At 38.1% G+C, this 72,089-nt stretch overlaps 3 protein-coding genes across 14 annotated transcripts in view; 1 reads left to right on the forward strand and 2 right to left on the reverse strand.

Annotated features, from left to right (window-relative positions):
- Positions 1 to 2,168: 2,168 nt before the first annotated feature.
- LOC121878554 (serine/threonine-protein kinase RIO1-like) lies at positions 2,169 to 23,783 on the forward strand. Of its 2 annotated transcripts, XM_042384862.1 has the most exons (12): positions 2,169 to 2,356; positions 5,158 to 5,360; positions 7,627 to 7,694; positions 9,176 to 9,318; positions 10,794 to 10,899; positions 11,268 to 11,410; positions 13,775 to 13,961; positions 14,168 to 14,286; positions 16,159 to 16,262; positions 16,836 to 17,047; positions 20,163 to 20,319; positions 23,251 to 23,783. In XM_042384862.1, exons 1-12 carry the CDS (start codon positions 2,307 to 2,309, stop codon positions 23,445 to 23,447), a joined length of 1,689 nt encoding a protein of 562 aa, XP_042240796.1. In that variant the 5' UTR covers positions 2,169 to 2,306; the 3' UTR covers positions 23,448 to 23,783. The 2 variants fall into 2 exon arrangements, with proteins under 2 accessions (XP_042240796.1, XP_042240797.1); XM_042384863.1 differs by lacking the exon at positions 5,158 to 5,360 and having other exon boundaries at positions 2,170 to 2,356.
- A 1,355-nt stretch (positions 23,784 to 25,138) lies between these two features.
- On the reverse strand, positions 25,139 to 45,579 carry LOC121878555 (differentially expressed in FDCP 6-like). 3 transcript variants are annotated; one of them, XR_006091177.1, is made up of 11 exons: positions 43,979 to 44,131; positions 37,010 to 37,132; positions 36,345 to 36,551; positions 35,417 to 35,650; positions 34,942 to 35,204; positions 33,914 to 34,115; positions 33,557 to 33,708; positions 33,056 to 33,207; positions 32,543 to 32,667; positions 27,148 to 27,244; positions 26,198 to 26,335 (listed from the first exon to the last, which is right to left on the reverse strand). XR_006091177.1 is itself a non-coding variant. In XM_042384865.1 (10 exons), the coding sequence occupies exons 1-10, from the start codon at positions 45,463 to 45,465 to the stop codon at positions 26,147 to 26,149; spliced, it is 1,650 nt and encodes a 549-aa protein (XP_042240799.1). In that variant the 5' UTR covers positions 45,466 to 45,579; the 3' UTR covers positions 25,139 to 26,146. The 3 variants fall into 3 exon arrangements, 2 of the variants coding, with proteins under 2 accessions (XP_042240799.1, XP_042240798.1); XM_042384865.1 differs by lacking the exons at positions 27,148 to 27,244; positions 43,979 to 44,131 and adding an exon at positions 45,463 to 45,579 and having other exon boundaries at positions 25,139 to 26,335; XM_042384864.1 differs by lacking the exon at positions 27,148 to 27,244 and having other exon boundaries at positions 25,139 to 26,335.
- Positions 45,580 to 48,907: 3,328 nt separating this feature from the next.
- LOC121878539 (collagen alpha-1(III) chain-like) overlaps positions 48,908 to 72,089 on the reverse strand; it is a 48,193-nt gene continuing 25,011 nt past the window's right edge. For 2 of the 9 annotated variants that reach the window (XM_042384819.1, XM_042384820.1), the window contains exons 2-15: positions 70,618 to 70,714; positions 66,746 to 66,793; positions 65,432 to 65,609; positions 64,470 to 64,611; positions 62,803 to 62,859; positions 59,664 to 60,260; positions 58,224 to 58,281; positions 57,692 to 57,800; positions 56,955 to 57,077; positions 55,389 to 55,496; positions 53,325 to 54,749; positions 51,982 to 52,068; positions 51,222 to 51,353; positions 48,908 to 50,933 (exon numbers count right to left, since the gene is read on the reverse strand). In XM_042384819.1, the coding sequence (XP_042240753.1) occupies positions 50,769 to 50,933; positions 51,222 to 51,353; positions 51,982 to 52,068; positions 53,325 to 54,749; positions 55,389 to 55,496; positions 56,955 to 57,077; positions 57,692 to 57,800; positions 58,224 to 58,281; positions 59,664 to 60,260; positions 62,803 to 62,859; positions 64,470 to 64,611; positions 65,432 to 65,609; positions 66,746 to 66,793; positions 70,618 to 70,714 (3,326 nt within the window). In that variant the 3' untranslated portion in view covers positions 48,908 to 50,768. The remainder of the gene's footprint in view (positions 50,934 to 51,221; positions 51,354 to 51,981; positions 52,069 to 53,324; positions 54,750 to 55,388; positions 55,497 to 56,954; positions 57,078 to 57,691; positions 57,801 to 58,223; positions 58,282 to 59,663; positions 60,261 to 62,802; positions 62,860 to 64,469; positions 64,612 to 65,431; positions 65,610 to 66,745; positions 66,794 to 70,617; positions 70,715 to 72,089) is intronic. The other 7 variants (XM_042384822.1, XM_042384824.1, XM_042384821.1 and 4 more) reach the window with 6 other exon arrangements.

A 72,089-nucleotide genomic window follows, 5' to 3' on the forward strand; every position in this document is an offset into this window, starting at 1 on the left:
TGAGGTGTACAAGTATCTCAAGGGGCACTACTCAGTCGGGTGTCCTTACTTGGAGCTGGTGGACGCTCGCCCCACAAGGGGTCACAGCTCAAGATTGAAGAAGCCGCAGGTCCAGAAAACAGTGAGGGCAAACTTTTTCGGAGTGAGAGTTGTGAACTTTTGGAACAATCTACCAGAGAGTGTGGTGACGGCACCGAGTGTGAACTCTTTCAAGACTAGACTTGACCAACACTGAAGCAGGTTCAGATACATTCATGAGCCAGTGCATACCCAGTACTTGCCAACAGTGCGTAACAGAGACGTGACCGCTCGCCCAAGCGGCTAACGAGCCGATCAGTGGTGAAGAGGATAAAAGCAAAAAGTAATGTATGATAAGGTCACACTGGATAACACCTTTCTCAACTGTGTCCTGTTTTGAACTCCTGATACACGCGTTACCGCTGTGATGTGCTTGTTAATAATGTAATCGGTTTTATAGTGAGTCTTTCATTTATCAAGTAGAAAGTACTGAAAAATGATACGATATTTAGGGCTTTGAATAGAGGTAAGAAGCGAGCCTGCCCCACAAGGGTCACAGTTCATGGTTGAAGAAGCCATAAGTCCAGAAAACAGTGAGGACAAACACTTTCGGAGTGAAAATTGTGAACTCTTGTAACAATCTTCCAGAGTGTTGTGACAGCACCGAGTGTGAGCTCATTCAAGGCCAAACTTGACCAATACTGGACCAGGTTCCGATATATTCAGGAGCCACAATGCGTAACAAAGACGTGATCGACCGCACAAGCGGCTAACGAGATTAGTGGCGAAGAGGATAAAAGTAAAAGTAAAGCTAAACGTAAACAGACGTGGAACAGGTGTTATAAAGGCTAGCTTCGGTCAATTTCACTGTGCCTTCCTTAAAGCGATTCAGACAGAAGTGGGTGAGAAAATGAATTTGCAATGGCTTTGCAAAAGCCTAGAGCTAGCCCTTCAATCCCATTCCTATGACCGGTGAGGAACCTCCCTAGATACAGTAGTGACACTGTGAGCCAGAACAGAGACAAACAGGCTACAGCTGCTAGCTTGATACAATAGTGACACTGGGCCAGAGAAACATACAGGCTATTGTATAAATCAATAAAAAAATAGGTATATACAGTCATACTTCGTTTTATTTTATGAAAAAATATAGCATCACGGAATGATACGTAAAACTTCAATAGACTTTTTTGGAAAATCTATCAAGAAAAAAATAAAATTTCTAAAAGTAAGATATTTAAGGGTCCGGGAGGCGGAGGCGATTGGTTAGGTAAGTATACTGTGGGGTACGTTATGTTTGGGTTCACACTCAGGATGGTTGGAGAAAGGAAACTCACAATGTGCTCTCTGTATACATGTTATATTGGATGTACAATGCAACTTGGTGCTGGGAAGTGGCAGCGTGGATACAAGCGTGATGTAGAGAGAGCTGGTTAGTGAGGGTGCTCAGAGGAGGACAGCTTGTGGGTCGCCATGCTCGCCGGCGGGAGCGAGGGCCGCCAGGCAGCGGCGGAGGAGGAGGTGTAGCTTGCTGCGGCTGTAGCTAGAAGAAGAGAGAGGTCACCACGAGGTCAGGTCTTAAATAGCGGGGGTAGGCGTGGCTTAGTAGTTGATCTCCGTGATGTATGGCGGCGCTGGTTGACCCAGACCACGAGGCATACACTGGGGAATTCGCGGGGTCGGCTACTCAGCGACAAACAGCGTTTGTAGGGGAGAAATCCACTACAATACAATAGTTTGGTTGGTGCTATCAACCCCGTATCTCGGTTAGGGGTAATTTGAAAGAAAAGTGTCATAGAAAAAACCTAACCAAAGTACAATGCAAACCAAACCCAACTTTGAGAAACCTCAAGATTAAAAAAAATGGGGAGATTTTGTCCTACCATGCACTTTAACTGGTGGAGTATTATCTAGGGGGATTTTGTTCTTGGGGGCTCATGTCATCCCCCTACCCTCCCCCATCACAATCACTGGAAAAGGTCCAGTGAACGCCCAATCCCGATCACGATTTCTACTTCTTTTACATATACAGAAAATTTATTGCACGTTCACATTCTCTAATCATGGATTTAATTTCATGTATTTTAAACCAACATATCAAAGAAAATCCCACGAAAATATACACATCTACGTATATATTTTAACTTATCAGGGCCAGCAATGAGTGGCCACCGTGCTAATAATCCATCAATCCGCCTCTATGTGAGCACTGAACGCTGCACACCACAACAAACCGCAACACGTGCAGGGGAGAACTTAAAGCATTATGATACAAAGAATTCATTAAGATGGAACTGGAAAGTTACGATGGACAATTCAGTGATGCAGACGAGGATTCGTAAGTTCAATGGAGCGTGTTATAATGCTGTAAATGGCAGATACTAAGATGTATAGAGTAAGGTGATTGGTTACGAATGGGTTTTCTGGAGATCTAGTATTGGTCGTAAAAGCAAAGTAACAAGAAATTCTGGGATTGGTAAAAATTTAGTAGTTGCCACCACCTAATTGACTTAAATGGGTTTTTATAGTGTAAATCGTATTAAATACAAATATGACCATTGCCGTCTGAAATGAGCATTAGTTGATATTGAAAAAACTGGACGGTCAAACAATGTAAAAACCTCAACAAAACTGAAAAACCCAACCTAATCTAACCTAGGTAAATGTTCGTCCATTGGCTGTCATCAGGTTTTGGTTTGAGAATAGTTTTTTTTTTGACGTTCGGTGTTCTACTCAAATCTGACATTCCCATTTCGGTATTATTGCAGTTTCGGCCAATACACGGCTGACTGTTTTAACCATCCTCAACCTTTAGATCTTCTTATTTGGATTATTTTTAACCCCATTTCAACCAGGCAGCAAAGAATAATAATGTCAGAAATGAGTTTTAAAGTTCCCCTACTTTTGGGGGGATAACTCTATAACGGGTTCTTTACCCCAGAAATAAAGGTCAAATTCAATTAAAAAACACCAAAATACACTGGATAAACTAATTTATAAACTACTAGGGCATATTGGCCAAAACTGCAATTTTACTTTCATTTCTTTTGCAAATTATCATTTTTTGCAAAAAATGAACATTTTAATTTTTAACAGAAACTGCTAATTTGCAAAAAAAAGGGAGGTAAAATTTTAGTATATCAAAAACAAAAAAAACAAAAAACCTATTCTCATACCAAAGGAACCAACCAACCACCCTACCCTACCCTACCCTACCCTACCCTACCCTACCCTACCCTACCCTACAAGGAGGAGGAGGTGGTGGTAAGGAGACAACTGACTCTTAAGTGAGGAGTATAACCTCAGGTAAACATGGTGGGAACCTTTGGACAGCCAGTGGATGAATATTAGCCCTAACCTCACCTAACCTAGCCTATCTAACCTAAGCTCACTTAACCTAAACTAACCACTAGTGTGTAAGAAACTTACCTTAAGTAAGAGATACAAGAGGATAGAGTGATGCGACTTGAATGAGAAAGTGGTGCCTTCGTCAGTATCCGTCTCTTATCACAGTACCATGCATGCTGATCTACACAGTACTGTACTGACACTGAATTACATCTTGGACACTTTACAGATGAAACAAGAACACCGTGAGCCCTAAAAATGACAATGGCTGCTGCTTCATTGTCCAAAATGCGCTGAATAATGCGGCAGCCAGCCAATGTTCATCCATTTCACACAGACACCATCTTCCAACTAGACCCGAATGTTGATTAGCGCACGAGTATTACGTCACCTCGGCACTCACGCTGAATGGCGCGCACGACTATGACATCATATCAACGCACACTGGTTGGCCAAATATTATAAAATAAAAGTTAAAATAACTTGAAAACTATAAATTTCCGACAAAAACGTTATACTGTAGAATAAATTATTTTAAAATTTTTCTCGATCTCCCCATATATGACTCAATATTCAGTTAGGTGGTGGCAACTGCTAAATATTAACCCTGGTTATTGTTTCACTTGCTCCCACCCAAATAATTTATTTGGTATTATTTTAATTTCTGGGTATTAAGAACATAAGAATGGAGGAAACTGCAGCGGGCCTATTGGTCCATACTGGGCAGTCCCATTTACACCCAACCCCTATTGCTCATACAGTATATCCATCCAACCTATGTTTGAAGCTATCCAGCATATTCGAGTTACTGATGATATTTGATAACTTGTTCCACTCGCCCACTACTCTATTTTTAAACCAATGTTTACCTATTTCACGCCTAAATCTAAATTTGTCTAATTTAAAACCATTGTTACGAGTTCGCTCCTGGTTGGATAGTTTGAGTACCTTTGTAATGTCCCCTTTGCTCAGCCCTGACTACCATTTATACACCTCTATCATATCGCCCCTCACTCTACGCCTCTCGAAGGAGTGCAAATTAAGATGCTTTAACCTGACTCTGTACTCAAGGTTCCTAATGCCCGGGATTAGTCTTGTCATTCTCCTCTGACTTCTTTCCAAGGATTCTATATCCATTCTGTAATACGGTGACCATAATTGAACTGTGTAATCCAAGTGAGGTCTCACAAGCACAAGATATAGTTTTAGGATGACCTCGCTAGTCTTGTAACCAACACTCCTTTGTATGAACCTAAGTACTGTACTTTATTAGCCTTGTTTCGAAAAAATACACATTTTTTTCTTGGTTTAAGGTTCCTACTTATTATTAGCTTACTACCGTAGATGTTCAGGCGGTTGGTCTGCTCTTTATTACTTTGTAATGAACTTTATTGTTCAGTGTTAGTATAGGAGGAAACCAGAGTTCCCAGAGGAAACCTGCTATATTTGGTAGTGTTACACTGGATAACACCCTTACCATGTGTGTTTGGGCCAATACTCAAGACCATAATAACATAGTGAAAGAGGTATGCCTGATACCGCTGTAACACCAGTACTGAATTGTTACACTTCCTGTTTCAGGGATTGAACATTGACTTCCTTTTGGAACCTCTTTCGCAAATGTCACTAATTTGTTGTATTGTTAGGTTACAACTTTGTCACACCTTAAATAACATCCTATCATCGGTTGTCACAAAATTTGAGCTACCTTTTGTTGGGTAATACATAACCAAATGATGGTGTTGATTTCCTTAATTCCTAAGTAAAGGTAAAATAGTTGTATTTTTCCAGTGAAAGTTCGCGTCTGCCATGCCGCATATTGTCTATCACAGCATTAACAAAACTCACAGAAGAGAACTGGGATGAAAGTGATGACAACATTTCACATCAGCTCATCTGTACGCCATCAAGATTCAATGGTGATTTTGATGATTATGATCATGATGACTCTGATTATGATGAGGATGTGTACTATGTGGATGAAGATTGTAAAGGTAAATAATGAAAGCGGTGGTAAAAATTACTTAGTTACCAACTGATGTTTTCGTATCCCTCCCTGTAGTTCCTTTAGGTATCAGTTTTTCTACTACCAACTTTGCCGTGACCTTGGCTGCTTGTCAAGTGTTGCCGCACAGACCCAGCACATGGTCTTTTACTAGATTTATCAATAATGGAATTTTTAACTCTTTAATCGTTTGGAGGCTATATTTGGGATACAATATTTATTGTTTGTTTTTTATAATTACAGTATGTAGTTTATTTTTATATTTTTAAACTATTCATCCTCAGTGTTTTATGGGCATTTTCCACCCTTATGTGGGTTAGCTGTGGTTACCTTATGGCAACTGCAAGGTCTTTTGCAGTCTCTCTTGTCAGGTACCTACCTCTAATGTTGTAATTTTTTGTAACTTCTCATGTCATTTTTGGCCTACCCATCCACATTTAAACTGGCTCATGTACCTCTTTACCCAATTGATCTCATCCATTCTCTCCACATGCTTAAACAATACCCAGCCACCCTCTTAACTCTGAACAGAACCTCCTGTCTTTCAATGTCACATTCCTCATCCATTCTCATCCTCTTTAACCGCCCATGTTTCACTGTCATACAACATCACATTTCTCATATCAGCCAGATACAGTCTTCCTTTCACTCAGAGGGAAGGTTTTCTTTCCATCAATAAAGACAGCAGTTCCCTAAACTTCCTCCAGCCACTTCAGACTTTTGCAACTAAGCAGGCTTCAGCACCCCACCAGCACTGATCATGTCACCCAGGTAACTGAACTCATTAACACAGTTCAAGGACATATCCCCAGTGTTGAGTTTCTCCAGCCTTGCTGTGGGCACATGGTTACCTGCACATACAGAATACAGCTCCTCCCCGACTTAGGATGGGGTTTGGGACCCAAATCCAGATCGTAAGTCGAAATGGTCGTAAGTCGAAAGTGCTTAAATAATACATAGAAAATCTAAAATGGGTGTCTCTTTTTCTTCTCAGCACCAAAAAACTCTCACTTTTAAGCTTGCCAGCCATTTTAAAGTGAATTACAAACGAAAATTTTCTCTGTGTATTGACGTTGGGACTCGAAAATACAGTACATAATTTGAAAAAATTTGGTAAGACTGAGGCAGGTCGTAAGTGCGAGTGGTCGTAAGTCGAGTAGGTCGTAAGTCGGGGAGGAGCTGTACTTAAAGACAACAATGTTCTGCAGTCTGCCAACTACTGCACTGCGCCTCTTGTATGGCCACTTTCCACACTCGTTGCTCATTATTGAGTTGCTACAAACACCTTTCTTGCAGACCACTCATGACCATTTTCCACTTTCCACCACAGGTCCCTTACCCAATGCACCCATACCATTAATCAATACTTTTGTTTTTGCCACATTCACCCACAGGCCCTTGTCTATTCCATCTTTCCATTTTTTAAATTTCTTCACTGTCTCTTCAATACTATTTTCTGTCAGCATTAAGTCATCATCATATAATAATTTCCAGGGCAGGCCAGTCCTAAAGTCTTGAGATATTGCCTCGAGGACCATGATAGATAGAAGTGGGTTAAAGACAAACCCCTGATGGACCCCTACTTTTATCTCAAATTCCTCACTTCCCTCACTATTTACTGTCACTGAGGTTTTTGATATCTCGTATAGTGAGTGTCATAACTTCTAGCTTTCTCATTGTCCACTTTACCACTTCACATAGTACTGTACCCTGTCAAATGCCTTCTTCTAAGTCTACAATATGAAGTACATTTTTCACCTTCCTTGAATATTTATCTTGTGAAATACAAATTTGCTCACCAAGGCAACTGCTGATAGTACTGATAGTGATTACCAAGAATTCAAGCATAGTCTCCACTTCATGACTTTGGTAGGGTTTGAAGCATTTGAGCAAATGAATTAAGAGACAATTTAGTTGATTCACTGAACCTGAATTACTCACTAGACTTCAATTTAACCATTGGTTTAAATGGGATACAGTGGACCCTGATCAACTGGGGAAGAAGACAATGTGTATGAAACATTATTTAATCAATTGTTGCTAGATAATATACCTTGCCATTAAAGGATGGACCATTTTGTGTTTAGTTGTAAGTTCACATGCTTCCTCCCATTGGCCATAAAGGGAATGCCATGCTTCAAATTTTGTTTTATTACATGTTACTTATGTTGTTCAAGAAGCTTTGTTTATCAAAACACTTACAGTATCATGTTTCAGAATCAACCCTGTAATATTGATATATTAAACTTTAACAGACCTGACAAAGCAATATCATCAGAGCAACCGGACTGGACCCAATCATTCCAGCATTCAGTCACAGAAGGTTGGTTTACAGTTTGAGTTGTAAATTTTTAGATTTGTAATGTTCACTTTTCAACATCAGTCATATAAGTAAGAAATTATGAAAGATGAATGGATTATACAATATTGTGATTCATTGTACAATATGGCCTTAAGATCACGGTTACATTAAATTTCAATATTTAGTTTAATTCAAAAGAACATGTTTCTAAAATTATAAAGAGTTTAGCCTGTACTGTGATCCCCTGCAGGTACAGTATGTAACTCTACAGTTATTGAATGTTTTTTTTTTATCAAGTTTTTTCTTTCTTAAATTTTTTCATGTGTGATTAAGGTCCAGTACCTGAAGGTGCAGGAGGTTTATAATATTCATCTTAATACAGTGACCCCTCCGTTAACGAACTCAATCCGTTCCAGAAGGTCGTTCGTTAACCGAAACCATTGTTTCAATGGGTTTTTGGGTAATTGGTTCCAGCTCATCAAAAATTTCCTAAATTCAACAAAAATGGTAGAAAAGTTCACTTACTTTGAGGTGTGTATGTAGAAGGCTCCTGGATGATGATGATGATGATGGGATTTAGAATGGGGGTGGAGGAGAAGGAAGAGAAGGCATTGGGGTGGAAGAGAAGTCACCCCATGGCGCCATTTCACCCATAAAATTTTAGCTCTCTTGGTGTAATTCAAGATTATTTTCTTTAAATCAACACTGCACTGCATTATATATTGTCAATATGTAAAATATATTTCAAAATGACCAATAATTTGCTTGGAAACACAGAAAAAAAGCATTTAGTTGAAGAGAGTATCAAGCAAGATGTTACTTCCAGTGAAAACAGAGAGAGACTAACTCCTGTTTGCTGTGTTAAGAGGCTGGATGCCGCGCATTAAACTAGTCACTTTACCTTCAATTATGTTCAATAATTGTTAAAATGACTAAAAAATTGAATATTAAACTTTTAAAATTATTGAATAGTATAAACTTCTTGATATTTACTAAAATAGTAAGAAATTTAAGCCCTTGAACCGATTAATGTATTGGCGGACTGATACTAAAGCTGGTTGCCCGGTCAGTGCAAGTGAAAACATGTTGAGGTCGGTTCGTAAGAACTTCGTTAACCGAATTTTTTTTCGTTAACCAAATTGAAGTTCCTTATGGAAGGCAGTTCGTTAATCGAAATTACGTTAACCGAGGTGTTCGTTAAACGAGGGGTCACTGTATATCTTCAATACATGAAAAATCATGATGAAATGTACGGTAAGTAGTACAATACCCTGTACTGTACTGTACTGTACTGTATAGTATATCCTCTTAAGATGTTATCTGGTTATATTGTTTGAAGTGGTATATGAGAATAGTAAATAGTAAGGGAATAACTGTACAGTACTTTTATATTAGGAAGTTTTAACATTGAGGTGAATCAGAGTTGATGAAACAATAATTTGATACTGATATGTTTTCAGTGTAACAATAAATAAAAATCTTTGGTTGATGCTTATTTTCAGGTTGAGAAGTTTCAACCATCTGAGAAGTTATTCAAAAAATATGCAGGAAAGATTTGTTTGGAAAAATTTGAAGGACTTAAAGGTTTTGGTGGCAATGTTACTAACCGGATAGTGGAAACTCAACGCAGAGCTGAAAATGAAAGGTGAAATCTCATTTTTGAAAAATACATTAATTAACATGATATTTTTTAATGGAATCATGAAATATAACTAAAATTACATTCCAGGTATACGCATATACGTACAGTATATTTATCTGTGATAACTCATGTGATACACTTTTGTTACTCAAAATTTTCATTGTTACCAGACTGTTTTCTGACATAATATACTGTATCATTAAGCAAATTAAGTCATACTACGTTAGAACTTTTTTAATAATATTTTCCATTATTTTCAAGCTTAATATAATTTTATGACTTGAACAAGACATGCTATGACCCTTAGTGAATTACTTTACATAATAACCTGTTAAATGCCTTCTCTAATTTTACAAATATGAAGTACAATTTTCTTTCCTTCCTAGATATTTCACATTTAGTTGTCTGGCAGTGAATATTGCCTACCTGGCATGAATCCAAACTTCATGTCCACTTTACCAATTTCTCAATTACTTTTTTCCACAGCATTTATAACTTGATTTAACAGCATGAGGTCCCTTGTAATTCCCATGTTGAAGTGCATCACGTTTACCATTGTAAATATTCACAATCACACCCTCCCTCCAGTTGTCTGGAGCAGTACATTCCATCATTTTACAACTACAGTATTCCAGAGCTTTGAGATGCCTTTCCATTTTTCATTATGTCAATTGCTTCCTTCACTCATTCTCTTTCAATCCTTGGGCATGGTCCCTGTACTGGTTCTGCTACTCCTAAGCTGCCCCTGTCCCATTTGTACTCTTCATTCAGTCGTCAATCATGGTATTTTCTCCAAGATCCTTTAATTTCCTTTTTATGAGCACCCATATTACTATGGTCATTTCTCATGCACTGCTCACTACCAACATCCTTGTTTCTACCCTTATTTACTTGGTTATTCTGATTGCCTCACCTCTTACTTCTACACTATCCAGCATATCAGCAAATGCATCCTGTTTATGCTTCTTAGCATTGTAAACCTCTCTTCTGACCCTGCATTTGATCTCCAGGTACTCCTTGTCACCACCCACAATCCAGGCCTTATACAATCTTTTCTCCTTTATCATTCTTCTTACTTCATCGTTTCACCACCATGTTACTGTATGTCTGGCTGGGTCCATTTGTCCATCCACACATCTTATCATCTGCACTCAGCAGACCATCCTTTATTTTGGCTCAATATCTTGTTAACTACCCCTTACATTGTCACTGGCTGTTTCCACACTTCTCAGCTCAGCATAAAATGGTTCTCTTACATTTTGTTCCTTCAATTTCCACACCTTCCTTCTTGGATCAAACACCTTCCCATCTTCCATTCTTTGCAGCATACATTTTTCCTCTTCTAAATTATTTCTCTCCTTTTTTAACCTATTTTGTATTAACTATCATTTACCTTCAAGAAGTTTCATTGATAGGTGCATGTCATTTATTGAAATAATGGCATTGGAAAGTTTCTTAATAGATGTATCCAATTACAGGCAAAGAGTCCGTGACAAATCAGAGAGAGCAACAGTGGAGCAAGTGCTTGACCCACGAACTCGGATGATTCTTTTTAAATTTCTCAACAAAGGAACTATCACAGAGGTAATCCTTGTATACTGTATATTAAGTTGTGGCCTAATAATTTTAAGACTGGTGAAATTTAGGCATTCATTGATATTACTACTGATAACTTCAACATTATCATCATTGCCTTTTCTCTCCTACACAGTACTGTAGTATGGCTTCTTTAAAATCTCTGTAAGACTTTGTGAAGACTTATGTACATTATCTGCCCTAGACATGGAATTTGTCCTTTCCCATGTGTGTGTGTGTGTATAATCGCCCTAACACACTGTAAACACTCTTGAATCCTAGATTTTCTAATATTGGTAATCCACCAGTTGAGCTCAAAATGTTTATAGAAGAATTCTGCTTAAGGTTTCATAATTGACAGAGTGTTCTGTTGACAGATAAATGGTTGCATTTCTACTGGCAAAGAAGCAAATGTGTATCATGCCCTGGGAAGTGATGGCCAAGACTATGCCGTGAAAATATACAAAACATCCATTCTCACCTTCAAAGATCGGGACAGATACGTCTCTGGGGATCACAGGTATAATCCTTAAAGATTCACTAGAACATATCTTTTAATGTATAGCACTGTCTTAGACATAGTCTATTTCCAAATAAAAGAGATGGAACAAACAAGCAATAATATATTTATTATAACAGTATGTTTGTTTAAATTCATTGTTTTGATTTATGGCTTATGATCTTTAACGTTTTTTTTTTTATGAGATGCTTTCACACTGAACACCCTTTACACACCTGGTAATAAAATGAGTACACTGTCAGCTACACTTGCCAGTGGGGAAACAATTATCTGATGGACTGTCATACCTATTAACTCCACTACAGGGACACTTTTTTGAAAATTTTGTTTGGCTAACATCAGATGAGTTTATTCAGCTAAGAGGTGACCCCACACACAAGGAGTTAGGATATTGAGGTAACTCACAAGCACCTGAATTTTGAAAGTTAGGTGATCTGCACATTCCCAGACACATTTCTTCATATCAGGAAATGGCTTCTGAAAATATGTCAATTGTGTGCAGTCACTGTTCGTTCCTGGACTTTACAACTCAGATACTATCACATTCTATCTCTTTTATGGTCTTCTTCCCAATCCTCCTTTCAACTGTACTGTCAGAATCTTAGTTACCAGCCTGTTACTCATCATACTCTTCACTACTATGTCAGTTTGCCTTTATTCCTGTGCCTGTAAAGCTTCTTTAGTTCTTCTGTCCATACACCTTCCTCAACTTTGTCTGTTCACCATCAGAGCTCTCTTTTATATGTGCCTTTTCCTTCTTTGGTATAAGATGACCAGACATTCAGCAGTACATGTTGGTGCACTGGGGGTTGAAGGTTTGGCCGTGATAAATGCATCAAGAGTCATTTGTTGTGCAGTCTTCCTCTTCTCCTCAAGCACCTCGTAGTATGCTCGTAATTCTTTCTTGACATTGCTGATGATAGTGCGACTTTGGTCAACATTATGGTCCATTTCTAATGCCATATCCATTGCCATCTCAGATGAAGAAATCAGTTTCTGTAGGTTCCGTACAGTGAGGAGTTGAGTTGGAGTTTCATCTGCATCTTCTCCCGTTGCAAGTGGCATTTCTTCCTTCCTACGTCCAATGTAACTGCCACACATGATCTCTTAACAACATTGCTGGGAGTTTTAGTAGCTGGTCGCTTAGGCATAGCGAGATCACACAAAACACACACCAGCACGTGTGAGGCTGAGGCGAGCGGGAGCGTATGGCGGAGGAATACGTACACACGTACACATGCTGTCCTACGCTACGGTTGAGGCGCGCGGTTCAAAATTTTTGCTCGTAAGATTTTGCGAATAAACGGGGCAACCATTGCGAATAGTGGAAATAGATAACATTAATTTGATTGCATATAAACGGCGTTACGAACAACCGTGGCTATGAATAACGGGGTTTGCCTGCACTGTATAAAGAGTCATCCACTTCAGACAGGCATCAGGACCCTTTGCTTGCAAGGCATTTGCTCTACCAATGAGCTATTGAGTAACTAGGTGACAAAATGTAAATGATAACAGAAGAACAAATGAACAAGGGGATTCAATAACATAATAAGTGAACACATCATATTTTTGGAGCAGTCTTTCAAAGTGAAATCTTGTAATTTGTAACAGTGTTTTTTTACTTTTGTCACTTTTACTTTGAAATCCACTGATTCACATCTAAACAGAAAGAACAGAAAAGGCACTGCATGCACATTGTTGTTTCATTGGTAGGGTTTGGTGGTTTTAGGCTTTAAGTTTTTATCTTATATAATATCACAGACTAAAGTGAGGAGAATATAATTTGCATTGCTAGAATCCTTGCAAGACAGCGAATAATTTGAATATAAAATTAATTAGAACATGTCAGTTCAGTGACATTTTATAAGAGGACAGATAAATAAATATGCACTAGACCTTGGCATCAACTGTCAAACATATCACCTCACCTTTCCCCCCCCTCCCCCCTTTTCCATCAGCTGATCACTAGTAAACAGACCATTTAACGTCCCATAATTTTAGCTGTGTTGATTTATGAGTGTTTGTTTTAACATAATACTACAAAAACACAATGTTCTGTTTATTTAGGAGATGGGCTGAGGTGCATCTGGGTAGACTCTCAGTCTTTTTAGTATTTTGTGTTTCTCTCAAGTACCAAACTAAATTATTTCATTGAAACAACACTTCGATTTAGTGAGAATTCGGTTTAAATCGACTTCTCTTGGAACGTATCTCGTGTTATATCGACGTTTTACTGTAGTATAACTAATATTCATCATTTGAATGTTTGAGTGTGCTTGGTTTTAGGTTAATGATATGTTGTAGTCTTGTACCTTAGTAGATTTCTCATTAATGTCTTCTTTGATTATCTTTATGGTTCAGGTTTCGTCATGGATATGGAAAGCACAACCCCAGGAAAATGGTTCGCACATGGGCAGAGAAGGAGACAAGTAATTTGTTCCGTATGCATAACTGTGGTTTGCCTGTCCCACGGCCTGTGGTTCTACGCTCACATGTGCTGGTTATGGAGTTCCTTGGTACAGATTCAATGCCATCTCCAAGGTTGAAGGTAATGATTATTGGTGCTTTGAGCATCTGTTAAGTTTACTATCCTTTAATGTTTTTTAGTCCACGAGTATGGTTTTTACTGTTCAGTATTATATAAATGAATCAGATTTATCACATACTTTTTGTGATTAACATTGATAAAATTTCCTTATCCTATTGCTTATAATATCAATTAAATTATTTTATATCTTTTGTTTTGTTCCACAGGATGCAGACATTTCTGAATCCAAGGCACGAGAGTTGTACTATGATCTTGTGGTTCAAATGTGGATTATGTACCGTGAATGCCATCTGGTCCATGCTGATCTCAGTGAATTTAATCTCCTGTAAGTTTTGATAAACAAAAAATTAAGATATTTTGTTTCATCCTTCATGAAGCTTTGATTTATTTCAGAAAGGTAAACTGTCACATATACATACACATACACAATGAATGCATATAGGAGTTTAATTATTCTTCATGGGTCTCTGTGCATTAAATATATTTCCTGCCCCAAAAACTCGTGTGACATGGCAGTCAAGACAAAGATTCAGCCAAGCATGAATCAGGTCACTCTGGAACCCCTAATGAAATGTGAGATGTAGTGAGATGATATGTAGTATCAGAGATAGGTGATGAGGAGACTGTCTGGTTGCTAATTGGCCTGTGATGAAAGTGTGTGGTACATTCAGTATGCTCATAGGCTGTGCGGCTGACCCATTGTGAAGGTAGATCAACACCTGTCACATAGTTACGACCTAATCTGCACTAAATCATGTACTTTATAATTGTTACACTATTTATGTGGTGAGATGATAGTGATAAAGGTAGTACTGAAGTATAAGGTTGTGTTGAGGGTGGGTGAGATTGTACAATTTCAAGGTCCCTCATTCCTGCCTGTTGTGGCCATCTTGGCCACCATGCCACCACCCACACCATGTATATCATCCACTATCTCTAAGTATTTGCAAGCTGAAATTACATGATTGTAGAGTAAATTATGTTATTGGCATTCTAATATGATTTTCTGAAGGGTAAGGTAGCAAAATAACTTCAAGGTGTTCAGCTGCCTCAACTGTTTGTTTTATCCAGCTGATTTGGGGGAGGGGGCACTGTAAGCCCCCCAATTTTTTTTTGAGATCTGACCAATATCATGGGAATTTTGAGCCCACGTGCATTTGATATTAGGAGGTATTCTGAGGTCAATAGTAATTATCTTTTACCACAATTTACTATAGCTGAAAGTGGAAGATGATCAGAATAAAATAACAATTCCAACAGAGATATAGTAATACTACTGTACTGTACTCTTTTATTTTATAGAAATTTGCAGATTATTACATAGAAATTAAACAGAAGTTAGTCATACTTTTTTACTTTTATCCTCTTCACCAAATGATCGGCTCGTTAGCCGCTTGGGCGATCGGTCACGTCTCTGTTACGCACTGTTGGCAAGTACTGGGCATGCACCGGCTCCTGAATGTACCTGAACCTGCTCCAGTGTTGGTCAAGTCTGGTCTTGAAAGAGCTCACACTCGGTGCCTTCACAACACTTTCTGGTAGATTGTTCCAAGAGTTCACAACTCTCACTCCGAAAAAGTTTGCAAGAACGTATCCACAATGTTAAGTGAGGACTGGGTGTAGATTATTTCTTATAATTATTTATTTGTTTATTTTAGTAAAGTAAATTAGTGGAAAATTAATATAGCAATAATATACATACGTATAGAAGATTTTATAGTATAAACCGCAATAAATATACAAATAGAAAAAAAATATATAAAATTTTGTGATACAAAATTGCAGCAGTACAATACTGCATTAATCATGCTATGAGGTGACATGAATTGTAAGAAAATATAATTTTTTTTACTACACATGGAAGATGTTTTGTAAAACAAAGAGACCTGTACTGTATATGTGCATTATATAATCATATATTTATTTCCATGCACCTGCTAAGTTTTTAATGTGCAGCCAGGGAGGAGTGAGCACTGCTTATTTTGACTGTGGAGCAATGTGCACATTTTATTTGTTTAATTAAATAAATCAGGTATATGGACCTGCCCTACTCTGTATAGTTTAAATGAGTGAGGTTTCTATGTACATGCAGATTTATTGAGTAAATTTTATATGTGGAGGGGAATTGAAATGAGGAATATTTTATGTTTTTTTTATTTTCCTTTTTTAATTTTAATATGCATTCTTGTTTCCATAGATACCATCAAGGTCGACCATTTATCATTGATGTATCTCAGTCGGTGACTCCAGATCATCCACACTCACTGGAATTCTTACGAAAGGATTGTACCAACATTACAGGTTTGTGTTTTTATCATTTGGGTCTGTTTAGTTTATTAAAGTTCCAATCTTGGTTACATAATCTAAGCAGGAATCAAAATGAAACATGTGTATGAATGTTGGACTACTGTCAGTGAGTGCGTGTTAATGTTCTGTTGTGATTTAGATATACAGTACTTTATGACCTTGAACTGATTTTTTCAATGATTGATAGAATACTAAAATGGCTTGCAATTAGGTTCCAGCTTTTTTGTTTTCTAAATTATCTCCCTCTGTCTGTCCATTGAGAATTTTTCTTCACTAAAAGCATGATGGTCCATTAGAGTAACACCAATATCACTTTACATCTCTGATTAGTTTTACCAACACCTTTTTTAATCATTTTTACTTTTTGAAGTATTTGAGATATGTATACAGTGTATTTGAAAATCGTCTATTGCTCACATATCTTATGTTGGAAGAGTTATAATTTTTTATTTAGAATGCTGTATAGTTGTGTTTTAGTGCTTGTTTGTACTGTACTGGGAAACCAACATCTATTTCTAAATATTTCAACCATTCCTGCATTACAAAACCTACATGTATTACTTCCAGAATATTTCCGTAAAAAAGGAGTGCCCACCATGACAATCCAAGAATTGTTCAACTTTTTAGTGGATCAAACTATAACCTCCCAGAACCGTGATGATCACTTAGAGAAGATGAAGACCCTTGCCTGTTTGCGACCAGTTGGACAAATGACTGATCAAGAGAAGGTGGATGAGGAAGTGTTCAAAAATGTCTTCATTCCAAAAACTCTGGATCAAGTCAGTGCAAAAGACCTGTATTTAGCATTTAATTTGGTATATGGTAGTTGGAATGGGATGTATTAAGTCAGGTCTTTCATGAGGGAAGAGGAAGTAAAAAAGTACAGAGTATAAAATTCTTTGAGTGTTTGAAAAAAAAATGTGAAAATTGTTGCTGGAGGGACAGCCAAAGTTATTTAATTCTGAGAGAGAGAGAGAGAGAGAGAGAGAGAGAGAGGTTATGAATCTTCATTTTTCTTTGAGATTATGCATAGTATAAAGACATAACTAACTTTCTAAGTTTTGGTGAATAAATCACAGAAAAGTAGATCCATCTGATGCACACATCCTTGAAACTACTGAACAGTTGACAGTCCAGAGAAACCTTGGAAACTGGTATTGTACAGGAGGCAGAAACTTCTCATCACAAAATATGACCCGTTGCTAAAAGTTGTCCTCCATGTCCGTGTACTGTACTGTCTCGCAAATTCAATTTGTTGCTCCTTGTGGTGTTATGTTAATACTGTAAAGGTTTAACAACTGGGATGTGTAAGTGAGCACCTGCTGAATTCGTTTACCACACTACTGCTTGTGATGTGTACTGCAGTTGTAACTCCCCTTTGATGTTACTTCCTCTATTTATAAGCCTAGCTTACAAGCATTCTTTAACCTTTCGGTCTTCATACGGTGTTGGTGAGTGAGGGTGGCCTGAACGGTATGTTTTCATCTGGATGCTTTCCTCTACATAGCTACTTCTTAATCCTTTTATTTTATTTTTTTTTAGGCATTAGCCCACCGGGGCACAGGTCATTTTATAATGACCCATGTCAAGACTGGGGGGGGGGTGGTGGTGGATATAATAAAATAATGGTAATAATAATAATATTAATACTGTATTAATATTAATAAATTAATAAAAATTATAAAATAATAATAATGACCGAATAAAAAAATCAAGAGAGAGAAATGATATACCTGTACAGTATATGAGAAATAATACAGTATACAGTACAGTATACCCTTGATAACTCGTCCCATATGGGGCTCAGGCCTTGCCGAGTTATCCCAAATTCCGACTTATCGAGGCACTTCCCTCTCCTACAAAAATACAACAATAAAAAATTATTGACCCATAAACAGTATATGTACATGTACAATAATTACTAAATGTAAAAAAGCAACACTTACCAGCACTGCAGGCGAAGAATGAAGCATCATAGTAGGTGACACAGAGGTATGGTAGGTGATACAGAGGCATGGTAGGTGGCGCAGGTGTCCAGATATGCTGAGATTTTCCCAGATAATTTTAAATGTCTCCGCATTTCCTGAGTTATATTATAATACATTCCGAGACCATATCCGTGCCGAGTTATATGAAATTCCGAGTTATCAAATGCCGAGTTATCGAGGGTTTACTGTATATATGTTGTGTTGTCAAAGTAAGAGAAACAATTGAGACCCTGCAATTGTGTGCAAATGAGGCAGAAAGTCAGATCAGCAACCTGGGACTTGGTCAAAATTTTTGTGGTGCCATATAGCAGCAGGGTCTAACATTATGCTTCCAATATTTTCCCAGGCAATAGTACCTCCCTGTTTGATAGCTTCATGTTTATTGTGTTTCTGTCTTTGGCTCTGCTACCTCCACTGAATGTACACCCCTCCTATACAACAAAATCATAGCTCACCTCATTTCTCTTCTGGTTTCATACTAGATGTGGTGTTGTGCTTATGGGGACTATTTGCAATGAAATATAGATGTTGGACTTGCTCACCTGTGGTTCCCAAATACCCATTTATATGTAAAAGGGTCAGTTTCGAGACACACAAGAATATGACTCAATACAGTATTGGCAATGCTTCATATTTCATAACCGATAACATGAGGGATGAACATTTCAGTCATCATTAATATATCTGTGGATGGCTCTTAAGTGGATATATCATTGAATCACATACAGGTGTCCCCCACGTTATCTAAACTCAGTTTGTGGAAATTCACCCATACGGAATTTGTAAATTAATGACCACTAAATTCGGTTTTATGGAAATAGGGGTAAACTTTCAAAATTTTCATCAAAAAAATCATGATACCATATTTAGTGTGGATTTCTTGGTGTTTGCTGTCACCAAGCGTGAGTACTCACTACTCAGTGTACCCACACCGCTGGACCCAGTTTGTTTATATCTCCCATTGTGTATGCTTGATCTCTTGACCCCAGCTCTTAGATTTTACACTTATTTGCATATCTGATTCAAGACTTTACAGTGTATTACCTTTATTCAAGACAAGTGGAAAGAAGAGATTAAGTACAAGTGAAAGCAGTAGTGCTAAAAGAGCCCATAATGGAATTATATTTGATTTAAAACTTGATGCTTTATGGAATTTGATGTGGGAGAAAAACTTAGCCAGATCTAAAAAACATTAGGGCTTGCCATGTCACCCAATAATTCTCATTGCACCACCTTACGTCACACAGCACTCAACATTATTTGTGGTGAGTTAAATTCAAGTGTTTTGTGTATTTATCATCATATTATATCATAAAATAATCAGTGTACTGTATGTGTTAAATGTGTATTTTTATTCATAAGTGTGCTTGTATTACAGGTACTGTACTTCTTTTTGCCAAAAACATATCTTTAGGAAAGCATCTCCAATTATATAATGGAAGTCAATGGGAAAATCAGGTTCAAGTTACGGTTAACCTTTCAAGGATGCATCCCTTCCGTAACCTAGGGATTACTGAATTTACCTTTAGTGTTTCTTCGATGTGCATTCATTATTCAGAAGTAAATGTGCCAATTTTCCTCAATTGGGATAGTAAAGTGACTTTGAGTATTGTATTTCAAACTTTCAAACGATGAATGACTCAAAGCTTTGATCTAGTCAAGCATACCAACTGACCAGATGTAGTCAAGATTAGGCTCTTGTTATACTGTATTCCTCTAGTTTTGAATACTGTACTGTACTCACTAGACACAACTGGGAAGATATTTGTGTCTTAGACTGTACATATGACTTAAAGTTTGTTTCAAATGTAGAATTTGGTTGAAGAAAATAAGTTTGATTGTAACTTTTGTATTGTAAAATGTTTGCCACAGTATTTTGTTTAAAGTATGTTATGTAATGTTACAGGTTATTGATTTAGAACGTGATCTTGAGCAACTGAAATTGGGTGAAAAGACAGAGAAAGACTTCCCCTATCATAAAATTATAGGGTTTAAGAAGGACCTCACAGGAGTAGAAGTACCATCTGAGGATACAGTAGATTCTGGGGGAGAGGCAAGTGAAGGTAAGTAACAAATCACTTGATAATTATTTTCTAGTACGTACAGTATTGTACTTAGTCATAAATTGTAGATGACTCATTTAACACTTGTGTGGTACAGCTTCAACAGTCTGGTTTTGGGTGGCTGAAATAGACATGAACATCACTTTATATAGTATTATGGTAGTACATAGAGCAAGAAGAAAATTTATCCAATATAACCTTTTTAGTAGGTAGAGTTTTAGAAGCATAGATGATGGTCAACTTTACGGCAAAAATTCTATATAAAGTTTCAAGTGTTCCCAGTGTTAACTAATTCACATACTTTGTGAATGTGAAATATGTAACTTATGCCTGTAAAAGATGACTTGTGAATATACGTGGTGGAGGCTTTAGTCTTCGGAATCCATGTAAACCCTAACCTATGATGGCAGCAGCTAATCTGCAAGTTAGCTGCCCCCCTCCCCCCCCCACCCCAGCAAACTGTAGCCTATAAAATTACAGTTGTCCAAGCTCTGAAACCTCCCAAGTTAGGGTTGTCACACAGTGTGTGAGCAACTTGCTCTTTATTTGTTTGGGCTAACCTAAAAAGTGGGAAATTGGACCAAGGCATCTGTCTCCCAATGCTGCCTTTTCATAGGGAAAGCTAGGTCCTAGGCTTCATTTGAGGGGTTTGGGCTGGGCTATGCAATTTTTGATGCCACATTTAAGGTAAGTGTGTGTTTTCCTTTTGTTTTGCTATTAATAATGTACAGTATATTGTAATGAATTTTGATGTGACTTACGTGGAAATCCCCCAGAAGACAATGTTAGTGGGTTGGGTGAGGAAGGAATGGGATGGCGAGGTAGCTCCCACAGCTTGGGTTGCCAAACGCTACCATTTGTCAAATTTTCGATGCATTCGGCGAATTGGCTGAGTTTTGGGGAATACGGGTATATTTTCCATTGATGCTGAGCAGCTTGCACATCCTGGAAACATAAAATTTCCGTTTGATGCTTAGTAGCAATGATATCCTAGAGTAGTGTTGATGAGAGGGTAGATGATTTGACAGTAAGGGATTTGTGTGTCACCCATGCACTGTGTCCCATTGGGCACAATCTAAGGTGTGTAGTCAGTACAGTACTGTTTATTCATACATTATCACTATTGATACAATGTTTTCATTGTATCACATGTTTTAAGGGATCTGTTCTGTGCTGATAAGTGGATTCATGGCATGGTTTGGGTAGCTTGGCAGGAAAAGTGTCATTCTGGAAGTGAGTATGGGAGTGTTTCTGTGATTCCTGCCCAGGTCACACTAGAATTACCTAGTGTTGTACGAGTCAACGAAAAAAGTGGCGCCGCCAGCGTCTGCGTAAACGGCAGAGAAATTTTATGCTGTCAGCGTCGGCGTAAACAATTTCATAAATTGACGCCGTTAGCGTCAGCGTCAACATCTAGCGTCAACAAGTTTTCAGTGATGTACAAATGCAGCCCCGAAAAGCGTATTCTCCTGTGTATGGGAGTAACATATGCAAAATAAAAAAAATATTCATTAATGTTAATCATTTATTATGATTTAATTATATAATTTTAATTATTCATTTGTTCCCCGCAAGAATACTAGCATCTCAAAATGCTTGTCGCTCATTCTGCTGCGCTTGGGCCTCAAGACGACATCCTTGTCCATGGAGAACATGCGCTCCACGGGGTGTTGTATTTCATGAACAACTCCCTCATGGCCTTGTCGGTCGTCTTTATAACAAGATACCCGGTAATTGAAAATCGAACTTGGAAAAATAAAACATTTTTGAAGTCGACGAACAAATTGACGCTTGACGCTCTGCTCGGGTGAAAAGTTGACTGCGTCACCTGTAGCGTCACCTGCCCAAAAAATTGATGGCCTCAGCGTCAGCGTTAACAAAAAGTTGCCGCCGTCCATTGAAGGCGTTAAATTAACGGCATCAACGTACAACACTGGAATTACCCATTATAGTAATTCCTTCTTTCCTCACACAGCTAATCTGTGGAATGCTTTGCCTTCTTCTGTGTTTCTATCCTCGTTTCAAAAAGCTGGTTTTCTGGCACCTTCATGGTGTAGATTAACAGTACTCTTTTTCTCCTCTAACTTTTACTCTTCCCCGGGGTCTGGGGCTAGTCCAGTGACCCTTTTGTTTTGAATGACAACATATGCAGAGGGGTTTCTGACCAGAACAGAACCATTTTTTCAGTCCTGTTAATAAAATTAAATTACAGAACCAATCCCTCATTTTTTGCATATGCATATTTTGAATTGTTATTCTGCAGCTAATAAAAAGATTTATACTGCATTGGAATTATCAGAAACTGGGTGACAGTTTTTCTCTCTGTAAATTTGATCGATAAAGATCATTGGTACTCAAAATCTATAGGGTAATAATTTTTGTATTTTACATATTTTGCATTTTTCAAAGAACCTTCACTGAAAACCTGGAAGATGAAATTTTCTTGATTTTCTAGTATGAAGGCCATTGGTACCCAAAATACTGTATACAGTTGATGAAATAATTTTTTTTGTCTATGCTATAGTGAATATAAAGTACACTAGTAATCATTGATCTCTCTTAAGAGTCATTATGCAGAAATGCAATACATTCATCATTATAGGGAATTCATTCATGTTTTATAAAGTATTTATGCTGATTTTGTTTAGGCACTTTTATGGTCCTGCCACCATCTGCAAGGGCATTTAGTGTTTGCTTTTCCCAACTGTTCATCCAGCTAAAGGTTTTCAACTTGGTTGTGGCATAAGCCTTGCAAAAGAAAAGTTGTGATATCTTTTAACTGCTTTTAGTTGGAAAGAAGAAATACCGGTAGTTCTCTCATGATCCCTCTCTTAAGGTTTGAATAAATTAAACACGAATAGTATCATAATTAAGCTTGCAAACCACTTTCAAAATGGTGGACCTTCAGTGAAGATGACCAAAAATTTTCAGAAGATGATGAATCTACAGATGAAGCAACAAGAGAGAAGGGCGAGCCTACCACAGCCGGACGACAAAGAGGAGAATCTCCATCTTCAAAGAAAGAACGTAAAAAAGCCGTCAAAGATGCACAGGCTATGAAAAGAAAAAACAAGGTGAAAAAACACATCAAGAAAAAAGCTGAAAAGGATAAAAGAAAGAAGCACTAATGTAATATGAATAAAATTGTTTATGATAATTTTTTCTCCTATCCTTAATGAATAAGGCAAATAATGTGAAGAGTAATGTATTATTTATGTTAGAAAGGATTAAGTTTGGAGGAAGATGCACAGAATGAAATATAGCATAGTGAGGCAAGTAAGGTAGTGGTTCCCTGTGAATGTGAAATTCTCGCATTTATGTTTGGTAAATTGTTCTTGAAAAGTTGTCCATAACTTGGAGTTCCATAATGGAAACGCAATCTTCCTATTTACTTATTTTTGCAGAGATGTGTATTGTACCAAGAAAATATTGTCACACTAAGACATAATAAAATAACACTTGATCATACTGTATAATAAACCTTTTTAAACATAGAGTTAATCCGCTGGTACTCTTGGCCTTGGTGGGAAATTTAACCTTTCATGGTTTTTCGATGCAGATAGCGTCGTTTACAATCTCACCCCTTCGCAGTCTTTTGCCGTAGCAGGAATGGTTTTTCCATTTTAGTAAACATTGGGTAGAGCGATCCAGACGTAAATTGCACCCTTAGAGATTATCTTCCAGCTCACGAAGCTAGTGGGAGGAACTTAAGTGGTTGATAGGGCCGGTCCACTGTTACTGTGTTTCTGTTTATGGGAGGGATGCTCTCAGTGTGAGATACAGCTGAGTGTGAGGAGGGGTTGCACCAGCATGGGAGCGCTTAGCGATGCTATTGTGTTGAATGACCATGAGAGGGTCAATGGAATAATGGTTGTTCTATAATGATATTTTATTAGGAATACACAATATTAGGAATTCAACTTACAAGATAACATGTTGATTGGTGTGTGAGGTGGAGGAATGGGATGTACTGTAAAGGAGAGAGGGTGGCACTACTGTCATCTGCCTCACCCCACCCCAGATCAAACCATCATAGCACTTACAGCTTTACATCTAAGGTAATGGCTTTATGGGCTTTTTTAGGACCACTGCTACCACTTAAACTTACAAATATCCCTTGTTTAACGATGGAGTTGCCTTCCACACCTATGCTTTTATTTTTTCTTATTTTATAGTTTTATACAGTATTATATTTTCTTTATTTCTAATTCACATAAGAGTATTGTAATGGTTTTTCCACGACTTATAGTTTTACTACCTGTAACACTGGCAACAGACCACTTATGGTACTTTACAGCTGGGGAAGTGAAACCAGATTAATGCAATTCTGCCCATTCTGCCTCTAATGTATGTGTACCAAAGGCTTAGTACAGTATACAGGTTCTCCTCGACTTACGGCATATTCGACTTACGACACCCCGGACATACGACGGCCATGGTCGTATAAAATATTTTTCACTTTACATATTTTCGAGTCCCGACATTAGTGATCGCACTGTGTACTGACAAAATTTTTGTTTGTAATTCCTTTAAAGTTGCTGGCAAGCGTAAAAGTGAGAGTTCTCGTGGTGCTGAGAAGAAAAAGAGACACCCATTTTAGAATTTCTATGCATTATTTTCGCCTTTTCGACTTACGACCAATTCGACTTACAACCTGGTTGTTGTCAGGATGGAACCCCGTTGTAAGTCAAGGAGAGACTGTACAGTGTATTATATCCACTTTTGCTGTTCATTCCCCTCACCAGTTAGTGCTGCACAACATACTGTACTGCACACTGAGAATGGAATAGTATTGTTTTTTGGGCATTAAACAATCTTCTGCTTTTTATAAGTGTATTGTTTTGCATTTACAAATGTATTCCCATTTTTGGATTTACGTGAATTTTAATAATTTCATATACTGTACATCTAATGGGGAAGTAGTCAACATTTCAAAATATTGATACAAATTGTCAAATAAGTAATAGATTCTGTGAATATAATACAGTACATTATTTTTCACATAGTACAGTACTGTAGATCATGAAATTTTATACATCTTATTGTAAAGAAATATGAAAAGATGGGCTGAATGTTACTGGTCTGTAATTTATATAAAGAAAAACAAATTACATAATACTGATATGAATAATAAAAATAAATTCAATAATTTATTACATCTGTGATTGCTGAGTTACAATAACATCATGATTAAAATGTTTTGCATTATTTATTTTTTGCTAATACTAGTATGTATATATATAGCACTGAATGAGGTCAAGGCAAACCAAAGTGCTTAAAGCTCTAAGCAAATGAAAACGATATTGAAAGATGTAGTACACTATGGGATCATTATATTTAAGAATACACTTAACGATAACATATCTAGCACAAAAATATCATACTGACAGTCATGTTCATAAGTCATGTAAACAGAGAGAGGAGACTCTAAGAAGGTCTTAGGAAAGCCAGGTACAATATCAAACCTACACCAAGTAAAGCACCACTGACCAGTTGTAAAAGCCTGTAACTCCATGATGGATAAAACAAAGCTCTTGTATACAATATTTGCTTAACCTAAATTGTATTAGTATATTTTCTCTCTTCTCTTTCTGAATTCAAAATATGAAAAGAATGACTTAATTTAAAATATTGCACCCAGATTGAGCAGTCATGGCATTTTATAATATATATTCTTACTTTGTTATACATAGATTTAAATAAGTGTCATTCTCTAAATAAAATTTCATATATACACATGTCACAGACAAATTTATTCAGTATGTTCTAAAATATATATTAACTTTATTTCATCAAGATTTGCTACTTCTCATAGCACTAATAAGCTTCAGTTGCTCTCCACAGTACCATTGCTATTTCCACTTCCATTATCATTAGTGTCCTCATTTTTGGAGCGAAACTTGAACAGGCGTGCAGCATGAGCATTAAATGATGAAGATCTGGCTGGGGCTGTTCCACGCTCCTTTCGTATTGGCCGAAGTGAGTAAGTGCGGACAGGTGGTGTTCTCTCCTTGACCTAATAAACCAATAGATAAATCAATTACTGGTACTTCTTACAAATAGAGACTAGTTAGCTTTAGTTGCTCAAGGAAATTCTTCTGTAGGAGTGATGACTCATTTTTACCACACTTATACTGCAGCATGACTTGGTAGTGTACTACAAGTCCTGACTCTACCTTATCTTTCAAAGATAACTACTGTACTGTATACATATACTGGTAATGATTTATAAATTTTGTATTGATATTCATTCTAAGTTTCTTTACACTTTTTTCTTGCTTCTCATCTTTTGTACCTCTACTTATTGCTTTATTTATACTTGGTAAGGCAACCATTTTAAATGTACAATATTGTGTGATTCTTAGCATTAACTATTATCAATTGTTCTACCTGTGTGAAAACAAAAGAAACATTCAGTATTTCTCACCAAACAATCTGAGTGATTCCCTTAGAATCAAGAATATTCCCAGATGGTGAATACAGGTATGTCAATAATTCAAATTACAGTACTGTACTAGATATTTTTTTATTTGTTCTGATGTATTTAGAATCCGGGCAGAGATATATTCTCTACATGCATCTAGACAATTGTGTGAATCCAGAGAGGGGTATACTGATACACGCAGGTAGATAAGCAGCTTGTATCACTAAACCAGAATATACATTTTACTTAAAGCAAATAAAGTCGTATGTACACATGTTTTTGATTAATATGTGTGCATTATATTGAACTTGGTTACATGTAACAGCTAAATTAGCAAAGCTTTCTTATTTGTAATTCCTATAAAGGAATGGAAGAATATAAATAGGAATAAATATGCTGTATACCTGTTTGAGTGATGTGCATGGTTACAGTGTGAGTACAGTACAGGCAGTCCCCGAGTTACGAACGGGTTACATTCCTGGACCCTGTTCGTAAGTCAATCTGTTCGTAAGTCAGAACAGTGTTAAGTCCATAAGTTAGATTAAGTTAAAACACAACCCTGCCCATACAAAGCAACAATAATATTCCATACAAAACAAATACACAATGTAAATAATGTGAATAAAGTGAAGTTAAACAATATAAAGTAATGTGAAGAATGAGATTTAAGTTACAGCCTTTTTGTGGTGAATACTGGTGAATACAGTACACTGTATGGGGACCCGTTCGTAAGTGCGGGTATTTTTGTATGTCAGGCGTTCATAACTTGGGGACTACCTGTGTTGATGTTGAGAGTGGGATTGTGTGGGTATAGATGAGATAGTCTTGATGTCTAATTAGAGTGTTGCTTACAGCGAAAGTGATGGTTCAGAGAGAATGTTAAAAAATATTGATGTTAGCAAGAGCATTGGAAAGAAATGCAAGTTTGGTGAATACAGGTTATAAATAGGAGGTGAATCAGCTGCTGTATGCAGATGATAGTAACCTAGTAGGTGTTTCTTGAGATAAGTTACAAATGTCATTGAATGAGTTTGGACAAGTGTTTACTAGGTGTAATAGGAAAAAGACGTAAAGTATGTGTAGAAAAGCAGTGTGATGAGATTAAGTTAAGAAAGGAGTCTGGGTGAAATAAATTTTAAGGAAACAGAATGGAAGAAGTGGCTTGGATGTCTCAGCAAATGAAATGATAAGTGAAATGAATTGCAATGGAACAGAAAAAATTATGTAATAAATGAATTGAGAAATGTATGGAAAAAAAGGAGTGTCAAAGGACACAAAAATGAAGACATGCAAGAGGAACTGTTGAACCAACTTTATTAATAGGGATAAAGTATGGTCTATGGATGCAAGGGGAAGGAGCAAATCTCTTGTAAAAACAGCAGAAATGATGTGTTTGAGAGCCATGTGTGGGGTAAATGGGATGTAAAGAATAAGAAATGGATGAATGATGAGACATGGGAATGAAAGAAGTGTCAGGGAGAACCAGAACTGGATTTCACAGGTAGAAGAGAATGGAAAGTAAAAGATTGGGAAATAATGTATAATTCAGAGGTGGATGGTAGTAAGGAGAGGGATAGACCAAGAAGATGGTGGAATTGACTGAAGGCCACACTACAAAAGAGGTAGATGGATATCCAGTAAACAATATAAGCAATAGTGTCTGTGAATCAGTTGGTACCATAGCATCAAGTTTTTCTTTTGGATGAGGACATGCTGCTGATGGGTGGTGCTGGCATGTGTAAAATGTCAAGGGTAAATCAGATATAGGGCCGGGCCATTTTGTGGAAAGATAATGCTGTGCAGTACTGTACTACAGCTTCATGTATCTTTTATAGCAGTATGAATAAATGAAAGGAATTAAGCAGGAATACCTGTATAGTGTACTGTATAGAGAAGAGCTTCACTCATCTGTAAGGTTTTTAAGGACCAAGATCCCTTCAGATCGGTAATTTTTCAGATGGTTGAGGTAATCTGACTGAGTGTAATGTACAGTGGTCCCTCGGTTAACGAGCACAATCCGTTCCAGCAGGTTGCTCGTTAACCGAAAATCTCGTTAACCGAAACCATTGTTTCAATGGGTTTTTGGGTAATTGGTTCCAGCTCACCGAAAATTGCCTAAATTCAACAAAAATGGTAGAAAAGTTCACTTACTTTGAGGTGTGTATGTAGAAGGCTCCTGGATGATGATGATGTGAATTTGAAGTGGGAGGTGGAGGAGGAGAAGGGAGAAGAGAAGGAAGTGGAGGTGGAGGAGAAGCATTTTACTGCTTCTTGGAAGGTGAGTCACCTTCCATGAAAATGTCAGGAACCTTTGGACTGACAGATTCTCCACCATGAACATCCTCTCTCCTTCTTGAAGTGGAAGGCTGAGGGATAGCATCTTGTTCCCTCTGCCTTTTACTGAAGAAAGTGTCAATTGTGGTCTGTGGGGCATCTGTCCTCCTCACCATTAACTTATGTTTAAAGAAGGAGACCACTGAGTCCTCAACATGACACAAATTTAGTTCAGTTTTTTCCACTTCTGGGTGCTTTGAAGCCAGTTCCCTGAACTTCTCCCAGTAGTAAATCACATCTTTCAACTGTTTAGCTGACATATGGTCATCACTTTCAATTTCCTCCTCACCACTGTCAGCCTCTACCTGTAACATCTCATCCAGTTGCTTCAAGTCATCAGGAGTAAGTTCCTCCTCATGAGACATCACAAGCTCTTCCACATCCTCCTCCTCCACTTCAAGGCCCAATGACTGACCAATGGACACAATCTCCTGGTCCAACTCTGTTTCTTCCTCAAATCCCTCAAAATCATGGACTACTGATGGCCACAGTGCTTTCCATGAAGAATTGAGGGATCTAGTGGAGACTTCTTGCCATGATGACACAATCAATTTTACAGCCTCCAGGATGTTGAATTGTGTCTTCCAGAAATGTTTCAGTGTTAGTTCAGGATCATTGGAAGTTGCCTGATGACACCTCCTAAACATTTTCTTCATGTACAACTTCTTGAAGTTGCTGATCACATTCTGGTCCATTGGCTGTATGATTGATGTAGTGTTTGGAGGCAAAAACAACACTTTCACAAAGTCAAATTGATATACTCCAAATTTCTGGCAAGGTCAGGGTCATGACCAGGAGCATTATCCATGAGGAGAAGAGCCTTTAAAGGGAGTTTATTGGTGGTTAGGTAGCTCTTGACAGAAGGGCAAAACACATCAACAGCCCATTCATTAAAGAGCTGTCTTGTCACCCATGCCTTACGGTTGGACTTCCAATAAACTCCAAGCTTTGTTCTTACCACTTTCTGTTGCTTGAACACCCTGGGGTTTTCAGAGTGGTAGACAAGCATAGGCTTCAGTCGGAAATCCCCTGAAGCATTGGCACCAAGCAATAGAGTGAGACGGTCTTTCATGGGTTTATGCCCAGGTAAAGAGGCTTCATATTTGGTGATGAATGTTCTTTGGGGCATCTTTTTCCAGAACAGCCCAGTTTCGTCCACATTGAACACTTGCTGTGGAAGATAATTTTCTTCTTCCATCAGCTTTTTAAATTCATCTAAAAACTTTGCTGCCCCTTCCTTATCAGCACTAGCAGCTTCACCATGCCTAACAACACTGAAAATGTCACTTCTTTTCTTAAATTTTTCGAACCAGCCTTTGCTGGCCCAAAAATCTTCAAATTCTGTGCCTGAAGAACCAGGTTGATCTGTCTTTAAATGTTTGTAAATCTCCCTGGCTCTTTCACAAATGAATTCAGTAGAAACTGAATCACCTTTCATCTGTTTTTCCCTAATCCAGATGATAAGTAACCTCTCAGTTTCTGCAATTAGGGATTTACTTTTAAACACTCTTGTAGATTTGTCTCTCACTTTCACTTCTTTAAATTTGTTTTTCTGTGCAAGAATTGTCGACACAGTTGATGTCGACATGCCATATTCTTTGCATAGCGCATTTGTTCTAATGCCTTGTTCATGTTTTTTTATGATTTCCTGCTTGGTTTGGATTGAAATCGCTTTTCTTGATCTCTTAGGCCCCATGCAGATTCAAACAAAGTCAACACGTGCTTTTCAAAGTTAAACTTGTTGTAAATAAAGAATATTTTCTTTAAAATAACACTGCACTGCACTATATATTGTCAATATGTAAAATAAATTTCAAAATGACTAATAATTTGCTTGGAAACACAGAAAAAAGCATTTAGTTGAAGAGAGTCTCAAGCAAGATGTTACCTCCAGTGAAAACAGAGAGAGACTAACGCCTGTTTGCTGTGTTAGGAGGCTGGATGCCGCGCATTAAACTATAGTCACTTTACCTTCAATTATGTTGAATAATTGTTAAAATGACTAAAAAATTTAATATTAAACTTTTAAAATTATTGAATAGTATAAACTTCTTGATATATACTAAAATAGTAAGGAATTTAAGCCCTAGAACCGATTAATGTATTGGCGGACTAATACTACAGCTGGTTGACCGCCCAGTGCAAGCCAAAACTTGTTGAGGTTGGTTCGTAAGAATCTCGTTAACCGAGGGGTTGCTCGTTAACCGAATTTAAGAATCTTACGGGAGGTAACTCGTTAACCGAAATCTCGTTAACCGAGGGACCACTGTATATGGTACAGTGTTGATATGTACGGTAGAATGAAAACATATTGTCATAGTACATAAAGTGTCTTTGTACTGTATAATGTACATAGTTTACTATGGTATTAATCTGTACACCACTTAACTAATATTGTATCAGTAGGGATGGGGCAAGATGTGTGGCTGCCATTTTGTACATTCTTAGACTATATGGTTTTTCAAATGTAATAATAGTTGTGCAATACTTTTATTACAGTAATGCAATAAAAAAAAACTACCGGCACTATACAGAGTGAATATGTACACCCCAGAACAAAATAAAATGGATGGTACAGTATAACGTGAAAATCTTTCTCTTGTATAAGTGATGTTTAGTGAATTGTCACATTGGTGATGTGTATTGCCATCCATGTACAAGAAAATGTACAGTAATTTTAATATAGTGTGAGTGAAAAAAAGGTGTACAGTACTCTGAATACATGTACTGATAGAATTTTTTCAGCTCGTCCTAACACTGAGTGGTGGTGTGTCATGTAATGTCTTTCTCTAATTTTTCTCTGGTGTAGATATCCATACTGTACTGTAATGCGAGTACTGTACAGTAATAATCATTACATTATGTTTTAAGATATCTTTTGAATACTGTACTGTACCATTTTCACATACTGTAATTATAATACAGTATACAGTACTGTACCAGGGTATTAAATGGCAACCATACAGCTCCTAAAACTCACTACCATATGTGTGTGAATATCGAGTACTAGGACTCATTTTTTATTTTTTTATTTTTGTTTCCAATTGGATGTTTTTATTTATATTTTTCAAATTGTGTAATTAAGAAACCATACAGAGCAAGGCCATGAAGTGTAAGGGACTGTTTTGCATATACTGTAGATATCAGGAAATTGTACAATGCGTCTGTACATCTATTAAACATGTTTCAACCTTCCCCAGTGAGTCTTGCAACTGTCTGCCCACTGATATGAAGATGCTGCTATGAACTACTGAATGTATTAAAGAAACAAAGATTGTGTATAGCTTGTGCCAGTTCTCTATGTATTCAGTAACTCAGTAATAATGCTTCTGCTTCTCATTCAGTAGGTTGACTGATCGAATCTCTGGGAAAGTAAAACAGTATAACTTTTTTTTCACAAAATAGTAAAGCTTCAAATTGGTTTCTGTTCTAATTTTAAATCACTCAAATTCCTCATACTGTTACCTTCATCCTAGCTTCCAGCAATTCTTTCCCACGTTCAGACATGATAATCTTCTCTCGGGCGCTACGTAATTCATGATCAAGTCTCAGTCTCTCACTTTCTAGCTTTCGTAAACGTTTCTCTGCCTCTGAAAATTTAATTTCCAATTAATTAATAATTAAAGAACATTTACATGGCACTACATACATAGATATCAAATGCAAAAATTTTCACAATGCTTTCCCATATTGCTTCAAGCAGTCAAAAAGTTCAACCTCTTGTCTTTTAGGATGTAAAACAAGCCATTACTCAATTGATGTCCAACACATCTTATTTTTCCATGCATGCAACTTATTATCCTGTGATTGGCAACTTGTTATCAGATTTTTTTTTTGTATGGAAATTTTGGTTAACAGAAGATGCTGCTACTTTCTTGAATCGGTTTTTACATTGTCCTATACAGTGAATCAATACTATCAAAGGATTATTAAATATAACATCTAAATACTGGACAAAGCTACTGCATAATTCCTTACCTCTAAGTTGACTATCTTTCTCTTCTTGCTGAAGCTCAAAGGCTTGTCGTTTCTTTGTCTCCTCTTCCAACATTTTTTTTTGTTCTGCTTGTAGACGTTCCAGTTCTTCTCTCCGCTCCCATTCCTCACTTAATACTCTTGCTTGAAGGTTTCTGAAAATAAATCTTGTTGAAAACACTCCAAAATCAGGATTTAATTCCAGGGAGTTTTACAGAGTAGTACAGTGCTGTACTGTAACAAAATACAAAAACTCGTAAGAAGAAAAGCTCTCATGTAAAGGAATTTTCAAAAGTACTGTATGTACAGTACGGCAAAATACTGTATACCATATATTTTTTTCATTCTTGAGTCAAGTGATGAATTCACTTCTTCTGTAAACTCAGCAATGTGATAGTTTGTCACACATTCAAACTAAACACATTTAACATTTCTCTTTTTTTTTTGTACATACTGTACTGTATATACAGTACAGTATTGGTAACTTCAAATGATGATGATTACCTAACAATTTCTTCATCACGTTTTGCTTGGGTCTCTTCCTCAAGTAAAGTTTCAAGCTGAAGTCTCATAGTCTGAAGTTCTAAAACCCTTTTTTCTTCTTCTTGACGAGCTGCAGCTTCCTGTCGGGCTGCTGCTTCAGCCTGTGCTCGAGCCTGGGGATATAGAGGATAACTTGACTCATTTAATCAAATTAATCTGACATTAGTGGTTAGTATTGGATGACATTTAGTATGGTACAGTAAAGTACTGTAATGGTAAATTAATTCATCACAGTTTATCAACTGCAGATTTTTCTGGTCTCTCTAAGACAAAGGAAGTTATTACACACTGACTATGATAACAATTATAAGAACAAACCACTTTTTCAGCCATAAGTTCAGCTTGTGTATTCTCAATAATGTCTGCCTGTGAGTCACGTCTTATACGTTCAGCAGTTTCTCGTGCTTCTTCTTCTGCATGCTCATTCTTTCTAGCAGCCGACATTATTGCTTGATAAGGAAGAGTTTCTCTAGAATGATGAATAGCAGCATCTAGAGCTCGTAACCATTCAGACTTGTTCCTTCAGAGATAAGAAAAATTGGTACAGTATCCCAGAAATATACCCATAAAATGAGCAAATAGTTTGTAAATACATAATACATTATTTGAGTACACAACACCACAAGCATATCTGTAACAGCGATGGAATATACAGTATTTAGCAAGTCTGCATACTGTTAAAGCTCAAACACCTAACAAGGAATTTCCTATGTTGTCACCATAATGCTATCAAGGGCTTCATAAGGGGTGTTGGTAGTACAGTACACCAGTAACACATGCTTCTCACTACCGTGTCATGGGTTTGAGTCCTGGCCTAGGACGCATGTGGGAAGTGTGTTATTCATTGTGACACTACCAAACATTACAGGTTTCCTTTGGGTACTCTGATTTCCTCTTGTATTAACACTGGATAATAAGGCTCATAACAAAGAACAGACCAACCACCCAAAATGGCTAGTAAACTGATAAGGCAGCAACATCCTGTGATGTACCTTATTTGCTCTGTCAGAGACACCGAAGGGGAAGTTTTTCATAGTTAAAACTTTATGTAGACAAACTAGACATTTTAAGTTTCTGGGTTATCAATGCATCCATTGGTCCATCTGTCCCACCATGTTGATGGCTGCCACTTTGTAAAGCAGCTTAGAAACAACTGACAGACTGGCATTAAAGAGCATAAATACTTTAGGCAAGTTCTAAATGATAGTTTTGTTTTGACCTTGATTCTTGCATGCCACCTCACCAGGGTTAAGGAAAACACGATGCATGATGATGTTCCTCTGTATTCCACTAAAGGCAAGGTTATATTTATATATGCATACAGATAACATAATTAAATTTTTCACCTGTGATCAGTAGCTGCTAGCTGAACAAGTTTGTTGCTTTCTAAGCAGAGTGAGAAGCGACACAACCTCGCACCAGGTTCATCAGGGATGTTATGAACTGTGGCCGAGGGAGTGAGGTATACCTGTGCCCGACCCACCACCTTAGCTAGTGCTGCTGATCGCACTTTAAGTTTATGGCTAGGCGCAACCAATGCCCAAGGTCGTAATTCTATCTCTCTTTTCACCCATAATGGTGCCCACCAAACACGCTGGTACACCTTTCCCTGCAAATTCAAGACAATGAAATAAAAAGTTGATACTTTTATAGTACTGTACTACGTTATATAGTACAGTATATGCAAAGTACAGCAATGAGTAAAATTAATAGAATCATGTGTAAGATCATTCTGACTAGACCTGCAAAGTGTTAACTTCACAAATTCAGCTTTCAACAAAAGTAAAATTATCATCAGACATCAAACAGTTCAGTACTCACAAGTTTCAGAACTTGCTCAACAAAATTCTTGTAAACTTCACTGACTCCTCTCTCTAGTGCAGGGGATTCAGTATCCTGTGCATAGCGACCTTCTAAAAATGTAAGGAATACAGGAAATGTGAAGCATGAAATTGATGTTGCTAATTGATTAAAATCACGAATGTCCCATTCTCTTCCTAGATTTGTGATCAGATGCCTTGTAACCTCTCTCACCTCTACAATATTTAGTGTCACCTGAAAATAAAGAAGATAATGCATTAATCAATGAGTTTATAGATTTTACAAAATTATTATTCAATGGTATTTCTATTTATATAATTTTCTTAAACAAAAAGAATAACTACATATACAGTATTCCCATTTAATCCCAGGAGTGTATGAAAAGAATGGCGTTTGTATGTTTTTATCCCAAAATAAACTACCTGTATTTACTCTCCTTAGGAGGGGGCTGCCAAAGTTTGAGTGCCATAGTAATTTGAACTCAAAGAACTAAAAGTATTATGGGTCTGACAATAAATCATCATATCATTTTGGCCTGCCTACATCATAAGAGCAAGATGACAGCATCTGCTGATGAGTATATATAGTGTATACAGTAGTATATTTTGTTTATTTATAATATATTGTACATGTACAGTGGTGTTCACATAAATAAATACTGCTCTGTGTCTGTCTGTGAGAGATGCGTAGTTTAGACTCAAGGAAAACTTTTCCCAGCTGAGATGCGTAGTTTAGACTTGGGAAACCTACCCCAGTACCCCCAAAAAATTCCAAGGATGTGTGATTTTTTCCGGGGATGAGAAATTCTTCTTCATATAAAGAGGTCTCAAAAAAAAATTCCCGGAAGAACTCTGCACCAATTATTTCAATTAACGGATTTATCACTATTATTATTACATCTTACCTAAAAAAGATTGATTTGACTAACCTGTAAAAGACTTTTTCTCGCTGGTGATCGGTCCGCCAGAAGACAGAATATACGGAAAAGTTTGAACACAGCATCCTCCGAGAAAACTGGGAAATGTCGCTGTAAAAGTGTGGCCCTGCCCAGAAGCCAGAAAGTGTGTTCAAGCGTGTCATGATGTTTCTTAAGCTCACCATATGGTGTTGATCCATCATCTACTTCAGCTAGAACCTAAATGAAAACCATAATAATGAAGAGCAGCTCCACAAAAATAATTTTTTCCATGTTAGTTAAACAGATTATATTGGGATAGTACTACAGTACTATATGTTAATTATGTTAATAGATGATGACATTAATATTAATTTTTAATGAAACATACAATATCAGTCAGCCATTTATCACATAGGTACACTAAGGTGGCAAAGGGAAAAATTTCACCCAAAGAATTACTAATCTCCACTAGATGACCAGCACTCACACCTCTCTTATATTATAATTCCTCACTTCATGTATTGAAGAAAAAAATAAAATGGTCAAATACAGTATACTACTGTATCTCAAATGAAAGTAAATTAATATTTAAATAGAGTTAAAACATATTTTCCTGTACTGTACAGTAGTACACATACCAAAACTGATACTGTGTGAAGATGGGAAGAAAAGAAATGGGTATTGCATTCACTCACCTCGTGTGTAAGAAAGTAGAGGTACTGCTCAAAATTTAATTGTTTTGAACTAAGATATTCAGCAATACAATTTTCCACATGCCTGTCCACTTTCAAGAGGACGCCCACATTCTGTGTTAAAACCTGTAAGGTAAATCATAGTTTTAGGGCATGTTTGTTGTGTATAAAATGATACACGAGCATCAAATTAACATGTACACTATGAAGTAATAATATTGGGGATATCATGCACCTATACTTGAGTGTGAGGCAGTAGTGCAACAGGTACTTGAAGGATAAAACATTGCTGCCTGGCCATGAGACTAGTGGGAGGAATTTAGGTGGTTGATAGGGCCGGTCCACTGTTCCAGCATTTCTGCTTACGGGAGGGGTGCTCTCGGTGTGAGATACGGCTGAGCGGAAGGGGTTGGGCCAGCACGGGAGTGCTTAGCAACATAATGTGTCAAAAGACCAGGAGAGGATTATCAGCAAACAAATCATGTTTTTGAAACATCAAGAGAAATACAGGTACTGTATTTGAAATTTATAGAATTAGGAAAATGAGATACTTTGGCCATATAATTAGGGCTTTGGCATCACCGCAGAGTAAGAAAAAGTAGTACGTACCTAGGCACCTAATTATCTATCAAATAAAGCATTTGCCCAAGAACTGAATATCATATAAGAACTCACCATTGAAAGTATATTAAGAAAAGAACAAAACAAATAATGGTTCGGCAGGTATTTTGTCAATATTAACCAGGGTAAAATTGAGATTAGAAGGGTTAGGGGAAGACAAAAATTGGGATAGGTGAATAAAATGATATCACCTTATCCTTTTCATGACTAATTGGCTTGTTAGCTGCTTGGGCAGTTGGTCATGTCTTGTTATGCACTGTTGGCAAGTACTGGGCATGTGCTTGCTCCTGAATGTATGTGAATCTCCACCAGTGTTGGTCAAGTCTGGTTTTGAATGAGCTCACACTTGGTGCCATAACAGCACTCTGGTCGATTGTTCTAAGAGTTCTCAACTCTCACTCCAAAGATGTTTGCCCCGACGGTTTTCTGAACTTTTGGCTTTTTTAACCTTAAGCTGTAACGCTAGTGGGCCAGACATCTGCTAGTTCCAGGTATGAACACTCAACTAAATAATGGTCTCTGAGGTTCTCATAGACTTGTAATAAGTCACCCCTTATCCTCCTATACCATAGTACTATAAGCTAGGCAACTGTAGGCATTGTAATATCTCTGGGACCCTGAGGTGTGGTAATGCAGGCACCAGTCTGGTGGCCCTGTTTTAGACATACTGTACTGTACAGGTATCCCCGATTTACGATCGTCCATTTTACATAGGGCAAAATCCATGTTAACGATAGTTATTGTTAGGCTGAATGTAAACACTGAGGAAGTGCATCTTTCCCTTCACTTGTCAAATACAATATGGCCAGTATGTGCAGAAGCTGCTTTTCTATCTTCCACGCAGTTCACCTACCCACGTGCCGCCTCATGGGCATCATGCGAACAACAGTCCTGTGTTTTGTTTCAGCATAATCGTATCTGCCTTGCTCGTGCAACTTGACTTTTTTACTTTTATCCTCTTCACCACTGATCGGCTCAGTAGCTGCTTGGGCGATCGGTCACGTCTCTGATTATTTTTCCTTTTCTTTTATCCTCTTCTTCAAAAGATCGGCTCGTTAGCCGCTTGGGCAATCGGTCACGTCTCGGTTACGCACTGTTGGCACATACTGGGCATGCACCGGCTCCTGAATGTACCTGAACCTGCTCCAGTGTTGGTCAAGTCTTGTCTTGAAAGAGCTCACACTCTGTGCCGTCACAACACTTTCTGGTAGATTGTTCCAAGAGTTCACAACTCTCACTCCGAAAAAGTTTGCCCTCACAGTTTTCTGGACTTGCGGCTTTTTCAATCTTGAGCTGTGACCCCTTGTGGGGCGAGCGTCCGCCAGCTTCAAGTAAGGACACTCGACTGAGTAGTGCCCCTTGAGATGCTTATATACCTCAATTAGGTCACCCCTTGCCCGTCTGTAGTATAAGCTATGCAAGTTCAGGCGCTCCAATCTCTCAGGGTAGCTGAGGTGCCAAAGTGAAGGTACTAGTCTGGTGGTCCTTCTTTGAACATTTTCAACCAATTGACAGTCCCTAGCATATCTTGGGGACCAGATGGGGTGACAGTGTGGGGTTATGAGGTATTGGTTCACACTCAGGATGGGTTGGAGAAAGGAAAATCACAATGTGCTCTCTGTATACATATTGTATTGGATGTACAATGCAGCTTGGTGTTGGGGAGTGGCAGCGTGAGTCCAAGCGTGGTGTAGGGCCACCAGGCAGGAGCGGAAGAGGTGTTGCTTGCTGGTGGCTGTAGGTAGAAAAAGGGAGGTCACGGCCATGTGAGGTCTTATATAGCGGGGGTAGGCGTGGCCTGATAGTTGACCTCTGCCTTGTTAGGCGGCGCTGGTTACCGACCTAGACCACGAGGGGCAGGCTGGGGAATTCGAAGAGGGTCGGCTACTCTGCGACAAACGGTGTTTGTAGGGGAGGAATCCACTACAACAGTACTCCAGATGGGGATTTTGAAGAGCTTTATGAAATACGAATATATATCCCCAGAGGTGCAAAACCTGTTGCTAAAATCAACCTGAAAGCATTTCAAGTTGAGAATCATGGTCACCAATCCTCAGATAATGGCATTTTGATCTTCTCAGTCGAACCCAACATAGAGATATGTACAGTACAGGTACGCTACTGTATAATAAGAAACACAGTGCAGTAGTTTCAGCATGTATAAAACATTGTACCGTAATGTGTAGGTATGTTGACAACCTTGAGGTAGTTGAATAATTTAATAATTTAAATAGGAAACAGTTCATATGGAGACGCCACTGGAGCATCGCTGAAACAATGTTTGCCTAGCTAGTACAGTGCAGTATTGTACCCACAACGCTCTATGTACAGAAGTACATTTGCAAATACCTGTACCTGTACTGTATATGATACACCTCTACTTTGCAAGTTTGACAACATGCATATTGCGTTAAATTGATTTAAATTCATGAATTATTTCTTAAATTGTCCAAATTTTGGCCAGTTTAAGATATAATTTTACGTTTCACTGTAAAAATCAAGAAGCCCGCATCATGGTGTGAGGTCACATTGAGAGTTTTGAGACTAAATCACTGGTAACTTATATGATGAATAAAGGGTGTTAGGTCAAGTCCATCCATCTTGGAGGAAATATCATTTTAGTTACGTAATCTCATTTTCAAAGATTATTGTTACGTTCTCCTGACGTCTACATAAATTAATTATATATAAAAAATAAACCCGCAAGAATAAAGTTAAAAATAAAGAGTTATTCACTACGTTTGAGTCTAAAACACGATCATCACAGATTAGATTGCCCCCGAGGGGGCTAGTTTATTGGGCACCCCCTGAACACATAAAGAAACTACTGCAAATCTTCTGACCTCAATATGGTGAGCTCAGCTGAAAAAAAGGCACCACCCCCATCCAACTCGACCCACATGTGTGTCCACCTCAAGCGGGTGGCTCAGGACACGTCATCTAACTCAAGTAGGGTCCCTTGTTGTCAGGCTAATAAGCTCCTGCGGGTTACACTTATTGAACTGATTTATATCTGTAGCATACAAGCAAGTCTCTACATTTACGTTTAAAACACGAAACACAACTTAACACAACTCAAACTACATACAACAAACGCGTACAGGACAAAGGCGTATCCTTTTAAATAAACCACTAACATGTTAAACAAACTAAACTATAATACAATAACTAAACCATTCTGACACCTAACTTATACTACTTCCTCTTGTCAAACTGCTTCAATACAAACGTCATAAGCGAAACAATCCTATACATCCTCGTGAAATAGCTGAGCCAACGAGACAAAATCTATAATACAAACCCAGACTATCAAATCATTTTATATACGTAGGTATATAAAAAATACAAATAAATGTATAATACAGTAAGAAAAATATTCCATACAAAAAAATTAACCAAATCTAAATTAGCTTCCATAATCCAAACTTGACCTTTCAGACCTAAGTCATTGCAATTTACACACACCTACAAGCACGTTAAAGATAATTCTTGTCAAACATATTTGCATTTCGAAAAAAAAAGAGTCGATTGTGAGGTTGGTGGAGAAAGGTGCGTCACTTTCAGTTTAAAAAAAAAAAAGATTAGTTCACCAGTGTAGAGGCTGGAGAGCCGAGTGCCTGAACTTTGACCCAAACCGGTGATAGTAAGTTGGTCGCTGGAGAAAGTCAGCTGTGAATATGTCTAAAAGATGAATTCATTATTGCTAAAACTGCAGTACAATGAGTTATTTCAATGACTTCTTACCTTAACATTTGATATTGGTGGTCATGAGAAAACGTTAGTTATCTTCAGTAACAAAAATCGTCAGATTCTGTTGATAACTGTAGAGTGCAATTAACTTTTTCGCTGACCTCGAAACTTTACTTTTCATTGTGTCGACAACTACTGAATCCCAGCCGCCAGTTGAAACGATTCGGAAATATCAGGTCTTGGTGAACGCTTAGTTGTTCGTTGAAGATGGTTACGACTAAGGTGGTCGCTGAAGAAAAGTAATCCACTTCACTTATAAAAATTAGTGAAGATTCCATCGTATTTATTGAAGCTGGAGCGGTTAAATATATCTCAGTGACCTTTAACCTTGACCTTAAAACCGCTTCTACCATACTATTCCAGTGCATATTGAAAGTCCTATAGGCCGATCATTGATATTAGTTCATATTAAGTACGCTCGACTGCCAACAGACACAATGGCAGAACTTTGGTCATTTCACCATGATTTTGTTTAGAAGTGTTTATTTATTGTTGAAGAGTGAGTTTCATTTGAGACAATCACTCATATCTTCAGTAACTCATACAAAACCTCTCGTACCCCCGCTTCACAGTAACACAGATTGACGTAAAGCTGCATTATCCAATTCCCAACATGTATTACCTAATTTACCTCCATTCATACATACTATCCCACCACCCCCACACAACTTTGCTTTTCCTGGTGTTTTACTTAATCACAAACCAATCTTCATTTTTTTAATTCATCTGATGTTATCTCACTCTGCTCTTCAATCTGTCTCGTATGTCAAAGTTAGCCTTTCCAATAGTTTCCTTTTAGCCCGTAAAACAATGAGTTCACAGATATATGTACAATACTGTCAGCACACTTGGAAATGCAAGTAAACTGTATGGATGCACAGTGAGATGTTGTTTAGTCTCGTCTTTATTTGTGGACGTGATTTGAGCTTATAGAACAATTTAAAATAGTGGGAACTAGTATTGCCATTATGGGGTGAGAGTGGTGGGCTTCCCTCTTCATGATTTATTGCCTGCATCATTTTGAAGGCCTCTGTCATATCCCAACGTGCACTGTGGTACACTGTTGATGTAATTACGGGAGATGCTACATAAAAATAATAGGAAGTGTTCTGTAATCTGTCCTTACAAGGGGAGTGTTCTGTAACTTACCAATACAAAAAAACGGGTATAGGTGATAATGTAAGTGTACTGTATCTCATAAATACGAGATTGATGTGGTGTTCATATAAAGTAAATAAAAACATGGCGATTGGTATACATGCAGTGCCCGTACAAGGCAAGTGTACTGTACAGTATACGAGTATCATCCTTACATGGAGTTAGTGTGTGGTTTCCATATAAGGTATATGCACGGTATAACCTGCATACAAAGACGTGTAGAGACGTGGAGTGCACGGGTTGTGTAGTGTTGAAAGGCACAGCAGCACTTCCTGTAGCTGAGCTGAAGTGGAGAGAACTGTGGGTCTGTCTTACACTCACGCAACGTGCCTCCTGCCCAGGGTGTGTGGCGGCGACTGTCGGTTATTACGTGTCTACTAATGAGTCGGTTTGGGCACGCCACCACACGCACACATGGGGAGAGAGAGGAAGTTAAACTTTCTTTAATGTTAAGTCAGATTTCCTAACCCACAATGAAGACTAATCAGCGTTACTTTAATAACGGCATTTTACAATGAATAAATGCTGACGATGGCACAATGTGTTGAATAATGGTTGATGATGATACAATTGAAATACACACACACACACACACACACACAAGCAGGTGGGCCGCAAGGTGGACATGCCAGAGGGCTCCAGGGTCATGACCTCTAAGTCAACTCATCTTCCTGGCAGTGAGAGAAAGTACTTGGGGAACATTGTAAATGTTATCACATCTGTTTTTATAATAAGATGCAATGTTCCTATCACAAGGATGTTCTGCACATGTTAGCACTTCTCTTCGTCTCGGTGACTAACACAATATATAAGTCTCTCAGCGACTGTTCCTCGGCATTATAACTGGGATAGCTTTCACCTGCACTTTTCAAACAGTAAAAAACGAATCTCAGTACAAAATGATAATTTTATATTTTACAAAGTATATTAATGATGCAACCGAAAACGAGTAACCAATTAATAGTTCGAAAATGATTGTACAGGACCGTCGAAACGCGACAAATTTATCAAGTAGCAGGTCATTCTGGAATTGGTATACAAGAGAGGAAGGTATCATACCATCACCACACACCCAGTGAAGTGTTGGTGAGGAGGTAGTAATTAGGTGTCATCGCCCCTTGTCGTGTGTGGTGGCACGACCCTCCGCGGGGGACCTCTTATGACCTCACCGCCCGGAAAGCAAATCCTGCACCGCCGAATATCCATACAAATTTTTGTTGTTTTTATTCCACTGTGTGAGGACAATTTAACCAAAATATTACGTAATGCATACTAGTAAGGAGAGGAGTTCATTGACGGCCCAAGTGTCAGGAGGTCGCGGTCACGGTGCACACTCGCGCCTAGCTCGCACACGCCTTGCGCCACTCCGCGTCTCCTTCATGCCTCTACTCGGTTTCCGATCACCATTTGATCTTAAATGATCTACGTATGTGGTTATCCTACCTTTAGTTGACTCTTAGGTACAACACCGGTCTTCTGGTGATCAAGAGCGTCGAAGGCAAACCACAGACTATTTGCGACCAGCTGGCCCAGGGTCGCCATGACGGGCCGCCCGGGAACAAGTGAGCATCGTTTGGGAGACCCACCCTGAATGTCTCGTCCAGACCACTTGCTCTTTAACGTGTTCTTTTAATGCCGCAACAAACGCACATGGGTTTCATATTATTTTTTAATTTAGCGTCTAAACGATTTATACTGCGTTTCTTTAAGAGAAGAGCGAACAATATCAGAAGAAAGTGAAGTGATATTCTTAAAATATAAAAATTCCAGCGACACCTGGAGCCAATGCGTGCCCATCACCCACCTATGCCCGACTCTTAAGATTTACTCGCGTCGCTTGTCAACTAAAATCTCATCGAATTGAAGAAATAGATTTGTATAATTCTACACTCGTCAGTAATGTCTGGTGAAGTAAAGTTATTGGGTAAAAGAAAACAACTGATGATAAGAAAAGCTGCCTTAGTTTAACGAAAATATTTGAGACGCTGGTCATTAAGCGAGAAAGTGGCGGGTATCTGACCATACCACCCACAACCTGCTCCAGTCCAGCCACCTGTACCAATTAGCCTCCACCTCACCTGCCCGCGGCTAGTTACACCTGCCATAGGACACTTAATCCTCCATGCATTGACTCACACCACTGCTTGTTAACTTAAAGTTGAACATATCGACACCAGAGTGCTTCTGATATATATATCTAATGTCAATTGTTGGGAACCTGCAGCACGTTAACCCCCCTCCCCTCCCCCGACCCTTCCTACACCCCACCCTGTTTTTCCTCCCTCGCCAGACTATCAACACTTAGAATCTTGAATTAGGAATTTATAATAAGCATCTACTACACTAAACATATCCCTAGAGGAAAAATATATACCAGTGCCACCACTTAGCACCCTTTACGTCATGCCTGGGGCCAGACCTCTCAAAGGTTCCAGTGATTAATATTACTTGAAAGTGAAGATGTATGACTGCACCTGACTGGTGGTCTTTAACCAAGACTCAAAATAAACGTCCAAAATACCATCAAAATGACGAAGAGATTCTATTTTAACTAGATATATTCACTTAACATTATTTATTGTAGGGAGTATTTAGAACATTTAATCTACCTTAATTTTGTCAGGGGTTAAGTGCTCTACCTCCAGTAAACTTGTCAGGTACATTTTTCATCTTCCCTGACGATGAATGGTCATCACACAAGCCCCTGAACACCAAGTGAGAAAAAAATATTAGATTAGGTCACGTTCGCCGACAGAGAAAGAAACAGTATTTTTCTTCATCAAGGTGGAGTTCCCTGGGAGTGGTGATACATGGGCAAAGACACTCAGTCGGAGGTGTTCCCCACGCGCTGCCTTCTCCCACATGCCATCAACCCCCGCGCATACCTTACCTTGTATATAGGTTGGCGCCAGCTACACACCACTCACCATTTTCTGTTGCTTATTTGGACTGTCGTGACTATGCCGCAGGCGAACCTCTTTATCTTAAGCTACCAGAGACTCTATCCTGGATGTTTTCCACTTTACGTCCACATCGGGTGTCGTTTTAAATTGTTGTTGGCATCAGGGATTATGAAGCGGGGAGACTGATGGCAACTTTTGAAACTATAGACTGATACCTCTGATAAAGGAGATAATACCGAGTGTGTTTAGTTCTTATTAACATTTTTACTAATTGTTTTTTTAATAGTGCAGTTAACGTATGCAAAATTCTCAGCATTCTTAGAAGCTAGTGTGAACAGGATGAGCTCGCTAGACTGCGTGCCGTGAACTCAGCTCCACACACACACAAACACACACACATGCTGGTCTGCCGGGTCAAGTGATTTTTCTCCTGCCTACTTAAGGAAAGGTAGAAAATATAAACTAAAAAAGACTGTGATAATATTACAGGTTTATTTAAATCTGACATGTCTTTATTTTCGGAGTACCTGTATACTTTGTCATGAAAACTCTTAACAATAATGAACATGGAAGGAAATTTTATTTTCATATATCAGCGTTTTATCAAACCATTTTAGCTGTACCCAAATTAAAGTTTATCTTTAAGAAATAATTGGAGGCGTGACACGTGTAAACCCAATGGGCTTCATCCTGATGGTACCCATTCTAAATAGATTTCAACGAGCTGATCAGTGGCGAAGAGGATAAAAGTAAAGGAAGAAAGGCACCAAAATTGTATTGCCAGTGATAAGAACATTATCCCATCCGGGTGTTAACTCAGTTAATAGCTAGTTGGAGACACAGGCTACTGGCCTTCTGCCTTGGCCACCTCCAGGTGGGGTGGCTATTATGTACAATATATATATATATATATATATATATATATATATATATATATATATATATATATATATATATATATATATATATATATATATATATATATATTGTTACGACCGTGTCGTATTTTTTCTATTTTTTTTTATATATAACATGCTCCCATGTTCCATATTATTCCTGTAATGATGTGTTAAATTTACTATTATATATTCTAGTCACCTTACCCTGTGCTGTTAAGGTTTTAACTGTCATTATTTGTTCAAGCCCATCTTATTTCTTTATTTTGTATTGTAACCAGCATTCTTTGTTCTCTAACGACCATCTGCATCGTTAAACGACCCACCGGCGGGTCGCGTGGCGGGAGCCGACCTTATATATAGGACCCACCAACTGACTTGAGTCAGTTCAGTCCTCTTGTCAAACAGTCCACATCCTTTGAGTGTCACTTGTTACTTAAACTTAATTTATTTGTGTTGTTCCTGTCGCCACCAATGTGGTATATCTATGTGAGTACCTATTTATGTCTCTGTTTGTGTCCATCAGTATTTGCTTAGTTGTATTCAAGTAATTTAGTGTTGTTTCACGTTAGTTAATTTCAGTGATAGTTTTTATATGTTTATGCAGTGTTAACGTAATCCAATGCTTTATTTTTATTCTTTCGATGTTTCGATGTTTTGTATCACTTGTGTCTTAAAAGTTTCGATGGTGAATCAATTTGTTGTGACAGCCTTCGAGGCTCTTTATTGTGTTAATATTTAATCAATTAAATTCTTAAAGGTTTACTTTATTTTTATTCTCTTTTAATTTACTTCACTTTTTGTTTGGTTACGCCTAGAACCTGGATATTTAAGTAAATTAAGAGACGGCGTAACAGTATATATATATATATATATATATATATATATATATATATATATATATATATATATATATATATATATATATATGCAAATATTTTTATGAGTATCTGGATATAGTTACAGGGCTGTATGATTTCGTTGTGCTTGTACGTATGCGTAACAGTGTGCGTGTGTGTGTGTGTGTGAATCTTCATCTCCCGGGTCTGGTCTGATAATAAACAGTGAGGCTGGAGCGACCTACATCACTCCCAAAGTTCTGGGTCACTCACAGGGTGCACGATAAGCTAGAGGTATTGTATCTTTAAGTCGTTACTCTCGAGGTATTGAATAAATGGTCGTGTTAGGAGTTCGTGGCACAACAATTCTTGTTCTGAAATAGTTAAAACTTTTGGACACTAAATTTTTCAGCTTATTTATTAATTATGCCACTCTATACGGATAACTGTACTATACTTGCACTGATGCTTTTGAAGACAAAAAGTTGAATATTCATGAGAATGCATAAAATCTCCGTAACCAGCTGTTTTTGTTGTTTTATATGCTTCAACTGCAAATATATTAAGAAATAACATTTTGCAGATTTAGAGCAATACAACGCATCACTTGTGAGGTCTATGAAATATATTGTACTGTAGTGTAGTTATCTTATATTGTTGATAAATATATATGACTGAGACAGTGTGTGGGCGATACGGGACTTTAACGGGAAACAAAATAATATGAGTACAGTACAATATTTGAATACATTGCAATATGTAATTTGGACAAGATGAGTCTTGAAGTATACTGTAGATATATGTTGTCCTTGCGATATAACTGAAAAGGATAAGTACTATAGTACGAATTGCAACCCGAGTAAATTATATGTGGTTCTTTCTTGAGCGCTTTATTTTTGTTTACTTTCTAAGTGTCAGTCACTTCATGGCGGTGGTGGCGGGCGTATGATGACTCCTTACAATTGCCCATTATCTCCCTTCTCCACTTTCTCTCAATTTGTATGTTCCTTTTATACTTTCATTTTAGTATACACTTGCACAATAAGTTTGAGAGCAGTATTTCGATACCAAGACGTGAATATATACAAACTCCCATAGTGATATACTTTTCTGGACTTAAATTACTTTTTAAAGATTGAGCCTCTTTATTCACCCAAGTTCTGCTTTAAACTTACATTTTGTAAATTGGGGGACCGGTGGTAGAAGCGGTACCGTTCTTGCCTCGCAAGCGGGATGTCACGGGTTCGATTCCCGGGCCGGTGGAAGTTGTTTGGACTTACTTCCTAGCCCCCATTAGTCCCTGTTCACCTAGCAGTAAAGTAGGTACCTGTTGTAAGACGAAAGTTGCGAATTCGTATTCAGGGAGTTGTTGGAGCTTCCAATAAATAACTTGAGGACATAAACCACTGAATCTTCAGGCTTCTACGCCCTTTTGACTCTTCAGGCTTCTACGCCCTTAACTTGTGAGACATAAAGGCAAGCAAGAACTTAGCATGCTTCCCTGTAGGGCGCTGTAAACGCTTCTGCGCTTCACCTTACACAAGGATGTAGGGGGGTGCCCAATAAAAAAAGAAAAAAAAGAAAAATGTAAATTCAGTTTCTCGCATTCTCTATATATATATATATATATATATATATATATATATATATATATATATATATATATATATATATATATTTGTTAGGCTATCTGTGAAGGCCAGCGAAGCTAAATAGGTTAATGTAAACAAAAAAATAATTTGAAATCTATTTTTCAGTTAGTTGAAAGTGACACATAATCAGGAAAGCCTTAATAAGGTGTACAGTATATATTTAATCAAATTGTAGCCACTCTGGGATATATCTGTTGATAAAATACATGTTTATGTGCAGGTGGTGGTGAGGGAGTTCCCCGGTGGGCCTCCTCCAGGCCCTTACTCATCACCCAGGAATAAACACCCCCATCACTTTTAGTAGCAAGACCCGTCCGTGGCTTCTGCTACACTTCATAGGATAATCCCTACCAAGATACAAGCTATCAATAATAAAGTTTATGGCAAACTTTTAGCACCAGCGCTAAAAGATTCAGAACTGTACAAATACAAGCGTAGCACATCTCAAAACACCATCTCCAATCAATAAATGAGTAAAATTTCTCCACTAATTTTTATTTATTTTTTCAAAACATTACATATTATAGGCAGAAATGCAGATGTGCCATACAAGCAAACTGCAGGTTAGGTCAGACCTTAAACTAGGGGCCTGGATATCATATCTAATGGCAAATAGCATATCATGTTGCATATTTCATTATAGGTTTGGGGGTCTTGTCAAGCATACGTCAACCAGAGCACCAACCTATGGCCAATATATAACAACACAGTTCAGCCTCCAAAGATTTAGAAACAGACCATTTATGACGAGCACCACAACAACCATCGTTACATGGGGCCTGGGAGTGGGATTTATGTTCTAGTGGCTCAGTCTCCTTAGTTTCTCACATTCTCAAGCAGCTGCAATGTATACATATAGGAGCCAAGACAATAATGGATACTCCGAGATATATATCCTTGAAACCAGGGTGACAGGATAGTGTGACCCATGCACCCATAAGGTCAGGATAGGAGGGAGATACACAGAGTGAGGCTCCCACCCCAGGTTGTCATCCCCGAGTTCTACCAGAGCTGGTGTGTCAGCACGAGCAGGGACACCCAGCTCGGTGATCTTACCTCTAAGAGCTTAGCTGTAGATTTGGCAGCCATTCACGTCATATTTGACAATATAAAAATGTGACTGAATGGTGAAATTTCAAGAGTTGCTTCTAATAAAAACACATTAATCTACAGTAATGCTGCTCTTTAAGACATCAAAATCATGAAAGCATAATTATGTTTCACCCAAGAGTGTACAATCTCCACAAGAGTAATAGCAACATTTTGTTTTTTACTGCACATAGACAGTACTGTACATGGCTTTAATTTAATCTTTTTCAAATACAACAAAATTTTATTTAAAGAACATCGTTTACACACAGTCTACTATGAAAGTATCAAAGATTTTGATAAGAGGTTAGAGAACCGTTGATTGTCTAAGGTCTAAACAATGTCATGACTTGCATTAAGTTCACCATGTTCATGCTTATATTAATTTGATTATGAAGTTCTACATCTAGATACATCTCTCTTCTTTCTCCAGCCAAAAAAGTTAAATTATGTAAAATAGAAAGCATTCACCTTACATCTAACGTCACAGATTAAGCATAAACAGTACAGAAGCGACACACTGCGCCCGATGGTGGGTGAGGCTCCACACCCTCGCCTCAATATAATTATTTAATAACTGCGAGGCTTAGGCTATTGTGGCCACAGCTCATGTCACGATTGTCACATTAAACTACAAGTACACTGTGGAACTTTAATCCATAATATATATATATTTTGCATCATTACTGTCTTCATCCCCAGGTTTCCTATACTTTATAGTTTGATCAAAACAAACTCAGGATCAATAACTTATGGTATTCATTATCCAAGTATTTCATTCCATCAAGGCACTACTGTAAAATCAGTTTTATTTGACAAATATAATCCTACAAGGAGCTAATTATAATTTGTGACTACATGACGACACAGGCAGCACCGCAGCACAGTGGCAGACAAACTGGCACCATAGTCATGCCTCCCTTAGTCTCAGACGAGGAAGAGCTCTCCTTGTAGCCCGATGCTCGCTCCATTCTCCACTTGGCCTTCCCTCGACGACGCCCCTCCTTTAGTGTCATAGTCTGTCAACAAAGCATAAATAATCAACATGCATGGCAGTGTTTGTATTCAATATCACCATTATGATTAATAATGTGTATGGCCTAGGCTGCATTATCTATTAAATAATTAAAGCATAACAACTCTTTAAGTAACCTGCGCTGTACTTTTATCAGCTAACTACAGTTCCTGTATACTGTAATTAGAGTATATGTACATATATGTACATACAGTATATCTGCAGTGTTTGCTTATAATACCAACATGTATTGCTTAATGAAAAGTTAATGATATTTATACATAATACTAACATGCATAGTTTCATGGAAGAGCTCGTGGCCTGGAGGGTAGTAGACAGGAGGTCCAGCCTTGTTCTTGGTCAGTTCACGCTTCGATTCCGCCTCAGCTGCAGCCTTGGCATCTGCTTCTGCCCGGACTGACACCTGTACGATATCAAGGAAGTCAAATTACAATGCATTGGTTCACAAAACTCCTCTCGGGTTTCTTACTACAAAATGTGACTCCCAAGAGCATATCTGAATCTTAACACACACGCACTGTAATTCACCTGGAGATAATACTATCACTACACAGTACACACTGTAATTCACCACTATAATTCCCGATAACAAATCTATAATTAATGGTTCAGTATCAAGTAAAGTTTTTTTATCAGTCACACTTTTATACTGAAGCCAAACAACATAAAATTAAATGGAAAATACTGTACCTTTCATAGGGTCTTTATTGTATGGTAGTTTTCAAATCTCCCTTCCCACCCTGCCAAAAAAGAAGCTAAGTATGTATCCCCAAAAAATAGCATTGATCATTTTGCATGCATACTTTGGAAAACAATATCCTTCACCCCTGAAAGATATATATATATATATATATATATATATATATATATATATATATATATATATATATATATATATATATATATATATATATATAAAGTAGGTGGGTACTGATAGATATATAAATTAAGTTGATACTGGTAGATAGATAATGTTAAGGGGAGACAGTAGGAAGGAGTGTGTGAGGTGTGTGATAAAGCCACCCACCCACCTGGTTATTGTGGGGCAGGAGAGGTTCCTGGTCAGCTGGGTCTCTGCGGTGCGGGGAGCGGTTGGGCGGCCCACCAGCTGGACCATCCTGCCAAAACAAAGAAAATGGTTATCTCTCCTTGGCACTGGAGGAAGATATTACTTTGTTTGAAATGTATTGTAATATATGTGGTGTATAAAAATAACCATATCTTTAAATTCATGACTTAATATTTTCTAACTATATGCGACACAGGGAGGTGTTGACATATTACAGTGCTCTCATGGTCATACTGTATCTTGTTATCACTACTGTCCTTATATACCTATACAAATTTTAGCTAAATACGTGCAACTTAATAACTGTATTGATTACTAAGTTTTTTTTGGGGGGGATTTCTACACCAAACTGCAACCTTCATGCTACACTCATATCACTTTAATAATAACATATACGAAGGTACCAGGGAATAGTTTATTATGGGATATTATAATGTTTATAACAATATTATCTAGTTATCTATATCTATCTTTATGTCTTTACCTAAAACAATACAAATGAAGGTACAAAGATTACATAGATGAAGTAGTATTATCAGGTAATTTAACTATACGTGACTAGTTCTGCTGAGATAATGATTGCATCTAGCCATCCTCTCCTGTATTAAGGAAGGGTTATGTTAATCCATTTAAAGTTCATTTTTAATAGCACGATTACTGATCCAAATCCTTTATATTACTGCAGCAACGTTACAGGGTATCAAACTTTGTCTTGCGTCCAGATAACTTTTAATCCCTGCATGTTGCGGTCACAGCATCTTACAGGAGCTATAATTATTATTAAATATCAAGTACTGTACTGTAATGAACTACAATACTATGATATATCTTTGTAGGTTGACTATACAGGTACTACTAAAAAAATTATATATAATGTAGGGCTTTTGTAGAGTTGAATTGAATGCAGAATATATAAAATAATTACTTAATTTTGTCTCTTGATACAAGGTAGAAATGACTAATGCATATTAAGGATTAGTAACACTAATGAAAATATACAATTTAAGCCACTGTTATCAAGAAAATTTTATGTGGAAACTCAATAAGAAGATGGATGATTAAGCAGTCTAATTATTGATATTAACTGGTACTATCTATCATTACCTCATCCTTCCTTGGAATGGGGGAATGTTTTCGCAAGGTCATTTCATTTTCAAATCTTGCAATGTAATGCTGCAAAGGGGGGAAAATACAATGAGTTAAAAGCCTTCAGCACAAGCATTCAGAGGGTATCTTTAGTCAGTTGATGAGGTTCATGGAGTCACTCGCCTAAATGCTTTGTTAATTCACTCTCGTAAGTCTCACCTCAGAGTCCGAGAAGGAGGTCATGAGATCATCTACTCGACGAGGGATTTTGGTATCTCCAGCTGGGCGTATGGGTGAAGTTTCTGGGAAAGGAAGAGTCTCATTCTTTGGCCTTCTTACACGATCCAACGAATCTGAGTGTGATGATCTTGAAATGTGTGTTACGTATGTCACATGTTGAGGTGAAGTACCGGGTGGGGTGCGTGGCTCAGGGGACACTGACCGTCCACGGCTGGGGTACGGTGTGGAGGTGACAGGTGGTACATCACCAGGACCGTCAGGACCACCGGGTCCACCTGGGTAGCCTCCAGTGGTAGTCTGAGTTGTTGTCTTGTTGATGGTAATGGATATGGAACCAGGATGACCAGGGTGACCCGGTTCAGTTGGTCCAGCAGGACTACTTGGGCCATTTGGGCTTCCATCTTTGTACGGTTTACCTGGATAACTTGGGTCATCAACAGGATGACCAGGTCCACCAGGTCCCCCAGGACTGTGAGGGCCACCAGGACCATAAGGTCCATCACGTCCTGGAGGGCCACCAGGGCCATAAGGTCCATCACGTCCTGGAGGGCCACCAGGGCCATAAGGGCCATCACGTCCTGAAGGACCACCAGGGCCATAAGGTCCATCATATCCTGGAGGGCCACCTGGATATCCCACTGTGGTAGTGTCACTGCGATTAACGGTGGTTTTAGTAGAACGAGAACTGGAGGCGTGAATGTTGTAGTTGACAACGGTAGAACTTGGCTCTGGTTGACTGGGTCGAACTGGTTGAATAAGCTGAACAGGTTGATTGGGTTGAACAGGCTGGGCAGGCTGAACTGGCTGACCTGGATGACTGGGCTGACCTGGATGACTGGGCTGACCTGGATGACTGGGCTGACCTGGATGACTGGGCTGACCTGGATGACTGGGCTGACCTGAATGGCTGGGCTGACCTGGATGACTGGGCTGACCTGGATGACTGGGCTGACCTGGATGACTGGGATGGCCTAGATGAGTGGAGTGAGTAGTAGTAGTATTTTGCTGGATATATTGATTGTGTTGAGCAGATTGAGATGGTTGTTGTGGGGTTGGTGCCATTTGGAGAGCTGGTGGGGCGGATGAGACGACTCCTCCAGGGGGTGGTGGTGCCCCATCTGGTAGTGGCTGTCCTGGCTGGATGGTATAATGATATGAGTAATGATAGATGATAGGCTGACCCTGTAGCTGTGATGAAGGTGTCGGTGATGGTGCTCCCTCACTTGGTGGGACTGATTGAGGGCCAGGGACGTTAACGTAGTTCAGAGGTGGAAGAGGCTGAACTCCCGACCCACCTGTGTTTCCATAGGTATATATGTAAGCCACACCTGGCTCCCGTGGGGACAGTTGGGGCGGTGTTGGCATTGGAATAGGTTCCTTCCAAGACTGTCCTCCAGGAGACATCTGTAAATTACACTTATTAAATAAAATAGAATTTGTAAAATATTTTCTGAAATAAAATTTCACCTGAAGTCATGCAAATATACACATTGGCATGATTATTGTACAATACTCGTGTAAGAAGGAGTCTCTTGTACGGAATTCCCACCAAAAGTTGGTGATAATTACTATTGACTGACATTTTTAAAAAGAACTTTTGCAGAATATGAACGAAACATTGTATAAGTGTAATAAGAAATCACACTATTGTCAAGCATCAAGCAGAGGTCACTATAGTGGAGCAGACAAGAGTCATCTGTGGAAAGTAAGAGTGCAGTAGTAAATCACTGGGGACGGGCACAACTAATACAAGTTGGAGCCTAATTCAGTCCACAAGGCTCAGTTGCATGCAGCTTATTGTGAGAAGCTACAAAGAATCTAACTCTAAGTTATAAACTATTATTTAGATAAACGTTGAGAAAAATACTGTATTTTATTAAAGTATGTGAATAATGTAGTGGGTAACATATAAGGCTGAATATGGGCCCAGGCCCCATGCTTGGTACTAGCTGTTCTGTCAGCAACCAGAGGCCTGAGTCGTGCTGGTGCCTAGCAGGCAGCAGAAGAGGAACCCGGAGGGATCTGCCTTTAGCTGTCACTCACGTTGGGAGCGGTGCCAAAGCCAGGCCAGTACACTGCACACTGCAGCTGAGGCAGGCGGGGCGAGGACGGCCCACGCTGTAACAAGACAGTCGCCGCCTGCTGTGCGTTCTGTACCAATAAGTGTAACAGTCACTGCCATCAACACAAAGTGGATGTGACCCTATGGTAGCCCCCTACCACACTCACTAGTTACTGCCATCAACATAATGTATATGTGACCTCAAGGTAGCCACCATCACACTGACCAGGCACACAAGTACCATTACTTGCAAAGGTCATGTCAGGTCAGGAATATAATTGCTAACCCGCTACTCCGTGAGATATTAATATCAATAAATAGTGCAGTGAGTTTCAAATGATACTTCAGTGCTGAATTTAGTCAGAGGCTTTGTATGGGAAAATTTAGTACTGATTAACCTAAAGATAAAATTAGTTAATATGAAAGACATGAACTTGTAGTCAGTTACTCATACGCAAAACAATTGTCACAGCTTCTCCAGCAATTTCAGTTTAGTATAAGTAAAAAATTGTAACATTTACTGGGAAGTTTCTGAAATTGGTTAATACATAGTACAGTATACAATATATACAAACAGAGTAGTCATCAGAATGGCATCTGAGATTCAAAAGAAAAAAACCATGGTTGTAAAACATTTAAACAGGATCATTCTCATCGAGCACAACCCACCTCGGCAAGAGTTACTTCTCTGCCTTTACTTCAAAACAATACTGAATGTGTGATCCACACGCTCACTGATCATTATACTGTACTGTACAGTATAAGTCTGAAACTTAGAAAATCTCTTCCATTTTTGTATCTTGAAAAAAAAAGCAACATTTTTATTGCAATTATGTTCTTAATCTTGTGCTTTATTTTTATATAACACAGACTGTTACTAGGCGTTTAATAGACCAGCATAATGAGAGCCATGACCTATAAGATGACAGTTACAGCCACGTGGCCTCTGGCTTCTTAGCTGTTCACAAACACAAAGTTTCTTCATTACAGACTGAATCTTACACTTACACGACAGGACCCCCCCCCAAGAGAAGTTTAAAACAAAATTTACCCGATACTAATACAAATCTGCTGACATCTTGACATCACCATTTGCTACACTTTGGCAGTCCTCATTATCTTTTTACTGAACACCATATTTCTATTCTTCATCATATACTGTGCTCCCTGACTGTGCCATTCTGTATCCCCTGTGTCATCAACCCTCATCCTAATGTTTCTCAGCATAGGCTGCTTCACTTGTGTGTGTGTGTGTGTGTCAAGCCAGTAAGAAGAATTTTTTAAATAGACATTACACATCAGATGTGGTTCTAATCCAGGTATTTTTTTCTTTATTTAGATATTCCAAGTTTCAGTACTGTATTACTCAATATAGTTACATGTATTTATTGTCAGGCAGTTAAATAACTCTTTAGTGAATATCTACTCCCTACATCACTCCATTAAAGTCTGGGAAGGAATTGGAATAGAAAAATGGTATTGAATTCGGTCACAAGTGCGTCATAGGTGTCTGAACGAGGAGAAAGAGAGTGAATGAGCGTACATACCTGAGGGGGGGAGCTGGGTCCTGGTGGGGAAGAGAGGGTGGAGGTGGTGGAGGCTGAGGTCGATGTCTGGTGGTGTTGACGCTGTACTAATTGCCGACGACGCGACTCATCCTCGATACTCACCTGTGAACCAGTGAACATTATTAACACTGACGACGCCAAGATAACATTTGTATACCCCCAACACATGTAAACACAGAGTTAAGAGTTTTACACTTACATAGTTGAATATAAAACCTCTCACTAAATATTTGTAATACCAACACCTGTATGCATCCTAATTATGTTCCCAGTTACAGGTGTATTTAGTTAATATACTGTACTGCTAATCTGATAAAAAGCATTTGTGAATACGAATATAATCCCATAAGTATATTTTGCTGATTAATTATAAGAAATTTTTGCATAATCTTATCTTATTGGAAATGTATGATCACATGAAGACTAGGCACCCCAGTTTATTTCGCCTGATGATTAAACAACCCAACGCTAACGTAATCGACGTTAACAACCTATTTTAATGCAACCATAACCTAATGCTACCTAACCTAATCTAATCCTCAGGTAGCATTAGGGTGCTCAATCTTCATGTGATCAGAGATGACTGTACATTAGAGACGAGGAATTTCAATGTCGTGTTATTTGTTATACTTTACCCTGGACTTATATAATTTACCCTAGACTTATAATTTACCCTGGAGTAATATACAGTAGTATACCCAAGACTTGTGACTAACCGCGGGTGGCTGGCTGGAGTCGTTGGCTTCGTAGGTCTTCTCGAACCTGTTGCGCCAAACGATGCGTCGCACTTCTCCGCTCTTGTCGTCGAGCATCTCGTCGTCACCACTGTTGAAACACGACAACACTGTCAGGTGCTTCTTATCTCTGACTGACGTCTACACACACACACACACACACACACACACACACATACTAATATTCTTTCAACACACATCATATTACTGTATCAAGAGGCACTCACAACACCGGCCCTCTCAACTCTCTAATCAATACCGCGATCAAAAACCATAGATTCCTGACTGACCCACATTCCAACCATTCTAAGAATCATCAACAAATCGTAGATAACTTGTATGTTCACTCCTTGCCAATATTGCATGATTATTATACAGCTAATTTTAATTAAAGTGTACGAAGACAACAGGATACAGTACATATAATATTGCAGTAATACATTTTACAGGAAAAAAGAGAATATCTGCCGCAAAAAACAAACAATAAAGAATGTATAAACATTGTATAACTTACTCATATCTGTTGGTGTGTATGGTGGTGCCGTTGGTGAGGGTGGTGGTCGGTGCTGTACCTGAAGGAGAGTCAACCAGTTAAACACAAAGTACTTAATGATGTTTCAATGGGCTTCGTAACTAAGCCAAGTCGGTCACGGGGTGCTATGATCAACACAAGGAAGATATTAGACAATTAACAAATTTCGTTTTTTATAAGTAATAATTTGGTGTTTACATATTGTAGAAAACCACCATGGTTAAAGGGATAATATCAGAAAACTGTAATTTGTAATATTACGTTATTGGATTACTAAGACCAAATGTTAACTTTGCTACGTGTACGTTAAGTGGCAAGTGACTGGCATAGCCGATAATTTATGGGGAAATGAAAACAAAAATTAATTCATCTGCAACATAATATTCGATAAGAAGTACCGAAGAGCAAGCTTTTGTAAACCCTGGAACAAGCTAAGAAAACGAGCACATAATGAGAGGGAAAATTAAGTTTTGACTGTGAATAGTTTTCACTTGACGAACAAGTTGATAAATGGCACTAATCACCTAAGAGCTGACGAATATGTAATGTGCTTAACGTGCTTAACTATCCAAATGATCAAAACTCAAAATTCCAAACAATAACATTAGTTGCGTAGAGGACAGTAATGGACCGCCACAGACCACTGTACAATTTGGATATTCATGCTGGGACACCGTGCTAGCGAGGCTACCCAAGGGGTCGTTCCACACCATTTAAACAGTTGAAACATGCAAAAGACACCGACACCACACAACCATCATGGTACAAACTACACGAGGTCACATTTTAACATCCACACCTATACACTCACTCACATAAATTTCCTAGTCATAATATGGCGTTCATTTTTCTGTATATGTAAAACTCTCACATAAACGAATGAATGAAATTAAAACATATTATCAAGCAGTGATCAGAAATGAGATAAAAACAACAAAAATATACACAGTACTGTATACTGTACAAGTACATATACTGTACCCTGGCATAGGTAAGAAGCCAGTTCAAAGCGCAAACTTAAAATTTGCAAATAAAAATGTAAAAAAAAAAAAGTGGTGTTACTTTAATTCTCTGAAGATAACACAAGAAAAACACGAAAGCAAAACATGAATAATATTGCTCATTTCATTCCTGAGCAGCAGCCATTAATTGGCGTCCTAAGGGGCTTCTTTAACTAGTTTCTTAAAAATATGTCTGGCTTTCCACGACGTTAAACTCTTTTTACGGTTCTATAATCTCTCAGGCGGATGAGATCTTCCCTGGGAGGTCTCCTTCTATGGGGGAAAGAGGTGATAAGCAGAAGTAGGGGTAAAGGGGAAGGAGAGGGAGAGGCGAGGAGCAGCAGCAGGCACACTCCAGGCGGGTTACCAGCAGGGCCCAGCCACACAGGCACCAGTGCCACACCACACAACACCCACTTACTCCGCTCTTCTTTCAAGACTTTTTGCTGCGACGCACTGCTGCTCTCAGACTTTATGGATCGCTCTGTGTGGGAGGTGGTGACTTGCTTGGTTTGAGTACTGCTGGTGGTGGCCGAAGTGAGGGCCACAGCTGGGTCTACTGGCTGGAGGATAACTACTTTTCTTGAAGCCGTCTTTTCTACAGGAGCTGGATCTTGTTTAGGAGCAGTAGCTTTTTCTGGTACAGCAGCTTTCACGGGAGTTATTTCTTCAACAGGATCCATGCTATCAAGAATAGTTTTTTTAGAAGCAGCAGTTCTTACAAAACTCGCTGCAGGAACTGTGTCTTGCTTAGGGGTGACATCTATAACCTGAGCATTACTTGTCTTCGAAGAAACAAACACTTGGGACGACACCTTCGTCTCCTTTGTTGAGTATTCCTCTTTCTGTTGTGAATCTTCCAACGAGCCAATGAGATAATCTAGTTCGCTGATATTCTTGCGGAGTCGTCCTAAAGTAGAATAATCCGAACTGGCTGTCATGGAGGTTTTCATAGTGTCTGTTCTGACAGATTCCGTCTCACTGGAGTCTGGTGCTGGTACGTGGGTTCCGTCCCCTCCTGCAGGTCCAGGCGGGCACAGGTCAGCTTAACACGGAGATCTCTATTTGCTAATATTTTCGTCTTTGATTAACATTCTACTCTCTTTGTCATTCTACTAACATTTTTCCATTGCCTAACTTAGCCTATTACTAATGCTCTCTTCTATTTTCTCTCGTGGACTAGACTGTTAACTAATATTCTCTTCTGAACATTCTATACTGCACTGTAATTTACTATTCTCTTCTGCTTTTAGATTTTATTCTATTTGCTACATTCTCCTCTACTGATCAGTTAACAGTTTCCTGGCAGCATACATTCTTCACTGCTTACTAAAATTCTCTTTCTCTTGACTAACAACTTCTGTTTACTTCCCCATTTAACAAACACTACACTGCTTAGTAACAGTCCATTGTAATTTTGTTTTCTCTACTAACATCCGCTATCATCTACCATGCCATTTCTCCCAGTCACACATCATGCCAATTATAAAACACTGTTACATTATATCACATGCTTTAATTATTACTTTTCATCAGCAATATTCAAATGTAACATCTCAATGACCAAATAATATTATATGGCTAATACTGTCAATGGAAACTACTGGTATAATTTATGTTGCTCTCACACCATCCACTGGAATAATAGGATTTATTGACTATATTATAACTACATTTGTTATTTTTTGCAGTCCTATTGCCGTTTTAGATGCTAACATTATTTATTGTACACTGTTGTTTCTCAAGCCTAGTCCACAGCTCATGGAAGTCACCAGTTCACAGTATCCTTAAGCATAGTGCGATGAATTTCATACGTGGAATTAAGGGACAGCAAGTTAAGATAGGAATTTGTATATTTGTATTTTAAAGGTGAGCTAATGTGATTTCTGAAAGGAACAGGATTTCTAGGCAGTACAAGAAAAAAGTGATAAACGATACTGTAATGGTTAGTTGTGTACAAGGTGTTGAGTTTCCTTCCCCTTGTCTTCAGGTATTTAGTTCAGGCAGTTGTATACCTTATTGAAATTGACAGATAAAAAAGTTCAATATACTGTTTTATCAAGAGGAAGAAACTTATTTTACCGTAAGAATCATTTATGGATGTTGGTTGAGTGACATGAATTCACTATTTATCTTTTTATTTGATTAGTTTAACTGATAATGTACAGTAACCCTGAGTCTCACTGTGCACTAATAATGAGTCTTTTGAGGGAAACGGATTCATCTTTGCATAGGACTTGGACAAAATACAATACAGTATTAAAATTGGGAACTTGGCTGTCCGTTTCTGTATTTCTCACATTTACTTTTTTACATAGTGCTATTTTGTCATACATGGAATTAGCAACAGTTATTCACTGTAAACTTCTTATTTCAGTTTATAATATCAAACATTAAGACTGCATAGGCATCTAACAAAAAACTAGTATAATGTCTAAGTATTAGCAGTGTGCATATAGGATGACATGAATACTGTACAGTCATTTTGGTCACTATGCCTAAATTCTCTATCAACGGACAGATGTGTTTGTGTGAACCTCTGAGAACCACTCACGAGCTGGTATCCGCCAGGAACCACTTCTGATTCATGAGCTTCATGCATATTTTTTTTTTATCATCAAAGACAAATATCTTCCTAATGTTAAACGTAAAATATCCCTGTAGTCCAGATAACTACCCAGTTATTGTATGGTTAATGTGGACCCACCATTAGTATTTAATAATTATTAATAAAAAATGTCATAGACTGTGAGACAAGACTGTCTAGTCAAAATTTACATCAGTAAACTGAGTTTAATTAAGACTAGATGCTAGGATCACTTAACATAGTATCAACAAGCCACACTGAGTAATGACTCACAGTCTCCCACGTTCAATATCCACACAACCACAAACATGCACTGAGAGACACATTACCACCACAAACAAAGGGTCTTCATAATTATAACCTAGAGTACTACAACACTGTTGGTGGCCAAATTACGAAGTATCCCGTCAAGGTTTAAGGGTGATGTTATTCGTCCATTACCCCACTGACTGTTTCAATGACCTTAACAATTTCTTCAAAGCTTGGCTTTTCAGAAAGGTAACTACAACACCGCTCCTCTCCCAGGTAGAAACAGACGATATATTTAGTGCTCACTGTCCATAGATGGCTGTAGTTAAATGATGAAACCCAGTTTTATTTGTGATGATAGATATCAAGTGAAATTCAATTTCAATTATTGAAGTATTTATATTTTTATATTGTGTTTATATATGTGTGTGAAATATATAACAATGTAGAGATTAAACAAAGAGAGGGGCAACCTCTTGCAATTTGATTGAATACAAACACACACACAGGGATTCCTAGCAGGACAAATAGCACACTATTGAGAGAAAAAAAAAAGAGAGAGTACCCGACCACAGCGCATTAAATTGGACAGTGTAATATATACAGTATTTACAAGGAGGTTCGCCCCTACACCGGTAGCATGTGGGAGGGAGGAGTAAAGGAGGGAGACAGTGATGGAGGAAGGGAGGGATGGAGGGCGTTAACACACACAACTCCGCCTCACCTATACTGGCCAGGGCATCAACCAATTTGTTTGCTACTTTCTGGGAAGCACTGATAACTGAAAATGAGTTGTTAAGTACATGTTAGTTTGGAAAATTTATTTCACCGTGTTTTTGTATTCTTTTTTTTTTCTCATGAAGAACAGTAATCTTGCGTTTCTATAAGTGTACAAAGTGTACAGACAAATTAAAGTGCTAAGAGAAGCAGTAACTACATTGCACATTTAAGAAACATCATAATAATATTATATAATGTGTCTACTTCTCTATTCTACTTTCTATTACACCAACAACAAAACTAGACAATCTCAAATATTCCCGTATAATAATAGCGCATGTTTTTCGAGACGACGAACAAAAAACAAGTATACTTGGGGAACTATGAAGCTTATAATATTTATTTTTGAAATACGCAGTGATCATGCCACAACATGCTAAAAGGCTACGATCATTTACATCCAGGCTTATATAACATTAACATTGTTACTGTACCGATAACGAGCCCATTGTTAAATCATACATGTATATGAAAGGATGCGTATATCATGTGCAGTACTACAGTATTCTGTGTGTGATGACTTTTAGTGCAATTAAGAGGTGTCATCTATTGAGTGCACGCGCAAATACAAATGTCGTCTCTTGAGTGTGTGTGAAACTACAGTACTAGAATACCAGCATATTGATGTGACAAATACCTACAGCAGAAAGGCAAAAGAGCTACCGTACATTAAGCACATGCTTATATTTTAAGTGAATACTGTACTTATAAAGTCATAACATGCTTTAGATGGACTTCACATTACGAATATTAGTTTAATATATATTATTTGTTTTATTTAGGGGGACCTCTGTAAGAAAGGGTCAGCGATATATATATATATATATATATATATATATATATATATATATATATATATATATATATATATATATATATATATATATATATATATATATATATATATATATATATATATATCTCATGGAGGTCTGTCATCAAATTTGTAATTCAGGTAATTTACAATACAGTACACTTTTCAGACATCAAAAGTTATAAAAACGTTGATCCTGTGCACTCTCGAGGCGTCGCAAAAAGAAATTCACTGAAGGCATCTGAACAAACTGTTCACGATTGGTAAATATAAGTTGCTGTAAACAAAATATGTAAGGTCTACGACATAATGTATAAGTTTATAGAAATATTCGCTGATAATGGCTAAACCTATATAATAAAACGCTCACTGAACGTCATCCTATTTTGAAAATGTGTAACTTAGTCTAGCCTAACCCTAACTAATCTATGAAATATCACATATATTAATTGGTTTGGTAGCTAATGGTATGAATGTTACACCAATTAGAGTTAACTGCTAACTGTATTTTAGTGACAGTACACAAAAATATGGCAGCAAATACCAATGGAGACCCTACTTGATTTTAATATTGGTTGTTTAAAGTTATCGAAGGCTATCCAGTTTGTCAGAAATGTGATTCAAGTGATGCAAACTATTTAAAGTGCACAAAAGTTTAAATCACTGACTTATAAAGGCTCCAAGTATTCAAGTATATATGTATGTAGAATAAGAAATACGTACAGTAGAAGGATTGTAAAAAAAAGGTGGAAGTTCAGCAGCGCACGGACGGTAGCATGTGAGCGATCCTTGCTTACCTTTGGTATCCGGGGGAGCTTGGGGAGAAATCTGTGGAGGTGACTCTGGGGCCAGCGATGGCGGGTCCTCCAGGCTGCCAGCATTCATGGAGTTGTACGTTGAGTAAGTTGATTTCATGATCTTCTTTTGAAAATGATTCGTCTGAAAGATGAAATCTCTATTATTACTAACCGGAAGTAGAACTGCTGTAAGAATATATGATGGAAATTGTCAAATTGGAGGTAGTAGGATCTTTCACACATATACGAATACTGCACTCAGATGGATGATGTCATGTGGATAACAGGTTTTCGTGAAATAGCGATTTTTTTTTAAATATTCAACGTTGATAAAAAAGGCAATCATCTTTTTCAGGTTACCAAAATAATGTTGGAACTATAATTTAAATCACAATCAGGAGGCAAGGTTGAACGTAAACAGTAGTAAAACCTACATGTGGATGATGCTACAACCCGGAAGCCAATACCGTGCCAACAACTGCCACATCACTCAGCCAAGCAACGTTTACTTTGTAAATACGTGCCTTTTGTTAATTTATTACTGTATTATAAAAAGAAAAAAATGTAATGAACCCAGCACGTTGCTGAGTACGAGACATCAGCACATAATTATGAAATTGATTAGTAGTGGTGTAAATAATAATTGAATATGAATAAATAAACTTATGGATTCAGATTAATCTTTGTTGCTAAACTTACTTAGTTTGAGTTGTCACCCTCAATTATGAGTTTTAGGTAATTGAAAACCAATCTAATGTGTACGATTTACCAAACACACCACAGGGATGCATCTGATGTGGAGCTAAGTTTATTTCCTGTCGATGCCCTTCTGCCCTACATTGTAGGCGATTTTGTTAAAGTATACAGTAAATGCCCTAACAGCAAGTTTTAATCTGGAACGATCAGTGTTACGGTCTTCCCAACCATCCTCAACTCGGATGCAAACCAGTGAAGTGACTTACCTTGCTGGTGTCGCCGGTGTCATACTCGTATTTCTCGGTGACGACGTGGGTCTTGTTGTCCGGGGAGCAGTACTCGCGGCGGCTGTGTCTTACTTGACCTCCATCCTCCACAGCCAAGGCGCTCCCGCTCCGTGATCCCCCGCGAGAGGCACTCCTTCCCTCGTTGCGGGACGAGCTCCTGTAAAAATGAAATCATCTTAGAATTCTTATAATTCAGGGAATGTTCGTGTTTGCTGTACATGTTTTTACTTGAAATCGCGTTATATAAAAGCACATTGAATAACTTAAAAATAATATGGAAAAATACCTGGATATCATTTGTATGAAGTGTAATGAAGACAATTTTCTTCAGATATTCAATGTCAGTAAGTGTGTGAAAGACCTCCTGAAAAAATGTGAGTGCAGTACACTGCCTTAGTTAGGCTATATGAAGGACTGCTGTCATCTTCAGAGGTGTAATCCAGCGATTTAGATTCTGAGAAAAGTATACTGCTTTAGAGACAGTCTAACCTAAAGAATAGTTTAATACTATAAGGTTCGGTATCTATTTATGCTCGTAATGTCCTCGTGCAGGTGTTGTTAATACTAGACTCATCAGTCTAGGATAACTTTGATTTTGAGCAACAGTTTCAGAAAACATCTAATATCAAGAAGACCAAAGAGAACAACCCTTGGCACATGAAGAGAATAGGATTGTTTATGATGTGTTGCTATCTCAAACATGCGCTTGTGTTGTTGAAGCGGTGCAATGGCAACACGACCAACGAGAACCTTATAAACATACCCAAGATGCAGTTCTCATGCATTTGGTTCTCATAAAGGCTTTAACAGACTGACTAACATGCCGAACTAAAATCTATGAAGCATCAACTACTTATTCCTCTACAAATTTGTGAAATCAACACAAAAAGCTTCAGTTATGCGTGAACATACTCTACAGTAAATCTGCGAATATGCTAATCTACTGTACAGTGTTTCCTTCAACAGTAAAGCGCAATCTCCCATCCATAATATGGGCTGTGCTCTAAATACTAACCAGTTATTTTATCCAAAACGCCAGTATTTATATACTGGTGTCAGTTTATAATATGTTAGTTATGATTTCGGTTGGTGATCTTAGGAAGTATCAAAGATTTCTAATAGTCGTATCATAACGATAATTTGGAGTTGCACAGACTTAAAATTAAAACACAGTAATCCCCTTCCTGCCAGTTGCCACACAAGGTTAGCAAGCCAAGTCAGGGCGGCAGCCACCTACATGCTATAGGCTACACGCACACTGTGGAAGGATCTGGCTACTGTGTACAAAGTTACCTGAAGATTTCCACGAAGCTTTCGGGTCTGTCGTCGTATGAGGAGGTTCTGAGGCAGGAAAGGGAAAACAGTCCGGGATCATTGCTCTGGCCTCTTCATAACCCCACTATGAAACTTTATTTACATATAATTTAGGGTTAACGAAGTGTTGCTTGTGCTAAAATATCTACTTACTAGCAGAAGGAATTTTTAACTGTCATCTTAAGCGAAATGCCAAGATTTATTCTACGCCTATTGGGGAAGATTAAGAGACCGTAAAGACGAAAGCTGAAGCTAAAGCGTAAAAGTTTGATACAGGATGCGGCCAGGGGAGGATACAAGATTCGGTAATTATTGACGAGATACCCATCTGCCGATTTTTCATAGAAATAGTTTTTAAAATGCTGCAATTTTACTTTGTTTTGCAGTGGACACTCTTAGTTTGGGCAAATGTGTTAAAAAGTGGTTATTTCTAAATTGAACGTAATCTAACCTTAGTTGATAAGAAAAACAAGCGGCAGAAGCGTTGTACGAAGGCCGCTCCAACCAAACCAAAGAAACCTACCTAATTTATGTAACTTCCTAGCCAGGGGGCTCCGTCCCCCGGACCCCCCCTCCCCTCCCCGGCATATTAAACAGAAAGAACTTACCATGATATGGTATAATTTTACGTTTACACTGAGTGTAGGAGAAATCGAGCGTCAATCAGGGTGCCTTACCGATTTATCATTGTTCGACGAAGTAGTGTCGCTAATGCGAGCCTAGGGGCCTAATTATCTACCAAACGAAACATTTGCCCCAGAAATGAATATCATAACAGAACTCGCCGATGAAAATACAGTAAAAAAAAAAGAGACAAAACAAATAACACTGCAGTGGGTATCTCGTCAATATTAACCCAAAATTGAAATAAAGAATAGGATTAAAAGACAAAGTCATGGTGATAAAAATATAATCTTAGAATCATCGAGATGACGAGAGATTAAAGTACTGAAAAGGGGGACTATCCAAAGTGTAAACCACAACAGACGGCAGAGTGACACGTACGAGGCAAGAATAAAGATAATGAATATGAAGAAATGGATCCAGTAATTTGATGTGAGGTGCAAGGAAAAGAAGGGGAGGAGTCGGAAAAAAAGCACGAGAGGAGCAACCATGGAGGATGATAGTAAACATGAAAGTAAATTGAATAAGAGGCCAAAGTGCAACAGACAAAAAAGTCAATACAGTACATTGCTTATTTATTCTACATCTAGTCTATTGCATAATTAAATTGATGATTCTTCGATAAGCAACCAAGCAAGCACATGTGAGGAGAGAAAGACCGTAGCTGCCTGGCGCCCTGCCAATCCATATACTGTACCCATCCTGCTGATGATAGCATTCTGCCACTGTAAACACCGGACTCCAGTCAACAACAGCATTTCAGGGAAGATTGCAGCTATAGGACAGCTACACGCGGTTAAATGATTGCCCAACACCATAAATAAGTAATGAATATCAGCAGTATAATTATAAAGTCACAATGGTAAAATAAATAAATATTATTCTTAGTTCCACACTTCCGCGTCATTGTCCGAGTGTTACACCCGGAGTTTTAATCACGGGGGTCGTCGTATTTACAAGAGTTAAAAAATAAAAAATGTGTCGCGAAGGTCACCGCAACGACCCCACAACAGTGCTTGACGGGGAGCGGTCGAATTAACATATAATATTGGAATTAATTAATTTTACCGCCACACCCCGTCAAGCACTGTAAATGCGGTGTTCTTCGCGACTAAAATTTTTTAAAACGCCGTCAACGGAAGAAGGTGATTAAAAACTCCAGGCGTTATTCTCATGTCATTTAAATTAGTTACTGAAGTGCCCGGCGGGTAAGATCTATACAAGAAACAGTTACGATCAAAAGAATCAGATTCAATCACACCCCGGACATGGTTTCCTTCACACGATTCAACGGGAAATAAACACACACACACACACACACATATATATATATATATATATATATATATATATATATATATATATATATATATATATATATATATATATATATATATATATATATATATATATATATATATATATATATATATATATATATATATATATATATATATATATATATATATATATATATATATATATATATATATCCTGTATATAATAACACACTATTTCAAAATTTTAAGAAGGGAGTTGTGTGCCATGAATAGAGAACCTTAAACAAGTTATACTGTATATGTCATGACCTGATTAATGTAATAAAAGAACAGTTACAGTATCAAATTGTAAGATTTGTCACAGTAAAAACCCACATAAAAAACGTAGTGCCGGTTCTCAGTGTACAAGAGTGGCTCTCAGAAATTACATGTAGGTTAACCCCAGCGACCCTGTAAAACTTTCGTTTATTCGTTACTTCCCCACTGAAGGGTCAACAACTTCTGAACTATTGTCAGTAATTATCGTCAACAGTCACGTCAGAGCGTCATTTGGTTAACTGGATAATTACGCACGACACAACATGTTAGCCTGGGAACTTGTAAAGGCTGATTCTGTGGATTTTCAATGTGCCCTCATCCATCCCCGTCCCACAAAGAATAAGGATAATAACAGTAATAAATTAGCGAAGATGGTTTAATCGAAAACTCACAGCGCAACACTCCATTTAAATTAAAATGACCGCCTCCAGCAATACTTAGGTCAGTGCTCCTTCTCCTAGCACATTTATAAATTGTGTCCAAAAAAGCTCTCTTTGACACTTGACTGATGAAAAGCGTCAAAGAAGAAATATGGTGGCACTTGAAAGCGTTTATGTCAACATGATATTATTAGCACCCCAACTTGTCAATATTATGCCATCATATATATTTATGGCCTTGAATACGATTACCACAAACCTCAACTGATTTTATGGCTGTAAATGTGAAAAAGTGTTGGTGTTCGGAGATCATTAAAAAATCTTTTGATAGATAATAAATCGCATTATCACGAGAACTAGATTGCAATATCTGAACTCTTGCCTTTACAGTATTTTAATCATTGGCCAAGTCCTTCCACAGAGAACTTAAAATTATCCATGTCCGACCATCTTGAATATTTTATTTATGATTCTGGCCAAAGTGCTGCTGATGTTATCAATTCTGTGGACTATCTTTGGCGACAGTTATTTATAAGGACAAATGATAGACATACCAGGATTTTCACAAATATCAACCAGTGTAGACCAAATGTTAACATCTGAGAAATGCTACAATTTTCACTTAATATGAACTACGTTTATTTTATAGATCTATAATAAAACACGTATATTAACCTAAGTGTCCACACATGAATCCTTCGTCACCTGGCGTTTAGGCAAATTAAATATATTTTCACAGTCGTCGCGGGATCGGGGTCAGGTTGGGATGAGACTCTAGTCTTCCCTTATTTAATCCCTTTGTGTTAATTGAACAAATGTGTGGTGATTAATAGTGTCATCTTGCATAAGCCGAATCTAACCTTAATAAATATGAGGTACGGAGCTGCCTCAGTACTGAAGGAAATGCTCCGGAATAATAGTCCGCTAACGCTAGAGGCCTTCATACTTTTCACCATCACTGATATATATCACTGTCAAGAATCACCATAGTTTGTCAACGTGTTTGACAGTTGTGAAACATGCCCTACCTAAACTTATTACCCAGTGGCCTAGTTCCCTATACCAGTGTTTATATATATATATATATATATATATATATATATATATATATATATATATATATATATATATATATATATATATATATATATATATATATATATATATATATATATATATATATATTTTTTTTTTTTTTTTTTTTTGGCCTAATTTAGCCGACCGCCAATTTGCAGGTACTGGGTATTACCTGAAGGAGGAGGCTAGGGTGCTATCGGTGCGGACGTCCGGAGTCGTCATCTCAGCGTCGCTGCCCACAGTCGTCTTAAGATCATCCAGCATCCGATCTGAAGGAAGAGTGGAAAGGCGGTATCGTAAGTACATGAAAATCATTGGCAGGTTTTTTTAGTGCATTTAATAAATAATGTTAAAAAGGTTATTTTTGGTAATGTCGAGTATTGTACATACAATTTTGTCCCATGGCTTAGGAGCGAGGTAGATAATACTTAGAGCTGCATACCAACACACAGAGGGGGGTCTGGTATGTTATATTGACCACAGGTTAATCTGGAAATGTATAATTCTCATTTTTGTGATTAAAACAAACTTGTTGAATTATTTAAATCAGAATTTTAACTATGATGGAAAAGATTGTGTCTGTTTTTCCGTGTGAGTCATGGGATGTAGCACGTTGAAGAGTGTGTTGGCAATACAGGATTAGTGGGCAGTAGTCAGCAACCAGCAGCCGGCGCGTAGGAACAGGTTACCTTCCCGGGGGGTGTACGATGCTATCACCGCCTACCCTCTTCCCCCGACCACCACCCTTATTGTTTACCTGTCTACTACTTGCTATAAATATAACCCGTGTCCTTCATCGTAATTAAGATGGCCAAATTCCTCGGCAACCCTTGGCAGCTTAACATAGTGTTAGGGGGGAAATGTAGGGCGTGTTTGTCTATGAATTCCATCTTGTTGGTTACATACCACTGATGTTTAAATTCCCCATTCAATTTCGTAGTACAAACAAACACAGGTACATATAAACCCTAAATAATGTGACAGTTAACGTAACATCCCACAGACGTTTAATAAACAAGATTGAGCAACGCACAAGACCCACACACATTGCATCGCCTAGCCCAACCGAGCGTGGGTTGCCATCACCAGGCTAGGCTCCATATATGGTCGCGACCAGCATGGCCATATTGGTTAGATTCTGGACCAATTATGAGACGATGGATGTTGTCGAGCTAATGGAATCAATATTATGTTGTATAAGAATATGGGCAGTGAATGTTTTGGTTGATAACATGATATTCAAGCACGAGGGATGTTGATTAGTTGGAGTAAGGTGAGTGGTGGTGTACCCGACCGCTCACAGTCTGGAGGTGACCAGCACAATGGTACACAGGCTTACCCAACACCACCACACCTGCCCACACTAAACACCACCACACCTGCCCACACTAAACACCACCACACCTGCCCACACTAAACACCACCACACCTGCCCACACTAAACTCCACCACACCTGTCCACACTAAACACCACCACACCTGCCCACACTACCACACCTAAACACCACCACACCTGCCCACACTAAACACCACCACACCTGCCCACACTAAACACCACCACACCTGCCCACACTAAACTCCACCACACCCCACACTAAACACCACCACACCTGCCCACACTAAACACCACCACACCTGCCCACA

The sequence above is a fragment of the Homarus americanus genome, unplaced genomic scaffold (genome assembly GCF_018991925.1).
Source record: "Homarus americanus isolate GMGI-L3 unplaced genomic scaffold, GMGI_Hamer_2.0 scaffold41027, whole genome shotgun sequence".
Classification (NCBI taxonomy): Eukaryota; Metazoa; Arthropoda; class Malacostraca; order Decapoda; family Nephropidae; genus Homarus; species Homarus americanus.

Coding starts and splice junctions, on each gene's coding strand:
- LOC121878554 (XM_042384862.1), top strand. CDS start 2,307: ATGGAACTGGAAAGTTACGATGGACAATTCAGTGATGCAGACGAGGAT. Junction 2,357..5,157: donor AGTGATGCAGACGAGGATTC/GTAAGTTCAATG, acceptor GTATTTTTCCAG/TGAAAGTTCGCGTCTGCCAT. Junction 9,319..10,793: donor CGCAGAGCTGAAAATGAAAG/GTGAAATCTCAT, acceptor ATCCAATTACAG/GCAAAGAGTCCGTGACAAAT.
- LOC121878555 (XM_042384864.1), bottom strand. CDS start 44,077: ATGGCGACCCTGGGCCAGCTGGTCGCAAATAGTCTGTGGTTTGCCTTC. Junction 35,651..36,344: donor CGAGAAAAAGTCTTTTACAG/GTTAGTCAAATC, acceptor CTTTATTTTCAG/GTGACACTAAATATTGTAGA. Junction 34,116..34,941: donor CTAGCAGCTACTGATCACAG/GTGAAAAATTTA, acceptor TTATCTCTGAAG/GAACAAGTCTGAATGGTTAC.